Below are 72,089 nucleotides of genomic sequence, written 5' to 3'. Positions count from 1 at the left end.
TGAGAGGTACTGCTATCTTGGAGAAATCCTGGATGAATCTCCTGTAGTACCCTGTCAAACCTAGGAAGCTCCAAATCTCAGATGGAGATCTCGGGACCTCCCACTGCATCACGACTTCTATCTTGGCCGGATCTACCAATATACCCTTCTGGTTGACGAGGTGTCTAAGGAACTGCACCTCGCGTAACCAGAACTCGCACTTGGAGAACTTTGTGAAAAGTCTCTCACTCCTCAAAATCTCTAGCATCTCCCTCAGGTGCTCCTCGTGCTGCTTCTGAGTCTTGGAATAAACCAAGATATCATCTATGAATACTATCACAGACCGATCCAGCATCGGCATGCATACGCGATTCATGAGGTCCATGAACGCGGCCAGAGCGTTGGTGAGCCCAAACGGCATCACCACGAACTCATAATGACCATATCGGGCCTTGAGATCAGTCTTCTGCACATCCTCATCCTTCACCCGCATCTGATGATACCCGGAGCACAAATCAATCTTGGAAAACCAAGTTGCTCCCTGAGCTAATCAAACAAATCCTCTATGCTTGGAAGTGGGTAACGATTCTTCATCGTTACCTTATTCATCTCCCGATAATCTATACACATACGGTGCGACCCATCCTTCTTCTTCAAAAACAAAATCTGTGCTCCCTAAGGCGAACTGCTCGGCCTGATAAAACCCTTGTCTAGCAGCTCTTGCAGCTGCGTAGACAACTCCTGAATGCGACCTGTCTCTCGGGAGGTATTCCAGGCAACTCCTCTGGAAACACATTCGGGTATTCTTGCACTACCAGAACATCATCAACTGTCGTCTTGCCCTTCTACCGGGCATCTATAACATAGCAATATAACCGACGCAACCTTGCTGGAAGTAGCGCCTCACTCTTGCTGCTGAACAAAGAACTGGTTCGCGCTGTGGCCTCTCGCCCTGAATCACTAACTCTCCCCCACTGGGAGTGTGAACCCTCGCTAACTGCAGCTTACAATCTATCACCACCCCATTGGGGCTCAGCCAATCCATGCTTACTATGACCTTATTGTTGGGTTTTGAGCATTCTAACACTCCTATGGTGTACATGCAAACCTATAAACCTTGGATCTATGTTTTCTCTATTATACATGCAAATAAGAACTTTCCAAGGCTTTAATCCTAACTAGCATATTATGAAGCTATTATACTACAAAGTACTAGTTAGATGACATACCTTTTGATGTAGCTTGATGTCTTCAAGCATTAAGAGCTTAGCCCCAATAGTGTGGAAGCCTCAAGTGGAATCGGCTAGCCCTTCATAGTGTACCCACACTAGTGCCAATTTCACCAACCAATGACATCTTTATATAGTATGGAGACTAGGGTTAAACCCATGAACTTTCATTTCATATGATCCATGGGTTAAACACTCCATGGACTATCCATGAAAGCTTAGCCCAACCTAAATGAACTTGGCCCATTCCATATATATAAGAGTCCATATTTAATTAGTTCATTTTGATCACTTAATTAATTCTAAATTAATTCTTGATCAATACTAATTAAATAATATGATTCCATATTAATATATTAGAACTTATAATATATTAATATTAATCTTAAATATACTATTCTCAAAAGATTATCCATATAAATTGTGTCGGTGAAGTGAAACCCAAATGGACCATGCCGGGTCGGGTCAAGTACATACCAAATATAGTTATGGACTTAGACATTAATCCAATAGTCTCCCACTTGGACAAGTCTAAAACTATTATTGAGTATGACTTCAAAACCTAACTGGCAATCGTAGCTCTTAAAGCTGTTGTCGAACTCTGATCTTGTCAACGAACTTGTCCATTAGATAAGGGATCATATATTCCTCCATTCTAGATATCATATGGACTGAGACATAGATTATAATCATTCTCTCTGTCCATTTGTTGTTTCCCGATTTCCGATTCATGAAGACTGACTGATTGAACAAATCTAATCAGTCCTGGCTTGGCGAAGCACTAACATGTGTCATTATTAAATCATCGAGGGGCCCAAAAATATCGCTTTTTCCCGAAGGTAAAAAGAATGGATAAACTTCGACTCATATGGCATGTTCTACTACTTGTTGAATCATACAAAAAGGCACGTTTTATAACACCGAGTTACCAAATGCATTTTCATGCAATCAATGTAGAACCAACTCATAGTAACAACTCATATCTCTAGGTTTGAAGAATATAAGATACTATCTTCTCATGATCACTCGTGATAAAATCCATGAAGTGATTCCAATGAGCGCGGGTTGAATCCAATACTCAGAACTTATGAGCACTCATGAGTGTTGTAGCCCTTTGTCCAACACCTTAGACCTCTACAAGCTAACCCATGACAGTCTTTATTCATGTCTACTTCCAACATATGACCGACTGTGGATGGTTTGAATAACTTAGTCATTTCGGAAGAATAACCTAGTTTATTCTGGAAGTCAAAACATGCAAAGTGAAACACAAGAATAAATGAATCAAATATTGCATCAAACCCTATGAATATAAATAAACACTTTTATTTATCACCATAATGATTACTCATTATTCATTGTTTCGGTTTTATCAACTTTATACTTGAATTAAAAACATTAGTTGTCCCATGCTCCAAGCATGTACACTATGTTTTTCTTAAACAATAGCTTTGCCATACACCAAGTATGCACTCTATGTTTGTCTATGATCCTTACTTTGTAATTTAGATCGATTGAACATAATTCCAATGATCATCTTTTCACAATCCCAAATCCTTACCGCAAATGCAAGAATTCCAAATTCATGCCATTTACCGGAATCTGTTAGATTCTAAACTTATATGCATTGCTCCTCTTGTAATGATTATGCACAAAGTCAGAAAGACTTGACAACAACCATTACAGAGCATTCCAAAGGAGATCAGCTCCTTAGAAACATCCTTCTTACATTAAGTTTCCTAATCTTACACAGATTAAATAATTTCTATCTTTGAAACATTTCCAGATTCCATTTTGACTATCACTTCTGAACAAGAGTTGCCTCCTTACATATTATGTCAATATGGTCCTTCCAGAATTATCACTATACTTCCAACTGTCCTTGAGCAACCAATCTTTGGTAAACCTTAGACTGTCCTCGACAATTGCTTAATCCTTTTAGTCATATCCAGTTCTAAACCTTTTCCCTTCTTAATGCCCCAGGCATTTGGAAAATTTTAGAAAGGATGAATATAGCACATGTAATCGATCCTATATCCGAAGCATATGGGACACGACTCATGATGTCTCACATAAAGACTAAACCAGTCTTTTGCTATAACATTTCCATTTCTATTTGCCAAATTCTCATAATTCAGATTATGAAAAGGGATGCCGTAATCATAATCGAATTTTAGAACGCAAATAATGGAATCATATACAGCATTTCCTTATGTTGAGCCATTCCAACATGAAATTCATAGATAACCTTAACTAAATGATTAAAACCTCAAGATCTAAGCTTATAGATTTGAGATGAAGTATAATTTCCTCTCCCTTAGTTATAGCAAAACAACTCTTTCCCAATTGAAACTTTTGTTTTCTATAATTAACATTGCTATCTTGCAATACTCATCATAATTATCATGCTCCCACTAACATGATGATTATTAGCATAACACTTATGCTCCCACTAGCTTTCACATATACTCAGAAAGCTCGACTTCTAGAAATCAATACTTTATTGACTTTCTTACCAAAGTTCAGATTTCTAATACTAGATTGCTTTGATAAAACTTTATCAAAATCATACACCTTTCCTTAGATAGCACACTTTTGTGTCTAAACAATTATGAAGAGGGATGCCGTAATCATAATGGTTAGACCTTTTTGCCACTTCTCACAAGTCCAAGTTAGTGTGTCGGTAAACCACACACGCTCCACTAATGACTTTGAGAATGCAAATATCACAATTGCTATCTAGCTAAAATCTACTTAGTGGAAGTGTTTCCTCACCATCATTTTCATGAATCGGAGAGAAACCTTATGACACTTAGATTTAATGGTGTATGTGTTCTTATCCATGTGAATTGTCAAAACCATAGTCACAAGACAAAGATAATGCCAAATCCAATCTCATATGGACTGAACTCAATCTTAATTTCTTGCCACCTGGCAGCTCAAGGGCCTGCCATTGCTTCCAAGTTGTTGTGCAACCAATTGAGAACTCTAAGAACTCATATGCAAAGCCAACTTTAACTGGAATGGGCACAAAATATGTCAACACGATAGGTTAAAAAACCTCAAGTTGTGTGCTAGTGAAAAGATTTAGGTTTTATTCTTGATTAGTTCTTGAGACTTTCAAGACTTTTTTAAGACTCCCACTGTCCTCTTGACATATAAGACTTTCTTGTCAGATATTCAAGAGATAGTGTGGGTTCTAATCAAGACAAACACTTCACACAATTGGCCTTAGTTGGTCTTTGTTTTATCCAAAGCATCACAACTTACCAATTTCAAATGTACAAGAGTAAGAAACTTTTACTCATACATTTGACAAGTGTTTTAAACCTTCTTTAAGACATGTCACTCAAATTACAATCTTGGAGTATGACTCTAAGACTTATATTGGAACGAAGTATGACTCATCTTCTTGATTTAACCATTTCAACAATTCAAGATCCCTCTTCTTAGTCATGACAATGCACTAAGATTCCCTTAGAGAAATAATTGTGCTATGGTTTCTTAATCATTAAGATGATCACAAAACTGATACTAAAGTACTCTCCCATCTTTTCAGATTTGAGAAACTTTTATCTTTCTGTCTAAGTTGATTCTTCTTATTCGCTCTGCCTTACATTGGAACCTTTTCCAATGTCTCAGAGTTACACTTAAGCTTATAAGTATAACCATATTTACTAAGCTTTAGTAAACTATGACGAATAGTCTTATCAATCTTTTGTGGTGGACTTGACGAGTGCACAAGAATGTGTACTCGATCCCTTATTCCTTCATGATGAGATTAAAACTTTAATCTATGAAGATCGATTAGATCTTAAACAGGTAATTAATTATAAAAACAGCTAGAACACGAAAATAAGAATAAGGCAAGAGTGAATCAATCGTGTCGAATGATTAAAACAAAATCCTCAGAAGAGCTCGATTAAGAACATCAACTGTAGAGGATTGGTAGGTTACAAGAACGATTAAAGAAATCTGGAAATACTATCGTTATGCTCTAGATGAATCGTTAAAATCATTAACCTAATATGCATGCAAGCATATACTTATATAATAAACATAATGGGCTCTCGGTTGGACATGCCCAAACCGGAATACAAACTAAATAAACAAACAGCCGAGCCCAAATGACGCAATCTTCAAACTAATCTTCAGCCCAACAATCTCCCCCTTTGCGTTAATTGGAGCGAGATCTTCACTCGTTACTTGGGCCAGCAGCGGAGGCAGGTACCTTCTTCTTCACGGTTTTAAACAGACATTTGGTGAGAGCGAGTATTGTCTGTCTAAACCTGATGTACCATTGGATCATGTCTTTGAAGTACTTTACATCATCCGCTGAATTCTCTTTACACCTTTTGATGATCGATAACACATGCTCCAGACAAGCATTGGTGTAAAGATGTTTGTCAGCTAAAGCAAAGAGACATTTTTGTCCTTCTGCTCTAGTGAACATAACCGAGTTGCGCCTCGGGTCGATCTTGCCCATTTGCATTTGGTTGAGATCACTGGCCGATCCCACAGGAGCTATCTTTGGTTTCTTATTGAAGACTGTGGCAACCTCCTGATCCATAAGGGCAACCTCCATGATGTAGCAGACTAACATCCTTTTGATATGGTCTATAATGGGACCATATTCGGCTTCATTAGTCAAAAGGATATTATGCAAGACAATCCAATCATGAGGATTTAAGTTCGGTAGATCTGCCAGGGAGATATGATGTGCAGTTCTTGTAGATCCTCGAATCACCTTGAACCGAACGTTTATGAACCTTCCTTTGGTGTAAGGCTTTAAGACCCGAACGTTCACTATCTTCAGGGCGCTCCAAGTTAGATACTGAGGACGAGCAGCCTTCAGATAGAAGTCGATGAGCTCCCTATCAAGTTCAGCATTTGGATGAGGGACTTCAAAGATATTTGAGAAGGCGTGGAAGATAAACGCCTTTCGAGTCAGCGGCATGTCGAACTGCGAGTCAACAGTATTATTGCAGTCGAACGAGATAACCGGCTCGAGCCATAAGATGCTGGGAGTATCTATGGCCTCTTTAATCAAGCGCTCCCGAGTCCAGGCAGGGAAGAGAGTCTTCCTGCTCTCAAGGAGATCGTGGGCTTCCTTCTGCTTGCGTTCGGCTTCTTCAGCCTCTCGCGCCACACGATTAACATCATCATCCACATTGCGACTGTTCTTTCGTTTCAACAGGACAACAATGGTTTCATCATCTTCATCTTCATCTTCTTCCTCAGCTATGTTTTTCCCTTTGTCCTTCACACCCGAACCTGAAGCTTGACCAGTCGGAGGTGGTTCGGTTGTGTGAGTAGCTTTGGAGGAAGGAGGTGGTTTCGATCCGGTCTTCTTCTCTTCTCCCCCTTGTTCCGGAATGGACACGAAACTCGGTAAGCCTTCTATTTTGCTGAGAAGGTCCATGGCAGGAGAAAGCTTTTCAGCAAGGGTTCGCCTCACTGAATGGTTGAGAATGGGATCGTGTGCTTCGAGGATGTTTGATAAGGCAGCGTGTACATCCGAATCACATGATTTGATGACCTCCCGTTCGGATCGAAGAGCTTCAAGTTGTTGTTGTGAGGTTGAAAGCCGCGTGCTCTTGACCTTGAGGGCGGTTGTTTTGCTCACCAGAACGTCCATCAATGAATTTTCAGCTGTGAGATCCTCCTGAAGCTTAGCGAGGCGCTCATCGATGGAGGCACGAAGGGCCGAGTTGTCGTCGCTTAGGGATTGGCGAAGTGTAGCGAATGAAGTCAACTCCGTAGAAACAAACTTTGCCAATTGCTGAAAAATCGGTTCCAAAGTTGTCTTTGTGGCGTCGACGCTTTCCTGTAAGGACTTCAACAGGATAGAGGCGTCGGAGAATAGTTTATCGACTTTTTCGGTCGCCGCTTCACAGGCTTTGGTTGAGGCGTCTATGGCGGCTGTGGCTAAGGCTACCGAATCATGTTGAGCCCTGGAGAAGGCATCAACAATCTTCTGAAGTGCAGCTTCAGAGAGAGAGGACTGTTGATTGGAAGATGAGGCGAGAAGTAGGTCAACCTTCTCGTTGAGCTCCTTAAGATGCTTCTTTGTGACTGGAGCATCATCCTCTTCATCACTTTGAACCTGAAACGGACTATAGTAGACCGAATCGAAGTTCATGTTATCACCGCCAAGAAACGGGTTATCTCCATCAGAGACATTATCTGGAGATTGTGGAGGTGGTGAAGCTGGGGGTGTGGTTGTTTTGGTCGGTTCAGGTTGAGTGGGTGTGGGGTTAGTTTCGGGTGGTGGTTGAGTGGAGGTAGGTTCGGTTGTATGCTAGGTTTCGGTTTGAGGTGTTTGGGTTACGGGTGGAGTTTCGGTTACTGGTGGTGTTTCGGTTGCAGTTGTGAAAATGGGTGGTGGTATTGGGAAAGAGGTTGGAGGAATAGTGGTAGTGGGAATTATGGTCGGAATGGAAGTAGGAATGGTGGGAGGAGGTGAAGGAACTGGTGAAGTATGAGGTTCCACCTCTGGGGTAGGTGATCGAGGTGGTGTGTTACCTCGTTGAGGGGTTTCGCCTCCTTGAGATCCGTCCGAACCCGAACTCTCGTTCTCTGATTCACTCGAAGAAGAGGGAATAACAAGCTTTCGCTTCGGTTGAGTCTTCCTCCTCTTCGGTTGTGGGGACTGTGCAGCTTTAGGCTGTTTCCTCTTCTTGGGAGAAGGACCCGTAGGAGCTTTGGTCGCTTGCTTCCCTTTGTCTGCCTTTTTGCCCCTGGGAACCGGTTTGTCAGCATCATGGATGGACTTTAGCATTTCCGGTGTAAGTTCCCTAGGACCAGTTGCCCTGAATTCCTTGATCGTCTGGATTAGTCTGCTGTCAGAGGGAACAGCGCCATACATTGTCTCCGGAATAGAGCCAATGAATGAGAATTTAGATGCATCCGAGACGATGATCTTCTTGGTATGAAACGTACCGATTGAAGACATCGATGCACCTGCAGCAGTGGGAATGTCGAACTTGTCCATCGCCCACTTTGTGATTAAAATCCAGAACCGGGCCAACGACACCTCAGAGTGTCGTGATGATGAAGAAAGGCTCTGGATGAGCTGTTGCCAGAGGACCAACCCAAAGTCCAAATTGACCCCGTTGTAGACTGCATACATGATCGACAAGAAAAGTCGACTAGCACCGTCAGATCCTGAGCTCCGTTCCGACAAGCCCTTGAAGAGGACTGTGAATATGCCGTTCCACTGTGGCGGCAAGCAAGATTTCTTGAATTTTGCGACGGAAGTGAGAACCTCCGTGTACCCCATATTGTAAAACATGTTATACAGATACCCAACCGGAATCGTCTCCGGATTTATTCTCGATGGGTCAACAGCCAAACCTAGCATTGTGCAGAAACGTTGTCGAGAAACAGAGGTCTTGTGTTCAGCAATCTCGAAGAACACCCGCTCGACTGCTTTGTCGTAATAGGCAGTCGCATAAACCTGCGATAGGGCCACCATGGGCACAGACTCGATCCTGGAGAGAGCGGTGGCGATTTGGGAGTACTTCAGGCACTCGATGATCGGCGACATGTAGGAGTCGTACGCCAGAGGGTTGAGATCGATCACCAGGCATTATTGCGGACGAATAGGAAGGATTTGTGAGGTAGCATGGACTGAGGATGATTCCGCCATTGTTGAAGGTAGTAGAAGAAGAATATGAACAGTGGAGCTTTTGGGAGTTTTTGCTCTCTAGAAAATCCGGAAGCAGTAAAAAGGTAAATGAGAGTGTAGACTGCCTTTTATAGTGAGGGATTGGAGAGAGAAAAATCGTTTCAAATCTTCTATACGATGATCACGTAGGAGAGAGAGTGTCAGATTCCTAGGATCACGCCACCCAACAAGCGCCGTTTCAGAAGAAAACCGTTTCAAATCCTCACGCGCCTTTAAGTGCCAGAGAGATGTCGCTTGAAATTCGCACACGCGTCCTTGATGTCAGTAAAAGTATGGGCGTTTCAAATTCACACGCGCCCCATTTCTACCGTCGTTTAAAATTCAATCCTTTTAACTCCCGCCGAGTCAGCAACCTTTCGTCTTATCCTTTTAAACGGCATCTTTTGAATTGAATACCCACGTGGATTATTTTTAACCATAGCTTCATAATTATCCACCAAAGTAATAATATAGCCTGTAATAATTAGTAACGGAGTTTTGGAAAATCAAAGATTTTCGTGCAAAGAGTGTAAAAGGAAAAGAAATAAAGCAACTCTTTTAAGGATTTTCTGTGATGTCAATAATGACATGAAATTGATGATCCCGGGCACGAATCTCTTCCTTCAAGGTCAAGAGAGACCTTAAAGTGTTAGTGTGGATTCCCGTTGAATTACGATCAAACACTTATTAATAAATGTTGAAAGGCTTCTTTTAATTAGGCTAAATAAGGGTGGCTTTCGCTTTGATTCAACTATTCTAATCTTGAAATAAGAAAGAAAGTGAACAAAGTACTTGTGAGACCGGTGTAGCCTATTGAACAAGTAGGTAGGAATTTATTTTAATTGGCTTGGAAAAATATAAAATCTCAGATAAAAAATTTAAAAATTGGATCCCAAGGGAAGAAATGTTATGGTGTTTAACAATTTCATAGGAATCACACAAAAGAAAATTTGAGATTTCATGAGGGTACATTCGTCAATTCTTTGGTGAAAACTTGAGCAAATTAATTGTTCACCGTCAATTCAGATGTGGTGTTGAATTTTGGGTTTCACTCAGCTCGTAGTGGCACGAAACTAAGATCATAAACACAGATGTTGTGTAACCATAAACCTCAGTGGTAATTTCTGAGAGTCTCAAGGGTTACATTGATGAAACGAATGTAATGGAGAAATGAAATGGAGATGGTGTAAGAAGATAAAATACCTCTGCTGCGAAAAGAAGGACCAAGCAGGAAACTCTTAACTCATGTGAGAAGAGAGTGAGGTAGCTCACGATTAGAATAAATGTGTTAGCCTTATTGGGAAGACAAAGTTTGTGTATACCAGGTCATGAAGGCTATTATTCAAAATTTTATGAGGCTTGGGACACATACAACAGCATGCTTCTAGGGACACTTAAGTAATTTATCAATTATATCCCCATAAACGAACGAACACACAACAAGAAATTTTTTTTTTTGGAGTTTTTGATATTTATTAAAGAAAAAAATAAATTAAAAAAAATAAGTAAAAAAAATAAGTAAGAAAAAAAAATAAGACTTAAAAAAAAAACTTGGAAAAAATATATGAAAAACCGAACCCGAACGTTCGGTTGGTTTCGGTTGGGAAAAAGTTGAAAAACCGAACCCGAGCGTTCGGTTGGTTTCGGTTCCAGAAAATTTTGAAAAACCGAACCCGAGCGTTCGGTTGGTTTCGGTTCAACAAAATTTTGCAAAACCGAACCCGAGCGTTCGGTTGGTTTCGGTTCAACAAAATTTTGAAAAAACGAACCCGAACCTTCGGTAGGTTTCGGTTTTGGAAAATTTTAAGAAACCAAGGAATTTAGACATGCAATTGGAAAATACTTTTAACACTAAAAAATTTTGTACAAGAAATATACAACTAAGAAAAACTACCTTTGAACTGATGAGCGAGACAGATGGTTTAACCGAACCCGAACGTTCGGTTGGTTTCGCTTCTTACGTTTGAGGTTGAGAGGTAGTGTGAGGTACTGACTCTGATTCCATCATACCTAGCCCTTGCAGTATTCTATTGAATGATGCTTCAGGAAGAGCTTTGGTAAAGACGTCAGCCAGTTGATCAGTGGTTCTTACGAAGTGAACTTCGACGTTTCCATCTTCCACGTGATCTTTGATGAAGTGATACCTCAGTGCTATGTGTTTGGTTTTACAGTGTTGCACTGGGTTATTACAGATCCTAATTGCACTTTCAGAGTCACAATATAGTGGGATCTTCTTCATATTGAGTCCATAGTCTCGAAGTTGACTCTGGATCCAAATCACTTGTGATGTGCAGGATGCAGCGGCAATGTATTCCGCTTCGGCAGTAGACAACGACACACACGTTTGTTTCTTGGATTGCCAGCTGACCAACTTTCCGTCAAGGAATTGACAGCCACCAGTTGTGCTTTTTCTGTCGAGTCCACATCCTCCAAGGTCAGCATCAGAATAGGCTTGAACGAAGAAGCCTGAGTTGGAAGGATACCATAGACCTAAGGAGGTGGTGTGCTTGAGATAGCGTAAAATGTTCTTTAGTGCAAGCATGTGAGGTTCGCGTGGGTTTGCCTGAAATCGAGCACAATAACACACAGAAAACATGATGTCAGGCCTGCTAGCAGTAAGATACATTAGTGAGCCTATCATTTGACGATAGAGCGTGATGTCGACAGCCGGTTTGTCAAGGGATGGAGTTAGCTTGGTGCCAAATGCCATTGGGACTTTGACTTTTGAGTCTCTCATCATACCAAACTTTGCTAGGAGAGTCTTCGTGTAAGCTTCCTGATTGATAAAGATGCCTTCGGGTCCCTGTCTAATATTTAAACCAAGGAAAAAGTTAATAGGACCCATTGAGCTCATTTCAAATTTAGTCTCCATCAACTTTCTGAATTCAGCTTTTAGGCTGGGATTCGTAGAGCCAAAGATAATGTCATCGACATAAATTTGAACTATCATAAGGTGGTTACCTTCCTTTTTGCGAAAGAAGGTTGGGTCAACCGAACCTTGTTTGAATTTAGACATCTTTAAAAATTTTGTTAACGTTTCATACCAGGCTCTCGGAGCTTGTTTAAGGCCATACACAGCTTTATCTAGAATGTAGCAATGATTTGGATATTTTTCGTTCACGAACCCAGGAGGTTGCTCCAGATACACGGTTTCTTCAAGTTCTCCATTAAGAAATGCACACTTGACGTCCATTTGGAAAACTTCAAAGTTTTTGTGAGCAACATAAGCCAGAAATATTCTAGTATATTCTAGCCTAGCTACTGGAGCAAAAGTCTCTTCATAATCAATCCATTCCTCCTGACAATATCCCTTTACTACCAGACGAGCCTTTTTCCTTATTACATTCCCTTCCTTGTCCATTTTGTTCCTAAAGACCCATTTGAGACCAACAACCGAAGCATCTGGAGGAGTTGGAATGAGGCGCCAGACTTTATTTCTTTCAAATTCGTTCAGTTCGTCTTGCATTGCTTGAACCCAATCAGAGTGATCGAGGGCAGTGTTAACTGTCTTCGGTTCAACTTTTGATACGAATGAGTTAAACATACAAAACTCAACTTTTGAAAATAAGGATGTCTGTTTTGCCTTCAGTTGTGATCGGGTCAGAACCTTTTCAGATACATCACCAACCACTTGAGAGATAGGATGATCTCTGGTCCATTTGGTAAGAGGAGGGTAATTTGGATCAAAGGTTGGGTCTAGTTCAGCATTGATCATTTCTTCTGGCTCAGATTGGCTATCGTAGTCAAGCGTCATATCATCATGCTCCCCCTCGATTGATGAGCTTTGAGAAACTTGAGGTTCAGGGGTTTCTTGTGATGCTGGACTTGCAGGCGTTGATGTACCTTCGGTTGGAGAAGCACTTTCGGTTGGAGAAGCACTTTCGGTTGGAGTTGTAGATCTTGGCTCCCCCTCGACTGAAGCATTGTTGGATGGAGGGTCATCAGTAGTCGATCCTCCTTCATTCATTCTCCTGGCAGCTTCTTCGACAATTTGCTTCATGTGGTCGACCTTGTTGTCTGCTGCACCTGCTTCTGAGAGAGAAGCTTTCTCTGGTTCGTCAAAGAGCTCCAGAAATTTATCGTATAAATTAGCGATCGAGACTGTGACTTGCCTAGTATGAGGAAAGATTTCCCCAGCGGTATCTTCTTGTAGCTTTTTGACAAAGCCATCGTCAAAGGTCACGTAATATGTCTCTTCAATTTTTCTCGAACGCTTGTTTAGGACTCTGTATGCCTTGGATGTGAGAGAGTATCCCAGAAAGATTCCCTCGTCAGCTTTGACGTCGAACTTGTTGCGGTGTTCTTTAGAGTTAAAGATGAAACACCGTGAGCCGAATACGTGGAAAAATTTCACATTAGGCTTTCTGTTATTGAGAATCTCGTATGGTGTGAGCGTGAATCGTTTGTTGAGATAAGACCTGTTCTGTGTAAAACAAGCAGCAGAAATAGCATCAGCCCAAAAATAAAGAGGTAAGGAAGCGAAACTTAGCATAGTTCGGGCGGCTTCACACAAAGATCGGTTTCGTCTTTCGACAATTCCGTTCTGTTGTGGTGTGTAGGGAGCTGAGAAGTTGTGACTTATTCCCTTTTCTGCAAGAAATTCTTCAAACTCCCTGTTCTTGAATTCCAGACCATTGTCGCTTCTGATGTTTCGAACGACCTTCTTGAGCTGTACTTCAATCTGCTTGATGAACACTTTCAGCTTATGAGTCGCTTCAGATTTGAGCTTTAGAAAGAACACCCATGTAAATCGTGAAAAGTCATCAACAATAACAAGAATATACTTGCTACCACCGATGCTTTCGATAGATGAAGGACCACACAAATCGATATGAAGTAATTCGAGTGGTTCAACAACTTTTGTGTTAATTACAGATGGGTGACTTTGACGACTCTGCTTCCCCATTTCGCATGCAGCACACAAATGATCTCTATCGAACTTGAGAAATGGAAGACCCCTAACATGACCTCCAGTGACAAGTCGGTTGATATCTTTAAAGTTGAGATGAGAGAGTCTTCGGTGCCACAACCAGCTTTCGTCAGATTGAGCTTTTGATAACAGGCATATAGTTGGGTTTCCTTTGATGGGTTTCAGATTTAGAGGAAACATTTCACCCTTTCGCTCCGACTTGAGAATTACCTTCTTTGTCTTTTTCTCAATTATTTCAGAACCTTCATCATCGAATGAGACTTTGAGACCTGTACCTCCAACAAGATGAGATACACTGATGAGGTTGTGTTGGAGTCCTTCCACATAAGCCACCTTCCTTATAGTAAAGTCACCATTTGTTATCATCCCGTATCCCTTTATGGTGCCGAAAGAATTATTTCCAAACTTGACATCGCCACCATTTGTAAGAGACCTGTATTCCCTGAGGTCCTCTTTCCTTCCTGTCATGTGACGTGAGTAGCCACTATCGATGTACCATTTTTCGTCGAACTGCTCGTCACTCATAACCTGCAAAAATTAAGCAGATTTAGGAACCCAAAGCTTCTTGGGTCCACGAGAGCTTTTCATGGGAACAGGAAGAGTAAGAGAGATATCAACAAGATATGTTCGTTTTATAAGTGTTGTTTCATCTTTCTTTTTAATGGTAAAAACTTTTATTTTATTAGGATTGAGTGCGTTCATTTTAGACTCTGGTGTGGATTCATTAACCTTCTGTTTGCCCTTTTGTTCAGACGACGAATGAGATTTTTGAGAATGAACAAAATGAGCTTTAGAGCAAAATGGAGATGAATTGGTGGAAGTAGAAGAATTAGATGAACTAGAAGGAGTGGGTTTAGATTGAGAGGACTTCTTGGCTGGAGACTCTAGGTGACCCTTTTGCTTTTGATCATTGGAGGGACTGACCTTAGAGTTTTGATCTTTTTTTACTTCAGAACCGAACCTTTGCTTTCGGTTGGAATCGTTCTCTGAGCCGAACCTTTGCTTTCGGTTGAAGTCATTCTCAGAATCGAACCTTTGCTTTCGGTTGGTATTTTCTTGTGAACCGAACCTTGGCTTTCGGTTATTGTGACTCTCAGGTTTTCCGACAGGGTTGTTTTCATATTTCAGATTCTTGTCTTGATGTGAGAAGTATGCATTCTGGGATTGCCAGAATTGTCTCCTTTCAGAGAGATTTTTCCTGTATCTTTGGTTCCTTTCTCGTTTCTTATTCCTCATCTGCTTTGGTTGATGATGAATATTAGCTTTCATTTTCGGTTTCTCCTTGGCTGGTTCATTTTGAACTGTAGGAGTTTCACTTTGAACTGAGGAAGTAGAGGGAACGTCTTCTGTTGCCGAACTTTCATTCTCCTGAGGAATGTCTTTTGTACCGCTGGTGCTTGGCTCATCGAAATTATCTGGCTTATTTAAGGGTTCAGGTATGTATCTACCTTTACTCATCCAAGAGGTTCTTTCTGATAAGCCCACCGTTTCGTTTGCATTATCTATTGGTGCTGACCAGAAATACTCATCGCAGCCATCAGCATTGTCTTCGTTTACAATAGCTGTGAGTTCAGCTGTCTGATGTTCGGTTACCCCAGTGACCTTGTATACTTGATTCGGAGTGGTCCTGACCTTTTGATACACAACTGCTTTCTCTGCTAAGATCGGGGACTTTTGTTGGGACAATCGAGCGAACTCCACTGAATTTTCAGAAATTAGATTCTTGTGGTTTTCAGGTTCGCTTTTTACAAATTCTGAGCAGTCAACCGTGTCCTCTACAGAAATTTCACTCATGTTGTCGTTCTCGTTAAGCTCAGATGCATTTTCAACATCAATTTTGTTTTCTGAGCTTACGTTGGCGTTCAAAGAGTCAAATTTTTGTATGGTTTCGGTTCTCAGTTTAAGTCTATCATTTTCATCCAAAAGGTTTTTAAGCATATCCTTGTGGTCCTTGGATTTAATGAAAGATTCAATTTTGTCCAGTCCATACATGTAGGTCGGATTGACATCATCAGATGATATCACACTCTCACAGTTATAAGCTTCGGCATCAATTTCATCCTCCTTAAACTCCAGGAAGGGCAAAATCATGCGATGGATCTTTTGGCCTATTTCACAATCTAAGTGAAGCTGAGTAATATTAGAGTAAAGACGTTTTGCAATTAAACAAAAAACATTCCGCTGTTTTAACAACTTTAAATTATCTCTTTGTAAATAAATGTTTTCGTCTTTAATTTTAACTAATTCAGACTCCTTCAACTCGATCCACATGCGCCGCTCCTCACTCTTCGACGCCGCCCTGCTTAATTGATCAGTTAGGTTAGAATTGGTGACTCGAGTTTGAGTTAAGCTACTATCTAGATGAGAAATTCTTGTATTAACATTTTTTAGTTCTTTCTCATATGAGGATTGTGGTACTTTAAATGAAACAAAAACCGATTGTACCTTCTTTATCAGTTCATCAAGCTCATTGAACTGCTGGCTGAGTGGTTTGGCCGTAAAGCACATGTCCTCCTGCACCTTCGGTTCATTGCTTCCACTATCGGTGTTGTATCCCCTCATCTGAGATACATCAGACACCATGAAGCATCTTCCTCCACTGCTCTCCTCCTTTGCCACATAAGCTTTTCCATGAGTAGGCTTCCTCACTTTATCGTCTTCTGAGTCGGTAGACCAAACTTCCACTCTACCGAACTCGTCATCAGCAACCGAACCCTGCACAATAAGAGCATTCATAGACGGGTTAGCGGTAGACTTCTTCTTTCTCATCTCATCGATCCTTTTCTGCAGCACAGCTTCCTCATCCTTTTCATCATCCTTTTAAGCCATCTTCTTAAGGACACAATCTTTAGCATAGTGGTTTTTCCCACCACAGTAGTAACAGCTTACTCCAGAATCACCATCAGCCTTCGGTTCCTTCTTGGGCTCTTCAACCTTCGGTTCATTGTTAACTTTTTCTGAACTATAACTCCCCTGCCAGTTTCGGTTTTTATTGCTGGGGAATCTCTTCTTTATGAACCTCTTGGGGTTAGACACCATCATAGCATAATTCTCAGACGTGAGGTCATACTCCTCCAAGTTAAGGTCTTCATCCTCCACCGCAGCTTTACTTTTTGACAGGAGGGCCAACGAACCAAGGCTTGAAACAACGTTTTTCTCCTGCAGTACAATCTTCTCCTGGGACTTGAGAATACCCACCAGTTTCGCCAGAGAATATGATTTAAACTGCTCATGGGCTTTGACTGTAGACACCACTGCTCTCCATTCAGACCTTAGACCATTTAAGAATGTAACCTTCTGCTCGATAAGCTTCCTTTCGATGTCATGCTTGATCATCCTGCTGAGAAGATGATTGAAGCGATCGAACGTCTGGGTCACTGTTTCTTCGGCTCCTTGCCTGAATTCTCCAAACTCCGATAAGAGTAAGGTTTGGATAGAATGTTCAAGATCCTCGTCTGTAGAGTACAGTTCGCGAAGTCTATCCCAAACTTCCTTTGCCGACGTGCATGAGCTGACCAACCTGAAGGTGTCGGATTGAAGGGCAAATCTAATCAATCTTAATGCCTTGATATTGCACTGGAATTTATCCTTTTCATCTTGTGCAATATCTTTAACATCCTTCAGCAGATCATTGTACTCCTTTTGAGTTTTGATAATCCTGGACGTTGCAGAATGAGAAAAAGGTCCATTAATGATAGCTTCCCATATGAGGTATCCATTATCCTCAGATCCTATCACGTATTCTTCGAAGTGATGCGCCCAGACTTCATAGTCATGGGTATATAGGATTGGAATCTTCGTGGTTGAACCGATGCTGTTAAAAATATTAATAGGATTTGATTGCGACTCGTCCATTATGATCGAAAAAACCTGTTAAAAGATCAGACTTGTAATTACTCAGATTAGGGCAAAACAATAAATATCAAGATACGTCAATAATGAGATGACGGCTCAATAAATATCAGTAATTGCGGAAAAACCCTAATTGAAACCTTTTCACAGAAAAGATGTGTATCGATTACACAGCCTCCTGCTCCGATACCAATTGATGAGATTAAAACTTTAATCTATGAAGATCGATTAGATCTTAAACAGGTAATTAATTATAAAAACAGCTAGAACACGAAAATAAGAATAAGGCAAGAGTGAATCAATCGTGTCGAATGATTAAAACAAAATCCTCAGAAGAGCTCGATTAAGAACATCAACTGTAGAGGATTGGTAGGTTACAAGAACGATTAAAGAAATCTGGAAATACTATCGTTATGCTCTAGATGAATCGTTAAAATCATTAACCTAATATGCATGCAAGCATATACTTATATAATAAACATAATGGGCTCTTGGTTGGATAGGCCCAAACCGGAATACAAACTAAATAAACAAACAGCCGAGCCCAAATGACGCAATCTTCAAACTAATCTTCAGCCCAACAGTTCACTTGACTCACACATCCATGTGAATAAGTAATTAGTCATAATTTTCCAATACTAGAAAGTTCTCATTCATCATGCTATACAACTTGCATGATTCCAAGTTCTGGTCCAATTGAAACTTGGGTGATGAGAATCTTTCCTTATTTGGTAAATTTAGACATTACCACAAATTAAAGAATCAATTTCATATTTCCACTCTTGCTATTAATGGAATCATATAAGCAACAATTTTTCCTCAAATGCCATTGTAAGGATATCAAAAATTTTCTTTTATTTTAAAACTTTGCGGAAGAACTTGTCCTTACAATCCATATGAAAACTTGTTGTTATCTATTCCTAAGCAATATCTCATAACTCCTAAGAAGTAGCTCAAGAATCCGATCTTCAAACTATGCGATAGAAATCTATCTACGCAATCAGATTCAGCATATTCTTTCTTTAAGTTTCTTCACTTTTCTTTGATTCTTAAAACATCACCATGTGACCCAGTCACATCATGTATCAAGAATCTCAGAATAGAAACTTATCAGAGTTAGATAGTGGACTTTACCTTAAGTAGAGTCAAACTTATTTACTTTAACATCCTTAGGTAAATTTGGCAGCTTCGCAACTAATGCCCCTTTCTTTGGCAATATAAACATATGAACCCTTTGGTAATGGTACATGGGACTATCACAGACTTAGCTTTTCTCTTTACCATTTGGTCAACCGAGTTGACTATGGCCGATCCCTTTCCATTGGGAAGAGAATGCTTTTCTGGATTTCCTGTGTCACTATTGTCAATGTCCATCAAGTTTTTAGGAAGTTGATCTTAGCAAATAGATAAGATCATTAAGGGTATTGTCATAGTCTGTTTCATAGGTGTCCCAAAGGAACTCACTATGTGACTTAGAAAGTGATTGAACCACCAACTTTCTCAAGACTTTGACGCCCAACTCTCCCGACTTGTCAATATGTGACTACATCTCCAAGATATGACCACACATAGACCTTTACTTGCCAATAGGGCTTGAGTGACCTTAAACTTTTCAAGAACTTGTGGGTTAGGGAGAATATTTGGAGGAGGTGAAAGAAGTATGATTTCCATGTCACATCATCTTCATTTAGGAAAGCTTGTTTCAAGAGATTTGGGAAGATCATAAATGTCTAAACCAGACATCTTTTGGGAAATATTCAAGATAGTTGATCTAAAGTCCTTAATATAACACCCAATATGAAATATTAAGGCTAGGACCCAACAAACTATTTTATAACTTAGAAGAGGGATGCCGTAATCCAAGCTATAGAATATTTGAAGGTGGGTGAATGACGATTCACCAATTTCCACCATGAAAAACAAAATAATTAATTAGGTTTTAATTGGATTTGAAATTCCTAGATCTTTGAGATTCATTGAACTGTTCAATGGCATGTTTCAATCTCGAGTGTGCCCTTCACATTTTCCTAAGTAACTAAGATTGGGTATTATTAAGAGTTTAGTTACTTAGTATTTATCATTAATACTTTTAATGAAGGGAGAATTATAGTCCTGTCAAAATCGTTCGGCTAATGACCCTCCACCAGTCAAGCAAGCGGTGGGTGGGAGTGGACACCCATTAAGTTGCCATTTTATAGGCAACAACCTAATACCCACCTTATAGACCGGCTTCGTGAATGAGGCATACTAGTGGTAAGACTGACTTTACTCTTATATATATATATATATATATATATATATATATATATATATATATAATTAACTTATAATATTATAAAGTATAAGGGTTGAATTTTAACTTTTAAAATTCTAAGGGCTAACTTGGAATTAAAGTATTCATAAGTGAAACTTTTTCAAATTCCAAAACTTGAGGGCAAGTTTTGAAACTATTCAAAACTAATTAATTCCATAACTTATGTGTTTAAAGTAGTTTTAATCCAAAAACTCTTCAAGTTCCATAACTTGAGGACAAGTTATGGAAGACTTTAAACTAATAAAAGAATTAACTTTTCTTTATTTTATAACTTATGGAATAAATTAAGGTTACACTTTTTTATTATTATTTAATGAAGAGACTCTTGGTTCTCCATAACTTGCGGACAAGTTATGGAGTCATAAAACCATTTAATTAGAACTAGACTCTTCATTTTGTAACCTTTGCTAACTTTTATGAGTTTTATGAAACTTAAATGTGACTTTTCATATAACTTGAGGACAAGTTACAAAAACACATTTTAGAATCAACTTTTAGATTAATTTGGATTGAAAACAATTATTTCACTCAACTTTTCTATTAATCTAAGCAACTCATAAGAACAAGATAATTCACATCAAACTTTTTCATGTAATTAGTCTAAACCTTAAACTAATACAAAACATGAATCTATTGACAATTATCTTTGAAATTGGATTAGCATGAACATTACCACATCAAAAACAAGTTTATAAGTCAAAAAAAACATCTTAGGGTAATGTTCCTAGTCCAATTCCAGTCAAAAAGGTCGAATATATGCTGTCTGGGGGTCCAACTCGTCGAGTGCACGAACCAACTCGGCGAGTTGGATGCATTTTTCCTTGGACTTGGCGAGTCCATTCATGGACTCGGCGAGTCTGCTGGGCAGACAGCAACAAAACTCGATTTTCAGCTTCTATTGCAAGTATAACAAGAAAACAAGCCTAGGTTCTGATACCACTGTTGGGTTTTGAGCATTCTAACACTCCTATGGTGTACATGCAACCCTATAAACCTTGGATCTATGTTTTCTCTATTATACATGGAAATAAGAACTTTCCAAGGCTTTAATCCTAACTAGCATATTATGAAGCTATTTTACTACAAAGTACTAGTTAGATGACATACCTTTTGATGTAACTTGATCTCTTCAAGCTTTAAGAGCTTAGCCCCAATAGTGTGGAAGCCTCAAGTGGAATCACAAATCGCCAAAAACACCTTGGAAGACTTTAGAGAATATTGATACTTGGTTCTCTCTAGTGAAATCGGCTAGCCCTTCATAGTGTACCCACACTAGTGCCAATTTCACCAAACAATGACATCTTTATATAGTATGGATTCTAGGGTTAAACCCATGACCTTTCATTTCATATGATCCATGGGTTAAACACTCCATGGACTATCCATGAAAGCTTAGCCCAACCTAAATGAACTTGGCCCATTCCATATATATAAGAGTCCGTATTTAATTAGTTCATTTTGATCACTTAATTAATTCTAAATTAATTCTTGATCAATACTAATTAAATAATATGATTCCATATTAATATATTAGAACTTATAATATATTAATATTAATCATAAATAAACTATTCTCAAAAGATTATCCATATAAATTGTGCCCGTGAAGTGCAACCCAAATGGACCATGCCGGGTCGGGTCAAGTACATACCAAATATAGTTATGGACTTAGACATTAATCCAACACTTATTCCCTCGCAGAGGAATATGGACCAAGTCCACCGAAAACTGCTCATCGAATAACTGTAGAGAACATCCTATGTGTACTCTCGCGACCCTAACTGTCCTGTCATCTGCTATCTCGACCTCAAGTGGATAATCCAGCTCCCATGGAGCTCTGCTAAACCTCTTGCTAAGCACAAGTGAGACGAATGATCGGGTAGCCCCCGAATCAAACAATACTGTGGCTGAAATGCCATTCACTAAGAACGACCCTATACAAAACATCTAACCATAAGAAACAATCAATAATAAATGCAGAGATAAGGGAAAACTACATACCCGTCACCACATCTGGAGTCGCTCGCGCCTCCTCTGTTGTCAGCTGAAAGGCCCTACTCTTCGCCACTGGCGTCTCAACCCAGCCCTGACGGCCGTCTGTAATCCTCAAAGTAGCAGGGGCAGGTGCTGCCACCTTCCCTGCTGCAGCTAAACTCGGACACTAGGACTTCTTATGTCCCCTCTGATTGCAATGGAAGCAAATCATATTTGATGTCGCAGTGGCGGTAGTATTAGCTGTACAATCTCTGCTCATATGCCTAGTCCGACCGCACTTGTAGCAGCTGGCACTCCCTGCCTTACACGCCCCATCGTGCAATCTCCCACACATGCCACACCAACCGTGGCTCTGCTGACCTCTGGATCTGCGATCTGAAACCTTAGGCTTTTTTTTCCCGAACTCCCTGTATCCGAAGCCACCTCCGGCTTCCTCTTCCTCTCCATCTCAAGATCAATCTCCCTCTCTCGAGCCCTAGCAATCATGTCATCCAGCGTTTTACAGTTGGACCGACTCACAAACTGGTGGATATCACTCAACAACATCTCGTGATAATGGGGCTTCTTCATTTCGTCATCAGCTGCGTACTGAGGAACGAGAAGTGTCATCTCCCTGAACTTGGCGGTAATATCCGCAACCATCTCGGTAGTCTGGGTGAGGTCCTAAAACTCCCTAGCCAACTGTTGCACCTCAATAACCAGTGCAAATTCAGCCCTGAACCTGACAGTAAAATCAACCCACGTCATAGCATCCAACGTTGCGTCATCTCCAATGACATGTCCGACCTCCTCCCACCAATCTCGTGTAGGGTTTTGAGCATTCTAACACTCCTAAGTGTACATGCAACCCGAAATACCTTGGATCTATGTTTTTCTCTATTATGCATGCAAATATGAACTTTCCAAGGTATTCATCCTAACTAGCATAATAACATTGATTCATATGAATATATAAAGTTAGAATTACATACCTCTTTGATTTAGAATGTCTTCATGAAGCTTGAGTGCCTAGTGCCCTAAGTGTGACACCTCAAATGGTTCACACAACACCAAATACACTTGGAAAAACTTGAGACAATATACACACTTCAAGAAAATCGGCTAGCCCTTTCTCACATACTCTAGTGGCCGATTTTGTCAACAATAAGATGCTTATATAGTTAGTGACAATTAGGGTAAACCCAAATTGTCATGGCCTTCCATTTCCTTGGATCCATGGGTTCAAATATACCATGGAGCATCTTATGGGTTTTAGCCCAACTTGAAAATCCATGGAGCATTAGCTCACTATACAAGTATGGATGATTTACTCAATCAACCTATATATTTAATTAGTCTTCTTTTGATCAATTAATTAATTCAAGATTAATTTTTGATCAATACTAATTAAATAATCTTATTAATATATTAGAACTTATAATATATTAACAAACCTTAAGTGTTATTTCACTCATTATAGTCTATCCAAATGCATGATGCCATGCAACCCAAATGGACCATGCCGAGTCGGGTCAAGTCTTACCAATTATAGTTATGGACTTAGACATTAATCCAACAGTCTGTCACTTGGATAAGTCTAAATCTATTATTGTGTATGACTTCAAGAACCGACTGGCAATCGTAGCTCTCAAAAGCTTCCGTCGAACTCTGACCTTGTCGTTGAACTCTGACCTTTGTCAATGACTTGTCCATTAGATAAGTGATCATATATTCCTCCATTCTAGATATCATATGGATTGAGACATGGATTATAATCATTCTCTCTGTCCATCTGTTGTTTCGTGATTTCCGATTTATGACAACTTACTAATTGAACAAATCAAATCAGTCCTGGCTTGGCCAAGCACTCACATGTGTCATCAGTAAATCATCGAGGGGCCCACAAATATCGGTTTTATCCCGAAGGTAAAAAGAATGGATAAACTTCGACTCATATGGCTTGTTCTACTACTTGTTGAATCATACACAAAGGCATGTTTTATAACATCGAGTTACCAATGCGTTTTCATGCAATCAATGTATAACCAACTCATAGTAACCACTCATATCTCTAGGTTTGAAGAATATAAGATACTATCGTCTCATGATCACTCACGATAAAATCCATGAAGTGATTCAAATGAGCGTGGTTTGAATCTAATACTCAGAAATTATGAGCACTCATGAATGTTGTAGCACCTCTTGGCTATGCCCCATACCATGGACATCTACAAACCAACTTCATGACAGTCTTGATTCATATCTACTTCCAACATATGACCGACTGCGGATGGTTTGAATAACTTAGTCAATAGGAAGAACAACCTAGTTATTCTGGAAGTCAAAACATGCAAAGTGAAACACAAGAATAATCGAATCCAATATGGTCTCAGAACTTATGAATATAAATAGAACACCTTTTATTTATCACCATATGATTACATACTATTCATTGTATACTGTTTCAGCTATCAACTTTATACTTGAATAAAAACAATAGTTGTCCCATGCTCCAAGCATGCACACTATGTTTTTCCTAAACACTAGTCATGCCATACACCAAGTATGGATACTATGTTTCTATGATCTTTACTTTGTGAAATAAATCAACTGAACATAACTCCAATGATTCTGATTTCACAATCCCAAATCGTTACCGCAAATGCAAGAATTCCAAATTCCTGCCATTTACCGAAATCTGTTAGATTTTAAACTTACATGCACTGATCCTCTTGTAATGATTATGCTAAAAGTCACAAAGAGTTGTCAACAAACATTACAGAGTATTCCAATGGAGATCAACTCCATGGAAACATCCTTCTTGCATTAAGTTTTCTAGTCTTACACATATTGAATAATTTCCAACTTCGAAAGATTTCCATATTCCATTTTGACTATCACTTTTGAATAAGAGTTGCCTCCTTACAGAATATGTCAATATGGTCCTTCCAAAATTAACACTATACTTCCAACTGTCCCTGAGCAACCAATCTTTGATAAACCTTAGATTGTCCTCGACAATTGCTTAATCATTTTAGTCATATCCATTTTTAGAGTTATCCCTCTTAATGCCCTGAGCATTTGGAAAAATTTAGAAATGATGAATATTATAGCACACACAATTGATCCTATATCCGAAGCATATGGGACACGATTCATGACGTCTCACAAAAAGACAAGATACTGGACCAGTCTTTTGCTACAATATTTCTATTACTATTTGCCAAGTTCTCATAATTTAGATTATGAAAAGGGATGCCGTAATCATAACCGAATTTTAGAACGCAAATAATACACCTATATATAGAATTTCCTTATGTTGAGCCATTTCAACACAAAATTCAAATATATATCCTTGACTAAAGTCGATTAAAAACTCAAACTAAGCTTTTAGAATTGAAATATAGTATAATCTCCTCTCCCTTAATTATAGCAAAACAACTTTTCAACCCCTGAACTTTTGTTTTTCTATAATTAACATTGCTGACTTGCAATACTAATCATAATTATCATGCTCCCACTAACATGATGATTATTAGCATAACACTTATGCTCGCACTAGCTTTGACATGTACTCAGAAAACAGCTGGACTTCTAGAAATCAATACTTTATTGACTTCCTTTCCAAAGTTTAGATTTCTAATACTAGATTGCTTTGATAAGAATTTATCATAATCATATGTCTAAACAATTTCAGAACTATGAAAAGGGATGCCTTAATCATAGTCTTAATTGTTTAGACCTTTGCCATTTCTCATAAGTCGATGTTAGTGTGTCGGTTAACCACACACGCTCCACTAACAACTTTGAGAATGCAAATATCATAATTGCTATCTACTTAAAATCTACTTAGTGAAAGTGTTTCATCACCATCATTTTCATGAATCGGAGAGAAACCTTATGAGACTTAGATATTTTATGGTGTAAGTGTTTCTATCCATGTGAATTTGTCATAACCTTAATCACAAGAATATGTCAACACAATAGGTTACAAACCTGAAGTTGTGTGCTAGTGATTAACAATAGGTTTACTCTTGATTAGTTCTTGAAAATATTCAAGATCTTTAAGACTCCCACTGTCCTCTTGACATATAAGATTCTTTTTTGTCAAGAACCATTCCTTGAAAAAACAAATATTCAAGATTTAGTGTGGATTCTTATCAAGTTAAACACTTCTCACAATTGGTCTAATTTGGTCTTTGTCTTATCCAAAACATCACAACTTACCAATTTCAAATATACTAGAGTAAGAAAACATTTTACTCTACATTTGACAAGTGTTTTAAACCTTTTCTTAAGATTATGTCACTCAAGTTACAATCTTGGAGTATGACTCTAAGAATTGTTTTTGGAACGAAGTATGACTCATCTTCTTGATTTAACCACTTCAACAATTCATGACTCCTCTTCTTAGCCATAGGAATGCACTAAGATATCCTTAGAGGATGAATTGTGACATGTTCTCTTAATCATTAAGATGATCACAAACATGATACTAAAGTACTCTCCCATCTTTTCAGATTTGAGAAACTTTTATCTTTCTGCCTAACTTGATTCTTCTCATTCGTTCTGCCATACATCGAATCTTTTCCAATGTTTCAGAATTATACTTAAACTTGTAAGTATAACCATATTTACTAAGCTTTAGTAAATCATGACGAATAGACTTATCAATCTTTGTGGTTGACTTGACCAGTGCACAAGCATGTGTACTCGATCCCTTTAGTCCTTTCATTGTTCACATAAAGAATTAGTCTTAATTTATTCAAAGCTGAAAGTTCTCATTCATCATACTATACAACTTGCATGATTCCAAGTTTCGGTCCAATTGAAACCTTGGGTGATGAGAGTCTTTCCTTATTTGGTAAATTTAGAAACTTTCACAAATGAAAGAATTAAATCCACTTTCAAATATTACTATCAATGGAATCTTATAAGCAACAATTTTTTTTTCCACAAATGCCATTGTAAGGATACTTAAAATAAATAAAACAAAAATTTTCCTTTTATTTTAAAACTTTGCGGAAAAAACTTTTCCTTACAATCCATATGAAAACCTTGTTATTATCTATTGTTAATCAATCTGTCACAACTCTTAAGTAACAACTCAAAATTCTGATTACCGAACCATGTGATCGAGAACCATCTTCACGAGCATATAATTCCTTTAAGCTTCCTCTTTCATTTGACATTCAAAACATCACCAAGTGACTCAGTAAAATTATGTAATAAGAATCTCCACATAAGAGCTTAATAGAGTTAAACAATGGACTTTACTTGAAGTAGAGTCAAACTTATTAACTTTAACATCCTTAGGTAAATTTGGCAACTTCGTGACCAATGCCCCTTCCTTTGGCAATATAAACATATGGACCCTTTGGTAATGGTACATGGGACTATCTCAGACTTAGCCTTTCTCTTTACCATTTGGTCAACTGGGTTGACTATGGCCGATCCCTTCCCATTGGGAAGAGAATGCTTTTCTGGATTTCCAATGTCACCATTGTCACTGTCCATAAAGTTTTGGGAAGTTGATATTCTTAATCAAATTTGCTTCACTAGTACACCAAATCATTTCTGGTTTAGCAGCACCAAGCAAATAGATAAGATCATTAAGGGTCTTATCATAATCTGTTCCATAGGAGTCCCAAAGGAACTCACTATGTGACTTAGAAAGTGACTGAAAATCCAACTTCCTCAAGACTTTGACACCTAACTCTCCCGACTTTTCAATATGTGACTTCATCTTCTAGATATGAACACACCTAGACCTTTCCAAAAGGGCTTGAGTGACCTTAAACTTTTTCAAGAACTTGTGAATTAGGGAGAATAATTAGAGGAGGTGAAAGAAGTATGATTTCCAGGGGACATCATCTTCATTTAGGAAAACTTGTTTGAAGAATTTTGGGAAGATCATGGATGTCTAAACTTGACATCCTTTTGGGAGATATTCAAGATAGTTGATTTAAAGTCCTTAATATAACACCCAATATGAAATATTAATGCTAGGACCCAACACAATACTTTTATAACTTAGAAGAGGGATGCCGTAATCCAAGCTATAAAATATTTGAAGGTAGGTGAATGACGATTCACCAATTTCCACCATGAAAAACGAAATAATTTATCAAGTTTTTACTTAGATTTGAAACTCCTAGATCTTTTGAGATTCATTGAACTTTTCAAAGACATGTTTCAATCTCGAGTGTGCCCTTCAGGTTTTGTGACTGGGATGCCAAGGATCACAAAACAAGGTGTGAAGTAACCATGTAAATTACTTGGTACCCTTAAATGTTTACCCTTTAATCGATGTGCCGGTTAACCACACACGCTCCACCGATACTATGATAAGCAATAAGTTACCCTTTGCCTACCTTGTTAAATCCAAGTTAGTGTGCTAGTTAACCACACACGCTCCACCAACGACTTAAACAAAGTGCAAAGTGTAATTTCATGGATTAGCACCTTATTCACATTTTCCTAAGTAACTAAGATTGGGAATTCATAAGTGTTTAGTTACTTAGTATTTATCATTAATACTTTTAATGAAAGGGAGAATTATAGTCCTTGTCCTACCTGTTCGGCTAACGACCCTCCACCAGTCAAGGAAGCGGTGGGTGAGAGTGGACACCCATTAAACTGCCATTTTATAGGCAGTAACCTTATACCCCCCTTAGAGACTGGTTTCGTGAATGAGGCCTACTAATGGTAAGACTGACTTGCTCTTATACGTATATATAAATATTATTAACTTATAATATTATAAAGTATAAGGGTTGAATTTTAACTTTTAAAATTCTAAGGGCTTAACTTGGAATTAAAGTATTCATGAGAGAAACTTTACAAATTCCAAAACTTGAGGGCAAGTTTTGAAACTATTTCAAGACTATTCAATGCATAACTTATGAGCTTAATGGTTCATAAAAATGAAGACTCTTTATTTTATGTAACCTCTTATTCTTTAATAACAATTTTAAAGAAGTGTCTTTTGGTAATCCATAACTTGAGGACAAGTTATGAAGTCCATAAAAGACATTTATGAGAAGAAACCTTTCATTTTGTAACCTATGACACTTTTATGAGTTTTAAGATTCATAAATTCGACCTTTTATGTAACTTGAGGACAAGTTAAAAAAAAAAAATTATGAACCACTTTTAGATTAATTCGGATTGAAAACAACTAAAACACAATTTTTTTTATTAATCTAAACTAACTCATAAATCAAGGGAACAAAACTTCTTTCATGTTCCATAACTTAAGAACAATTTATGGAATACTTTAAAACATTAAGACCAAGTTTTGTAACTCCATAAAAAACTTTGAATCAATTTTCTTTTAAAACCTTTTCGTATCAATAACTTATGGAGGTTTCAAAAAACTCTTTAGATCAAACTTTTAAAATTAATAAAATAATCATATCATTTTATCTTTTACTAAGTTTGACCTAATTCAACTCATATAGCAAACAATTCAAATATTACAAATAATTAGTTTTTTCACAAAAACAAGTAATTATCTTAAAATTTGACAAACGTCATGTTTTTTTTCCTTTTTTTTCAATTTTGAAAATAAAACATTTGCATCAATATAACAGAAAACAACCCATGGCTCTGATACCAATGTTGGATTTTGAGCATTCTAACACTCCTAAGTGTAAATGCAACCCTAAATACCTTGGATCTATGTTTTCTCTATTGTACATGCAAATATGAACTTTCCAAGGTATTCATCCTAACTAGCATAATAACATTGATTCATATGAATATATCAAGTTAGAATTACATACCTCTTTGATGTAGAATGTCTTCATGAAGCTTGAGTGCCTAGTGCCCCAAGTGTGACACCTCAAATGGTTCACACAACACCAAATACACTTGGAATAACTTGAGAGAATATACACACTTCATGAAAATCGGCTAGCCCTTTCTCACATACTCTAGTGGCTGATTTTGTCAACAATAAGATGCTTATATAGTTAGTGACAATTAGGGTAAACCCTAATTGTCTTGGCTTACCATTTCCTTTGATCCATGGGTTCAAATATACCATGGAGCATCCATGGAGCATCTTATGGGTTTTAGCCCAACTTGACAATCCATGGAGCATTAGCCCACTATACAAGTATGGATGATTTACACAATCAACCCATATATTTAATTAGTCTTCTTTTGATCACTTAATGAATTCTAAATTAATTCTTGATCAATACTAATTAAATAATCTTATTAATATATTAGAACTTGTAATATATTAACTAACCTTAAGTGTTATTTCTCTCATTATAGTCTATCCAAATGCATGATGCCATGCAACCCAAATGGACCATGCCGAGTCGGGTCAAGTCTTACCAATTATAGTTATGGACTTAGACATTAATCCAACATCTCGTGCTCTATCCCTCAGGAGACAAGAACTAAGTCAGATCTTGTCTCCTTTCGAGACAATGTCTGGTACGAAAAGTGTTGGCGACATCTGCCAACCATCTGCTGCTAACAATGGGGTCCCTAACCCCCTGACAACCTGAAGCTTCATAAACTCTGAATTCCCGAAACATCAACGTACGGGTCCCTATCATGACTGCTATCTCAGTGCAGATTGTAATCGGCCTCTCATCACAATCTCTATAATGCCCTCCTTGATCATACTGAGGATCACATGAGTCTGATCAATGATATTGTACGTAACCTCAGATGGAAGGAACTCCCTTATCTGATCATCGAGGTGCCCAACTATAGAGTCCGAGCCTGATCCCTCGTCGACACAAGAACTACCATCTGATCTACCACATAATATCACTATATTTGGCAATATACCATTACTAACATCACAATACTCATCCAAACTCGAGGGATCTCACACACTACAAGTTCCCTGGTCTTATCTCAGCCTTCCTTGATTCGAGTACGGATCCTCTGCTTTCAAAAGTATGGGCCCATACTACATTCCACATCCATCCGTACTTTCCTCAAGAACTGCCTTGACTCCACCAAGTCACTCTACTGCTACTGATCTCTATTACTCTCATCCTAGGCTTTCCCTAGGGAAACCTCTGACTCAACCACAACCAGTCCTCAGCTGCTGAAGGCCTCTTCATAATTCCAATAAGCCACCACGTGGGTACCATCACATACAACGAGGCCCAGATAATCCTTCGAGTAAGGGACTCATCCCTACAATGGTTAGGACTCAAACAAGAGCTACACAATAGGGTCAAATCCAATCCTCTAAGATTATTCAACCCTGATTGCATGTGACTTAACGTACCCACCTAATTGTTGGATTAGTGTCTAAGTCCATAACTATTTTGGTATGTACTTGACCCAATGGTGCATGGTCCTTTTGGGTTGCCTTCACCAAAGCAACTTGATAGGATGAATTATGGATAGAAAGGATTAAATATGATTTATTAATATATTATGAGAATAATATGTTAAAGGAGAAATCATATTGTTTAATTAATATTAGTCAATAATTAGTTAGTAATTAGTTTTGTGACTAAAAGAGATTAATCAAACTTAAGGGAATGGAATTGTAATTATAAGATAATTGCAATTTGGGCCATGGATTGTCTTAAATCAAGAGGTGGACGAATTCTTATGGGAAGCCCATAAGGAAATCGTCCAAGGGCTTGATTAAAGGAGTCTATGGGTTGCTTAGGGCTTAAGCAACCAAATTAGGGTTTCCTTGTTAGATAACCCTAATAGCCTTACTATATATAAGACCCTTATGACTCAAAAACGTGGGGAACTTCTTTTCTAGGGTTAGAACACGTTTTAGGCAGCCTCTATCCTCTCTCCTCTTCATCCTCTTGCTTATGGTGTTTGTGAACCATTAGAGGAGTGACACTTGTGACTCTAAGCCTTCCAAAGTCAATTCAAAGGAGGAATTGGGATTGTTATTGCTACATAACAATCAAGGTAATATCTTAAACCTAATTATATATTAATATTGATTTCCATATGCTTGAATTAGGGTTTGTAGTCTTGGATTGAAAGCATGTACAATAGAGAAACCTAGATCCAAGCATTAGGGTTTGTATGAGCACATAGGATGTCTTATGACCAAAACCCATCAGTGGTATTAGAGCCTTGACTGGTTTCTATTGTATTGATGCTTGATATGTTTGAAAAATTCGTTCTTTGGTGTTCTGCTTGACGGACTCGGTGAGTCCCACTTTCGACTCGGCGAGTTGCCCCTACTCGGCGAGTCCATGGGGGGTACTCGGCGAGTTCGAGCGTCAGATGGAGCAAACTTTGGGATTTCTTGCTGTTTTTGCTTATGGATAGTTACCTTATCATATTAGATCAATATAAATCTGATTTTATGATATATTTGACTATATTCTTGATCTGATTGAAGATATTTATCAATTAATAAGATAATTGTTTCCTTATGTGATAATTGATTAATTATTTTGACTAAATTGATAAATTGTTTTGAAAGAAATCATTAAATAAATCAAATATGGATAATTATGTGATTAATTGTTAATTTAGATTATTTGTTATTTGATCCTTGTTGTTATGAAAAGTTTCATATTTTCCCCTTAGGTTTTATAGTTTAAATTTGAACCCAAAAGTTTTGTTGTTTTGAAATTCAAATAGTTAAAACCCTAATGTTTTGAAAAAGGTTTCAAAACTTTCCCTCAAGTTTTGGAATTTAAATTTTGATTAAATGGTTTAATTTTGATGTATATTTAAATTCTAAACCCTAATGTGTTGAAATGTTTCAAAACTTGCCCTCATGTTTTGGAATTTAAAAATTGATTAAAAGTTTAATTAGGAATGTTAAATTCTAAAACTCTAGTATAGTTTTGAAAAAGTTCAATCACACCCTTATGGTTTTATTAATTAATTAAGGTGTATAATTAAAAGAGATTTAATAAATCCATAAAAGTTTAGGTTTACAATTTAATTGAATTAAAAATATAATTGTTAAATTAGACCACCTAGTATTTTGAAAGTGTTAAAATACACCCTATACTATATATATAAAATTAAAAGTCTAACATTATATATGTATGAGTAAAAGTCAGTCTTACCATTAGTAGGTCTCATTCACGAAGCTGGTCTATAAGGGGTGTTTAAGGAAATTGCCTATAAAATGGCGATTGAATGGGTATCCACTCTTACCCACCGCACTCTTGACTAGTGGAGGGTCGTTAGCCGAACGGGTAGGATAGGACGAAACCTTCCATTATAAGTATAATGAATTACTAAAGTAACTAAATGTTTTACAAATTCCCAATCTTAGTTACTTAGGCAAAAGTGAATTGATGCAATTCCATGAAATTACACTTTGTGCCCTTGCGAAGACGTTAGTGGAGCGTGTGTGGTTAACCGGCACACTAAATGGTTCAAAGCAAAGGTAGCAAAGGGTGACTCAATGTTTGTCGTAGTTCGGTGGAGTGTGTGTGGTTTACCGGCACATCGAATAGGTGACTGTAACATGTGAGGGCACCATGTAAGTTTGCATGGTTATTCACACCCGCTTTGTGATCCTCGGCATCCCAGTCACAAACAAGAGGGGCATATCGAGATTTAAACATGCCATTGGAAATTCAATGTATCTCAAAGGAGCTAGGAGTATTCATAGATTTAAAACTTAAATTTCCTTTTTCGTTTATCATGGTGGAAATTAGTGAATCGTCATTCACTTACCTTCAAATATTCTTCAATTAGGGTTACGGCATCCCTCTCCCGAGTTGTAGAATATTGTGTTGGGTCCTAGCCTTAGTATCTCATTTGGGTGATTTACTAAGTAACTATCAACTAACTTGAATTCGTTTTTCTCCCATTTTGTAGATGTCAGAGTTCGACAACTATGGTTTTCCCAAATCCCGTGGAACAAGCCTTCCACATGAAGATGATATTCCACGATTCGATCGAGGAACAAGAGATCATGCTTCACTTCCTCCTCCTCCTCCTCAAATTATTCTCCCTAACCCACAAGTTCAAAGGTTTGAAAAGTTCAAGATCACTCAAGCCCTTTGGCAAGTAAACATAAAGAAGGAAAGTCGGTGTGTGCACACATCCTAGGGATGAAGTCACACATTGATAGGTTAAGAATGTTGGGATCAGTTGTCTGTGAGGAAATGGCTGTTGATTGGGTTCTTCAGTCACTTCCTAACTCATATAGTGAGTTCGTAAGAGAGTACTATATGATAAACTACAACGTGACCCTTATAGATCTCATCTATATGCTTATTGCTGCTGAATCAGCAATGGTTTGGCGCAATAGAAAAGCAAAGTTGATTGGTGAATCTGCCTTCAAGACCTCTATGGATATAGACAATGGCAACGAAAGACATGCTATGATCGAAAAGTTTGATCATAAGAGAAACGCAATGTCTGAAGTAGTTCCATGTCATGCTCCAAAAGAGTCAATTTGCTTTTATTGCCAAGAGAAGGGGCATTGGAGACGAAGCTGCCCCATTTACCTAAGAGATCTAAGAGATGGGAGAGTCGAAACGTATGGCTCTAATATAGGTAAAATCCATTAACTGACTCTTTTAAGCTTCTATTATAGATTCTTAATACATAATGTAATAAGATTACAATTGATGTTTTGTAGGATCAAAGAAAAGAAAGGAAGCTTAAAGGAAGAAGTGAGCAGAATCTAACCGTGAAGGAATGGATTTCGATCGCATTTCTCGAAGATTAGATTCTTGAGCTACTACTTAGAATTAGAATTAGATTGCTAAGAAAGATGTATTAACATAGTTTTTCAATGAATTGCATTGTAAGGACAAATTTTTCCGCAATAAAATAAATTTTGATTTTATATTATTTATTTATCCTTGCAATGGCGTATATGAAAAATTGATGTTTGAATATTGTTAGCAATAATGGATTTGGTTCTTATTATGTTATTTACGGAAAGTCGAGAATTTACCAAATAGGGAGAGTTTCTCATCGCCTAAGTTTCAATTGGACAGAAACTTGGAATTATGCAACTTGGTTGCACGATGAATGAGAAATTTTCTATTTGGAAATTAGACTAATTCATTAACAAAGTGTCAAGTGAAGGACTAGGAGATCGAGTACACAAAGTTGCGTATTGATCAAGTCCACTATAAGAATAACAAAGATATTCGTCATAATTTACTAAAGGTTTAGTAAATATGATTTTACTTATAAGATTAAGTGTAATTCTAGATTGATTGAAAAAGGTTTAAATCAATAGTAGAACGAATAAGAAGAATCAAGTAGGCAGAAAGATAAAAGTTTCTCCATTCTAAGAAGAAGGGAGAGTAGCTTTTATGCTTTATGATAGGTCTTAATGATTAAGAACCATATCTCAATTGATCCTCTGAGTGAGTCTTAGTACAATTGTATGTTTAAGAAGAGGAATAGAGGATTGAAGAAATGGTTAAATCAAGAAGTCAATCATACTTCGTTCCAATAACAAGTCTTAAAGTTAAGATTGAGACATTGAGTAAAAAGTATTAAGAAAGGTTTATAACATTCATCAAATGTGGAAAGTTGTGATGTCTTGGATAAGACAAAGACCAACTAGGACCAATTTATGAAATGTTCTGATAAAAGCTACACTAACTCTTGAATATTTGTTTGTCAAGAAATGGTTGTTGACAAGAGAATCTTATATGTCAAGGAGTCAGTGGGAGTCTTATTGGTCTTGAAAGGTTTCAAGAACAAATCAAATAGACCTTATCAATCATCACTAGCACATGAGTTGAGGTTTACAACCTATCGTGTTAACATTATTTTGTTTCTGTGCCGTTCCAATTGAGTTAATTATGCATGTGAGTCCTATGAGTTCTCATTTGAATGCATAAAAGGCAAGGACCTTGATCAATGGAAAGTACATTGATAAGAAAAGGTGAGCTGCTTAACTACTTGGAAGACATGGTGGGCAGCTGTGCTACCATAAAGGCAAGAAATCGAGATCAAGAAAGTTCGATCCATATGAGTTTGAATTTGTCTTAAACTTTGGTTTTGACAAATTCACATGGATAGGAACAAATACACCGTTTAAATCTAAGTGTCATAAGATTTCCTCCTTCATGAAAATGATTGTGAGGAAATGCTTTCACTAAGAAAGATTTTAAGAAGATAGTGATTGTAAAATTGCATTCTCGAATTCGATTATGGTTACGGTATCCCTTTCCATAATTTGAATTGTGAGGTTTGGCAATTAGTCTTAAGTGTTTAGACACACATATGAACTATCGAAGGCAAAGGTGTATAAGTTCAAGAAACCTTGATAAAAGATTATCAAAGCACTAAGTATTAGAAACATGAACTTAAGAAATTCAATAAGCATTGTTTTTTTTTTCTGAAAGTTAAGATGTTTATGAATACATGTCGAAGCTAGTGGGAGCATAAGTGTTATGTTTTATAATAATCATCATGATAGTGGGAGAATAAAAGTTATGATTATATGATTATTAAGGCACCTATTGCAAGTTGGCAATATTAATTATAGAAAACAAGAGTTATACCTTGCAAAGTCGTAAGGGTTGTAATGTTGTTTTGCTATAATTAAGGGAGAGAATATTATGCTTCATTTCAAATCTAAAGGATTAGGTTGAGAAATGTTAATAAATTTAGTTAAAGGTAAATAGTGTGTTATTAAATTTTCGATTATGATTACGGCATTCCTCTTCACAATTCGAATTTTGAGAACATAACAAATAAAACATTATGCGTCGTGTCCCATATGCTTCGAGTATAGGATCGATTGCAAATGCTTTAATGTTTGACCATTCTAAAATTTTCCAAATGTCTAGCGCATTTAGAGGGAAAAAGGACTAGAATCGGTTTAGACTAAAATAATTAAACCACTATCAAAGGACAATCCAAGTTCGACGAGGATTGGTTGCTGGTGAGTAGTTGGAAGTATAGTATTGGAAGATATGGAAATGTTTTCATATTGGATGGACCATATCGACATTATTAGGAATAGATAAGATTCTATTAAGAATAAGTTGTCATATGGAAAATATGGAAATGTATCCACATTGGGAATTGAATATTGATAATCTATGACTAGATTAGAAACTTTTATGCAAAAGGATGTTCAAAGGAATGTACTTTGAGTGAGAGACATCATATCTAAGGAATTGTCTTGTAACAATTTCCGATAAAAGACTTTGTAATATCATTGGCAATAGTCTTTGTGACTTTTGTGCAGTGACATTACGAAAGTATAAGTTGCATAGAATGTTAGAATCTAGCATATTCTATAAGTAGCAAGAATTTGATATTCTTTCACTTATGAAAAGGATTTGGAGTTGTGAAATGAGGATGATTGGAAATGTGTTCAATGTGATCTATTTCACAAAGTAAGAACCATAGGTAAACATTGTGTGCATGCTAGGAGCATGGGACAAATGTTGTAATTCAAGTAAGAAGTTGATTACCCGAAACGACAAATAATGAGTAATCAATATGGTGATAAATAAAAGGTGTTTTATTTATACTCAAAGGTTTGAGGCCATATGGGACTAGTATTATTCTTGTGTTTCACATTTGCATGTTTTGACTTCTAGAATAATTGAGTTTATTAAGAATAATCGAATTATTCGAACGAGCCACAGTCATTCATATGTTGGAAGTAGATATGACTGAAGATTGTCGTGAATTGGTGTGTGGATTGTCTAAAGAGCATTAAACATAAGCAAATGTTTGCTGCAACGTTCATGAGTGCTTATGAATATAAATTTGAGCATTGGATTAAACCCACGCTCACTTGGATCACTCCATGAATTGTATCACGAGTGATTGGTGAGACGATAACATCTTATATTCTTGAAATTGAGATGTGTGAGTTGTATCTTGCGAATCGGTTGCACATTGATAATATGTAAACGCACTAGTAACTTGGTGTTATAAAACATATTGTTGTGTGTGATTTGGTGAGTGAGTGCAAGCGAGCATTGTATCAAAGTTTATCCGTTCCTTTTATCCAAAGAAGGATAAATGCGATATCTTTGGGCCCCTCGATGATTTTGTGATGACAAACGTAAATGCTCGGCCGAGCTAGGGCTAATTTGATTTGTTCAATTAGTCAGTCGTCATAAATTGGAAATCGAGATATAGTACAAAGAGAATGATTTGAAATCATATCTCATATGATATCTAGAATGGAGGAATATATGATCCCTTATCTAAGGACACGCGTATTTGATATGATCAGAGTTGACAGCGGCTTTGGAAAGCTACGATTACAGATCGAGATCCGAAGTCATACGCAGAATAGTTGTTAGACTTATCCAAGTGGGAGATTGTTGGATTAGTGTCTAAGTCCATAACTATTTTGGTATGTACTTGACCCGATGGTGCATGGTCCTTTTGGGTTGCCTTCACCAAAGCAACTTGATAGGATGAATTATGGAGAGAAAGGATTAAATATGATTTATTAATATATTATGAGAATAATATATTAAAGGAGAAATCATATTGTTTAATTAATATTAGTCAATAATTAATTAGTAATTAGTTTTGTGACTAAAAGAGATTAATTAAACTTAAGGGACTGGAATTGTAATTGTAAGATAATTGCAATTTGGGCCATGGATTGTCTTAAATCAAGAGGTGGACGAATTCTTATGGGAAGCCCATAAGGAAATCGTCCAAGGGCTTGATTAAAGGAGTCTATGGGTTGCTTAGGGCTTATGCAACCAAATTAGGGTTTCCTTGTTAGATAACCCTAATAGCCTTACTATATATAAGACCCTTATGACTCAAAAACGTGGGGAACTTCTTTTCTAGGGTTAGAACACGTTTTAGGCAGCCTCTATCCTCTCTCCTCTTCATCCTCTTGCTTATGGTGTTTGTGAACCATTAGAGGAGTGACACTTGTGACTCTAAGCCTTCCAAAGTCAATTCAAAGGAGGAATTGGGATTGTTATTGCTACATAACAATCAAGGTAATATCTTAAACCTAATTATATATTAATATTGATTTCCATATGCTTGAATTAGGGTTTGTAGTCTTGGATTGAAAGCATGTACAATAGAGAAACCTAGATCCAAGCATTAGGGTTTGTATGAGCACATAGGATGTCTTATCACCAAAACCCATCACTAATAACTAACTCCAATTCATCAAAGTCCCACAAAGCACAAAGCAAGCAGCATTCAAACAAATGAAACATACTCAGGCAAATCTATTCTCATAACAAGAAACTATACTAGCATACAATGCTAAGCTCATACTATCAAGCCTAACCTAAATAGGCTATCCTACTACTGTCTACTCAATACTAGCATGCAATTCTCATCAGGCTGAAACACATAAAGCAGGCACATAAGGCATCCTCCTAGATCCTTAGTTCTATACTAGCATGCTGTTCTTCTGAAACTGAAACTGATAATCATAAGATAAACTTGTATGGGTAATTTGGGAGTACTTACTTGAGCTCGGCTGATCACATGCACCGCACCCTTTTCTCTTTATCAAAACTCTTTTTCTTTCTAAGTTCTTTTTCAAAAATCCTTTTCGAAAATATTTTTCTTTTGAAATTTTTTTACCATTTCCTTAATTTGAGTTCAGACACACTCGAAAGTGTATCCGAATCCCTCAAACCAAGGCTTTAATACCAACTTGTAACATCCCAAAATAAGACCCAAAAATTTTGTTTTTATAATACTAAAATCATAACACTTAATGCTATAACATAAAGCCATACGTCATAAATCTCAAAACCATGATAAAAATGTCGTATCAAGACTATATCAAATGATATAAAAATGTCTGAACAAAAACACCAAGGAAAATAAGGTGTAGTTGTGGTGTGTGCGATGCCATCATCCCAAGCTCTTCCTTTTGCTTGTGGAAGTACCTGAAACCAAAACTGAAACTGTAAGCACGAAGCTTAGTGAGCTCCCCCAAACTACCACATACCATACAAACATATAAACAACTATTGGGCCTTGCCCACTGCATCAGACCGAAGTCCGAAAACTGCATCAGACCGAAGTCCGGAACTAACCAGGGCTGTGCCCTCTGCATCGGACGGATGTCCAGAAACTGCATCGAACCGAAGTCCAGAAACTGCATCAGACCGAAGTTCGGAAACTGCATCGAACCGAAGTCCGGAACTAACTAGGACCTTGTCCCCTGCATCGGACCTAAGTCCGGAAACTGACTGAACATAGTTGTCACACCCCGAAAACTGAAGGCGGAAACATTTCCGGGGTTGACTCCACGTTGAGTATCAAATCCAATGCACATAGTAAGTAATGTAAACAACCATTACATTACATATATAAAAGTTTACATTTGTTTCAAAAGTAAAGTTGTACAAGTGTGATACATAGTATATATGAACAAAAAGTAAGACGAGTCTTCTACGCACTCCGTATTCGCCAAAAGGAATCATCGAGTACCTGTCTAATGCGGACCTCAGAATACAAGCGGTTTGAAAATCAGCATAACGCTAGTGAGTTCATAAGCGGTTTTGTTTTTGTGAAAAATGTACAAGTTCCTTTTCGTTTCTGAAAAGGTTACACACCAAGAAAATCCCATATTTTCTTTAAAGTTGGTTATTGAATCCCCAAAATGTAATGTAATGATGTACACTGAAAACATGTTTACCCTTGTGAAATGTAAAGTTTAGTTATCTGGTTTGTTACACTTTTTTGGTTATGTAGAAATGTTCCCCAGGAAAATCCCATATTTTTTTGAATGTTGGTTACCAAATGTGAAAGATGTATACTGAAAACCCGGTTATCCTTGTCAAATGTATTAGTTTTAACACATATATAAAACTAACATATACAAAGTAATTTAATTACTTTATTCATTATTACTATTAAGTAAATCTCTGTTATCCTAATTGCGAGTTCCATAACCATACAATAGACTAGATATGGCAATAAGTAGTCCACATCACCTTACGACTTTCGTTACCCTTGAACCATTTCGGTTCGGTTGTAGCTAGCAGCCATGTGTGGGGTAGTCAGCCCCGTATAGATCTATACACTCAAGTCACGCTCCCTATCTAAGAGATTCTGGTTACAGATGCGGTCCTCCACTCGCGCATCTCTGTGGAGTGTTCACCGAGGACGTGTCTCCAATTATATAGGATTAACAAATTTACTAGTAATAATACAATAATCCTCCACTCGCGTATCTCTGTGGAGTGTTACCGAGGACAAAACAGTGTACTAAACTTTATGCTAAAGGTTCAAATGCCATGCTTTTAACTGATATAATGTGAAAAGCCATTTGTGAAAATATAAATTACAACATTTTATAACATGTTTCACAAATAATATGTTTACGTGTTCAGCATGTTCAAATGGTTATCTGTTATGACTATCAGTGTTAAAAGCATATGAATTATGAAACACACACATGTAAAACAAGTTTTGAGTACAAGTATTCCTTGTACTTTGCTTGTATTCCCCCCTGAAAACAGTGAAAAACAGTGAAAAAGGGTAGGGGTATGACCTTACCAGACGAGAAAATGTGACGTTTTGGATGCTAAGTGTTGGTTCGGGGCTTGATAACGTACGAGGTTCCTATGTATTATGAAATAATATCCAAATGTATCTAATCAGATTTTAAACCACTAATTAGATATTATAATACAATCCAATGAGCGAAAACACTTCAAATCAAGTGTTTGGAGTGACCCGGGTGACATCTACGGACGTGTGGGACTTAGGAAATGAGTTTACTCTTCAAGAGTAAACTCCTTATGAATTTTACGGCCCTATACACTACACACACATGAGTTCATGGCCGTGAACTCACGGTTGAGGGTTTTATGGTGCTAAATGGCATGATAACACTTGAGAAAATTAGCTAGGATTAAATCTAGGGCTTTGTAATGGATTAAACTCACTTTAGGACCATTTATTGGAGTTTACGGCAGTAAACATGGAGTTTACAGCCGTAAATTCCCCCATTCTCAATACTTAATTTATTTGGTGATGCTAGGACAATCACATGTGATTCAAACAATTTTTCCAAGCCTTGGGATAAAATTTGGGCACCATTTGACCTATGTAAAGGAGTTTATGGCCCTGGAACTTGTTCTTGGGGAGTTATGGCCGTAAACTCTCAAATGGAAGGTATTTATCATGTTTAAGGTCCCAAAACTAATTTTGGTTGGTTCTAGGATTTATTCCAAGGCTAATGGTGTGTTTAAATGGCTTTTAAACACTTGTTTTTGAGTTTACTCTCCATGAATGATGAGTTTATGGCCCAAGCATGTTCTTGGGCAGTAAACTCATGTTTACTCCTCAAAAACCATGTTAAGGGTGTTCTAATTCTGAATTGGTAAGTCATTAATTCATATCTAAGTCCCAAAATTGGTTTGGAGGGGTTTTAAGGCATAAAAAACCCATTTTACTTGAGTTTACGGCCCAAGCATGTTCCAAGGCCGTAAAATCATGAAGATGGTCCTTTTCCAAAGTTTACACACGAATTTGAAGGCCTAAGAGGTTGAACAACAAGTTAAGGAAGTTACCTCAAAGATTTGGAGCCTTAAATCAATGTTTTTGGACCTTGATTTTGGATTGAGGAGAGAGGTTAGAGAGAGAGTAGTCAGAGAGAGAAAAATCTTCAAATGGAAGCTTAAACCTCATTAAATAGTGTCTAAGATTTGGACACGGTGGAATTCTACCCGATACTGACATTAGACGGAGCTTTTGGTCGCACCCGATCAAGTTGCCGTAACCCGATATGGTTGATTCTAAAAAGTTCCCTATTACTAGAATGAGGTGTTATTATGAGTTCTAAATGTGTTTGAACACCCATTAAGTCATATTAGATAAGTTCAAATTAATGATTTAATTAAATAGCAAAATCGGAAATGGAATTGGAAACAACGAATGGATTAACGAAAAGGGTTACGAAAAAGGATTACAAATAATGGCATGAATTTCGGGTTGTTACAATAGCGTAGCATAAAAATAGCAAATAGCATAAACACTGAAACTACATACTGCATTGGACTGATGTCCGGAACACATATAACACAAGAACCCTGTCTGAATCATGAGGACCTCAGGCAGACTAACTACTGCATCAGACCGAAGTCCGGAAACTACTACTAACTAAACGGGTCGGACTTGTGGCATTAGACCCGTTCCTACTGGAAGGAAACTCACCTCGTAATCTGGCTGCTGAACGAACTGCTCGGGAAACTGTCTGCTTCTGCTCCGGTATCTCCCCGGCTACAATTTCCCATAAATACACTCAATCAAATACTGATATCTATACTGAGGGTAACATGACTATTTACCTTTGGTCAAAGTCAACCTCCTGGTCAAAGTCAACATACAATTGACCCGACTCGTCAAGTTGGGCCGCCAATTCGTCGAGTCCCTACTCTCATTTCTCATTCTTGCCCGCTACTACTCGTCAAGTTTGGAATAGAGTCGACGAGTTCCTCTTCGATATTAACACTCAGTAAATCTTCATCTGACTCGCCGAGTTGTATGATCAACTCGTCGAGTTCTCCTTCATCATATGAACACTCTGGCTGTGACTCGCCGAGTTGTATGAATAACTCGCCGAGTCTGTTTTTGAGGTATGAAGATTGCCTTGGACTCGCCGAGTCAGGGCATTGACTCGCGAAGTCCCTACATGAATGAGTCTGACCTCCAAGTCCCTGAGTCCACCTCTCACTCACTGGTTCCACTCGGCATAACTTAAAAAGGGGAAAATCGGGGACTTGCAACGCGACTCGCCGAGTCGGTTGCATGAAAATCCTATACAGATGATTCTGCTCAAAACCATTGCATACAACTTATAGATCTGGGTTCATAAGGCTTGATTAACACGTAAAGTTTCCAACTTTACGTGTACATAGGAATCCATAAAGGTTTAAAGGCTCAAAATGCACTAAAAGGGTAGACCTAGGGTTCTCATGCAAAATGGTTCCATAAAGACAATAGATCTGAGCTTCTAGAGCTCAAACCTTGGTAGATCTGAAGGCTATTCGTCTCTACATGCCCTCTATCCCATTATTAAGCTAAGGATGGCAAAACAAACTTCCTATGAGATCTACATGAAGAAGGAAAAGGGTTTGAGGTTAATACCTCAATGAAGAATGTGATACCACCAAGAACTCAGATCTACTTGCTTCTCCCATGATTCGTCCTCTTCTCTTCTTTTCTTCTAATATACAAATGAACCACAACCTCACAAAGTGAGAATTCACACCAAAATGATAAGGGAGGCTAGGGTTTTCGTGTGGGGCTTTTTTGTGGGTGAGGGAGGCTAATGAATGCCCAAAAAGTTGTTTAAATAGGGTAAAACCTGTGGATTTAGGGTTTCTTCCAGACTGGCGGACTCGCCAAGTCTAAGCACATGGACTCGTCGAGTCGCCTACTTACACGTGCTCAAAATCCCGTCTCTACTCGACGAGTCAGGCTACTGACTCATCGAGTCCCTCTGGAAAACTCGAAAAACAAACATTTAAATAACATACCGGAATTGGGGCGTTACAACTCTCCCCCACTTATCTCAGACTTCATCCTCGATGTCTGCTGCTACTGAATCTGGAAACAACTCTGGGTAGTGCTCCCTCATCTTTTCCTCTGCCTCGCACGTCCACGCAGACCCCTTCCGGTGCTGCCACCGCACCTTCACCAACTGAACCAACTTGTTCCTCAAGGTCTTTGTCTTCTGATCCAAGATTGCTACGGGTCTCTCAATATATTTCACGATGCTATCAACCTGAATGTACTCTATGGGCACTACTGCTGACTCCTCCACTAAACACTTCCACAACTGAGAAACATGGAGAGTGTTGTGGATCTGGCTGAGCTCTGCCGGAAGATCCAACCGATAAGCAACCCGACCCACCTGGGCCAAAACCCTAAAAGGACCGATGAACCTGGGACCGAACTTTCCCTTCTTTCGGAGCTTGATGACACCCTTCCAGGGTGATACCTTCAGGAGGACCATGTCGCCCACCTGAAACTCCAAGTCTGAACGCCTCCTGTCGGCGTAACTCTTCTGCCGACTCTGCGTAGTCTGCAGTCTACTACGAACCTGCTGGATCAACTCTGTTGTCTTGAACACCACTTCGGTGCTCCCAATGACAAGGTGACCGACCTCGCCCCAAAAAATTGGGGTCATGCACTTCCTCACATCGAGCATCTCGAAGGGAGGGCGGTCAATACTCGCATGGTAACTATTGTTATATGAAAATTCCGCTAATGAAAGCTACGTATCCCAACTGCCACCAAAATCTAGGACACATGCCCGAAGCATGTCCTCGAAAGTCTGAATCGTCCTCTCGCTCTGCTCGTCCGTCTGAGGGTGGAAAGCGATGCTGAAATGGAGACGAGTACCCATCTCACTGTGAAACGACACTGCTAGAAAACAACCATTTAATAGGCACAAACAATGACACGCAGTGATTCACGATACGTAAAAGCGTGCACTCTAAAAATAATTTCATCTCTTCTAAAATTTGAAGAGTAGAGGACACGCATTTATGCTTGCCGTGAAATTAGTGTCAGAACAAAAAAAAAAAAAAAAAAAAAAAAAAAAAAAAAAAAAAAAAAAAAAAAAAAAAAAAAAACACCGAGGGCACCGGTCGTAAAAAGTGCGTCGTCTAAATATGAAATTTTATAATTTTAATGAAAGGCGTGTTTAAAGGGAAACAAAATCCCTAAAAATTATAAAACCCGCCTGATGCATCTACTCCTTTTCCATCTACTCCTTCGTATGTTGTACCCAAGAAACCCTAATAGTGTGGCTGCCAATCTTTATCCCTTTCTCCATTTTGTCGCCTTCAAGCTCTGAATTAGGGTTTACTTTGGCGATAATTTCAACTTCTCTTACACCAAACATCCCAACTCTTCAACCCTAAATCCACCGCTGCTACTCCGCCTCCTTTCTCTGGGGTCCGCCGCTCTTCGAAGATCGACTTGGCTTCACTCTCCACAAGTCAATCATTCTTAAAAAAATTCAATTCTCACATATGTCTCTCCTCCCATTCTACACAAAGTTACACCGGCAATGTCACAAATCGCCACGGACAGTACTTAGAAGGTATACACATGCTTTTTCATCATAGATATTTTTTATGTACCATCAGAACTAATGGTTGATGTAATGGTTATAGGCATCCTTGCAGGCCCCGAAACAAGCATGACCAAATAAATTTGGATACAAATAGCAACCTTGGAATGTATCTTCTTTGTTGCTTCCTTTAATATTTTGCCATTTGAGGTATGCTTTTTCTTTCACCCTTACACCTCGTTCCCGAGTCTCATTTAACGAGGGAAGGGGAGGTATCCGGAAGGAATCGGGAGGAAAGGAGGATCGATCTTGTTCCCCAGTTTTTTTTGGGTGGATTTGGAAAGAAAAGAAGAGAAGATAAGGGAAGATCTTCCCTACTAATCTTCTTCCCAAATTGGAGAGATTTGGGGAGAAGGCGTCCATATCTCCAACCGATTTATTTGAAGTTTACCAAACCAATTTTCTTATCACTATTTCAAGAGAAATTAAATATCCTCCTACATTTTCTTCCTATTATTCTCCTACCCACATTAAATGGTGACATGTGGATTAAAATATTATCATTTTCATTAAATGTGTCATTAAATATGACACATGTCAACTTTGATTTGGTAGGAGGATAAGTAGGAAGAAAATGTAGGTGGATATTTAATTTCTCGTATTTCAACGCACGCTACAAACCTAAAAAACACAATCTGCATTGTTAACTCTCAAGCGTTCATCAGGTCTGCATCAATTTGTCCTTTCAATCTGCAATCTCACAGATTAGCTATAGTTTTCTTAATTGCATCTATGTTCGTCTATGTGAAAATCTTCTGATCTTGATGTTCTTAATGAAGAGGCTCATGTGGTTCTTTTAACAACAATCCAACTCTGTACAGATCTTTGTAACCTTAATGAAGAGGCTCTTGAATTTTTCAGGAAGGTAAATATACTTGATCTTGTCAAAGATCCTCTATTATTTGTTGGGATTGTCTTCTTCTTGTTCTCTTTCTTTATCTTTCTAATGTGTATTTGTGCTAAGAATTGTTTGGCATATGATTTTGTAAGGGCAAATTAGTAATTTTAGTGATGAGATAAATTTTCTTTTTTCTTCCTTTGGTATAGAAATGCATAGAGGTGTTGGTGAAAGTTTTGAAGGATGTTGTGAATAGCCCATATGCTCCTGAATATGATGTTTCAGGTTAAGACCCTTTTCTTCATATAAGACTGCTTCGTCTTTTGCGTGTTTTAGGCCTTAGAGATGCTGATGCTAGTGATTCCATGAATGACAGTCTTGCCTAGGTTAGCTTTTATTTTTTTAAAGCTTATTGTGATATATAATCCAAAATTATAATAATTTATGAATTCCTTGTCTAGGTGGTAACAAAAACTGAGTCAAACAAGAATGTAGGGAATGCAATACTGATAAGGAACAAGTGGACGAGTCCAATATGGTGGAGCAGCCCAATTGTTCCAAACCTTTTCTAGTGTATCAAAGGAGAATCAGGCCACGTGGAAGGGAATAATTCTGTTAGTCATTGGAGTCTGTTAGAATAAATCTATATATGTCAGTAGGATGGGGAGGTGAGGTCATCAGGAGATTTTAGATCATTTTTGTGTAATTAGCTTAATTGCTTGGGTAGGAAGACTCATTTTGAGCTTCTCTGCTGGAATGAATTGAATTTTCCTTTGATTCATTTTTTCTTATTCTCTGTTCTTATCAAATACTTTATGAATGTGTAGAAACCATTATGAGCATTGAAGATAGTAGTGGTTTACGTGTTCTTGCAATCAATATGTTGGGAAGGTTCTTGTCTAATCGTGAAAGGTATAGCTAACATAGATCTTTGTTTCATGTTCAATGTAATTCATATTTCTTTACTTTTTAGCATTAAACATCCGATTGCTTCCTAAAGATGATTTTTGAGTGTTCAAAAACTTTTGGAGAACAACTAGCTTATGAGAGCCTATTAAATTTAGAGCATGAAGGGTACTTGATTTCACCAAATTTTTTTTTAAAATTTTTTAGTGGTTTTTATGTTTCTATGATTTCTTGGGATATATCACTGATTCCTTTTTTTCCTGTTTATCGATGCAGGCTATCCAGTTTGTTACCTCCCAGTAGAAGAAGCTATTTCTTTAATGCCAAAAGCACATCTTTCTCACATGTAAATAGGAACAAGAAATGACTTTTTCCTTAAATGAAGTTTCTCCTTTTGGTAGCCACCGATTAATCTGATCCATGTTGATTTTTGTTAATTTATTTTATAAGTTTATTGCCACCGATTCATCTGATCCATGTTGAGTTTTTTTTTCTTAAAAGTAGTTTCTCCTTTTGGGCATCACAGTAGATGAGGACAACTACTGATCAAGGGCTTATATGGTAAACATGTAAAGTAATCTATATGATTTCCGCTTTACTTGTAGGATGATTCTAAGTAGTTCTTCTCAATTGGTGCATGCAACTGAAAGTAAAATGTGATGAATAATTGTTTTTATTTTTATTTTTGTTTTTGTGTATATAAATATCATGATTTTCCTCTTTACTTGCAAGATGGTAATGATGAGTCCAAAAATGAAATTAGTCAATCTGTCCACCACACTACTCCATCTCCAACTCCCACACTCTATCAGACCTCTCAGTATATAAACATAGCCCATAGTACTCATATCTAATTATCAACAACTCCATCACAAAGAATCTTACATATTGGCTCTCTCTATTCGTTGAACTCGAGAACAAACTTTGGGCACAACCATTTTTCTGCCAATTTTCCCCAATTTTCTGTTTTTCTATTAATTTTTGACACAATCAAAGGAAACAAATTATAGATTCCATTATGCAACGTGTTGAAGGTAATGGTTTTCGTGTTCCATAGTTTCTTATCATGATTATTACCAATCTATAGCTTTATAGAGAGAGGGGCATGGTTGGAATTATAGATTCCATTATGCACAAGTTACTAATAGGTTTTGCTTCTGGTTTTTTACAATTATAGGTATATTTGAAATTTGATTTGATGCAAGAGACGCCTTATTTGATGGTGATACTGTTAGACTATTATTTTTCGGTTGTTAATATTAAGGAAAACAAAATGCAATTAGTCGGTCTCACATCACTTTTGTTAGCATCCAAATATGAAGATTTTTGGCATCCACAGGTAGTATATATGTAAAAATCAAGAAAAAGAGTGGTAATAGTTATTACTTATTAGAGTCAAAAATCAAAATATCTTCGCACCCCTCGTTATTAAGTGTGTTAAGATGTTTTCTTTCATTTTTAATGTGAATTAACATTTGTTTCTATACTTTTTGAAGTCATATACTTTTTGCTTTTAATAAGAAATGAACTTCTATATCATATAGGTTAGCATATGCCATTTGCATCTGTATCTGCTTCACTTGCAGCTTATGTCAATATTATAAAGCCAATCATGTTATGTTTATGATTTCTAATTCTAAGCAGCTAATTACATAGGACAGTTCTATTATACATAAACTGCAGTGAATGTTATTGTATGTGATATTAAGCTACATGATATTTACAATAGCTGACATTCTCTTTGTACTTTTTTCTTATTAAAGGAAATCGATTTAGTTCTGGGTGGTGATGAAGGAAAAGAGTGCACCTATCGCAAAGGCTACATGAAGAGCCAAGCCTTTCATTTTAAAGGCACATCATAACAGGGTATGTCATGTTCTTTTTATTTTTTTAACCATGTTTGAGTTCAGCAAAGTGTTTGTTCATCAACTTATTCATAAAATTGATGCTTATTTATTTCAGTCTGCTTTACTTGCCCTAGCTGCTCATGCTACTGATCCTGATGAAGCTAAGAGACTGAAATTCCTTGCATCTCCTGCTGGAAAGGTTTGGGATTTTTTATCTTAAAGTGAAAAGTGATGTTATATATTTATTTATTTATTTATATGTTGGATAAATATTGTTCAGGATGAATATGCTCAGTGGATAGTGTCAAGCCAAAGAAGCCTTCTTGAAGTCATGGAGGCTAAACCTCCACTTGGTGTTTTCTTTGCATCTGTTGCCCCTCGCTTACAACCCAGAAAGTGAAGATTGTAGTTGGGCACCTATTTTTGTTAGAACATCAAATTTAAGACTTCCATTTGATCCTAAAATCCCAATTATTATGATTGGTCTAGGAACTAGATTGGCTCCTTTTAGGGGTTTCCTTCAAGAAAGATTAAAAAAAATGTATATGTTCAAACTTTTTTAAAAGATTAAAAAAATGTCTTAAGTTTTATATACTGTCACATACTGATATAGCTCCCGAAATGTTAATCTTCCAACTTGCAGCTCTTGATCCTTTAAAGCTTTTTGATGAGCTGCTTGGTATTTGGATTCTAGAATCTGTTTGGACATTGGAATTGATAAAAATTAACATGCATATATTATCAGCAAGATCATTGTCATTCATGGCTTTGACAGCTCCAAAGACATGCAACTCCCAATTTCTCAGGTATCATGAACACTATATTCATTATCTTTAACAGATTGGTCTTTTTTTCTGATATCTTGTCATAATGACAGGAACTTATTGAAGAGTTGTAAATTTACTTTCTGTCATTTGGTAGAGTAGGATATGGAGAGAGTGATCCACAACCAAAGCGTTCAGTTCAATATCATCTACACTTGTATGAATTCAATATCATCACTTTGTTAAAAAGACCAAAATATCCCTATATTGCCTTCTGAAACATGTGTATTGTTTTCTGTAGTCGTTCTGGATGGATGGTCAAACTAGTAACGGATTAACTCCAAAGTAGTGCCCATAAAGAGAAGGATATCTGCTCGAAGAGACCGAAAGACAATGGGAGGAGGTAGATCCTTTTCAGATGGTGGTCATGGAAAAGGGATGTACTCTCATCTCTGTGAGTTGCTTCTTCATATTATTTTTATTAAATTTAAAATTAGTTATCATAATTCACATACTAATTTTAATTTTTAATTTATTTTTTTGAATTTTTATCGTGAGCAGATCTTAGAGTTTTGAACGAGTACCCTGAGATTCAATCATTTTCAGCATTCAACTCTATCTATAATCACACAGCCTTATTTGGAATCCATCAATAAACTTTCAGTTATTTTATTTAAGTGATTATATAATCTTTTTTATAAAAAATCCATGTAGAGTTCTGATTTTGTATGCAAAGTTGCAGAGGATACCCCTCACATTTTCCCAAATTACCCCTTCCTCTACAATGTTTTTTTCTTTCTATGTATTTTGTGCATCAGGTAAAGTTGATGGAAGAAAGGAATATGAAGCCACTTGATTTAAATCTTGCAGCATTTTCAGCAAGATGCAGTAAAGACTTGGAGTTGAATTTGGCTAAGTCATTCTTGAGTGAGATGGGCCAATGTACAACTGCTTATCCATATAATCAGCTGCTTGGAGCATTAGTCTTAAAGAATTATGAAAGGCAAGATGCAACTTTACTTAGTTAGAATTTGATGTACACAGTAGATTAGATGCAAATTTAGATATTGTAAGAAATAGAATTGTATGACATTAAATTTTATGCAATGGATTGTATTTTTGTATATGATATTTTATTTCTATTACGAGACATTAAATGCAAATGTAATTTAAAAATTAATAAATGCATAAATATACTTTTTTAGAACATTTAAAATTATGATACGCAGAAATGTGTGTCAACTTCATTTATGACATGACCTTTCTTGACAAGGGCTTCCTTGATACGCATTGCGTGTCATAAACACGAGCGTCGTAAGGTTACGACACACAAATGCGTGTCATCTTCCTTTATGACAGGGCCTTCCTTGATACGCATTGCGTGTCATAACCGCGCGTCGTAAATGCGCGTCATAAATGTGCGTCGTAAATGCGCGTCGTCTCTCTTTATGAAAGGGCTTTTCTTGACGCGCATTTACGCGTCGTCTGAGCGTTTTACGACGCGCAATGAGCGTCGTAAAAGGCTGTTTTTCTAGCAATGCCGCATCCAGAATCTGGAAGTAAAACGGACGTCTCGATCTGACATTACTGAAACAGGCACCCCATGCCGTGCCACAACCTCTCGCACATAGATATCGGATAACTTCTCGACTGGTATGCTCTCCTGGATTGATATAAAATGAGCACTCTTCGTCAACCGGTCCACTATAACCCAAATCGAATCCACTCCACGTGGTGTCTTGGGAAGCTTAGTGATAAAATCCATGGTGATATCTTCCCATTTCCACACTGGAATGTTTAACGGCTGCATCTTGCTGTGAGGCCTCTGGTGCTCCGCCTTAACCTTCCTGCAGGTTAGGCATCTCTCCACATACCAGGCGACATCCCGCTTCATGCAGGGCCACCAATAATCGGGTCGAAGATCTGTATACATCTTCGTCGCCCCCGGGTGGATGGAAAATCGAGAATTATGGGCCTCGTCCATCAACACCTGTCGTACTCTGCCCGAGTACGGTACCCAAACTCTACCATGAAGAGTCAACAATCCTCGGCTGCCATAGTTAAAGGAAGCTACTTGGCCCACAATCCTCTCACACTTCTACCTCTCCTCCTTGAGGCCCTCGACCTGTGCCTCTCTGATCTGCTCCAACGATGGAGTAATCACTGTCATCCTCACACATATATCTTTGATTGGGGCCACAACCACCTTGCGGCTCAGGGCGTCGGCCACTACGTTGGCCTTCCCTGGGTGATAAAGGATCTCACAATCATAATCCTTCAACACATCTAACCATCGCCTCTACCTCAAGTTAAGATTCGACTGATCCATGAGGTACCTCAAACTCTTGTGATCCGTATAATGGTACACCGGACCCCATAGAGGTAATGTCTCCAAATCCTAAGGGCAAACACCACTGTCCCTAGCTCTAAATCATGCGTAGGGTAGTTAGCCTCGTGAGGCTTCAACTATGTAGAGGCGTAAGCTATCACATGGCCTTGCTGCATCAACACTGCTCCCATACCTGTGATCGAAGCATCACAATAGACTACAAAATCCTCTACTCCCTGCGGCAGGGTAAGAATCGGTGCCTCGCACAATCTCTGCCTGAGGGTCTCAAATGCTGCCTGCTGCTCAGACCCCCAACGAAACACCACTGACTTCTTAGTCAGTCAGGTGAGCGGTACTGCTATCTTAGAAAAATCCTAGATGAATCTCCTTTAGTACCCTGTCAAACCTAGGAAGCTTCGAATCTCAGATGGATATCTCGGGACCTCCCACTGCGTCACGGCCTCTATCTTGGCCGAATCTACCAATATACCCTTCTGGTTGACGAGGTGTCCAAAGAACTGCACCTCGCGCAACCAGAACTCGCACTTTGAGAGCTTCGTGAAAAGTCTCTCACTCCTCAAAATCTTTAACACCTCCCTCAGGTGCTCCTCATGTTGCTCCTGAGTCCTGGAATAACCAAGATATAATCTATGAATACTATCACAGACCGATACAACATTGGCCTACATACGCGATTCATGAGGTCCATGATCGCAGCTGGAGCGTTGGTGAGCCCAAACGGCATCACCACAAATGCATAATGACCATAGCGAGTCCTCAAAGCAGTCTTCTGCACATCCTCATCCGTGACCCGCATCTGATGTTACCCGGAGCGCAAATCAATCTTGGAAAACCAAGATGCTCCCTGAAGCTAATCAAACAAATCATCTATCCTTAGATGTGGGTAGCGATTCTTCACCGTTACCTTATTCAACTCCTGGTAATCTATACACATACGGTGCGACCCATCCTTCTTCTTCACAAACAAAATTGGTGCTCCCCAGGGCGAACTGCTCGGCCTGATAAAACCCTTGTCTAGCAGCTCTTGTAGCTGCGTAGACAAATCCTGCATCTCTGGGGGAGCCAACCGATATGGTGCCTTGGCTATCAGAGCCGCACCAGGAATCAGGTTAATCCTGAACTCGACCTGTCTCTCTAGAGGTATTCCAGGGAACTCCTCTAGAAACACATCCGGGTAGTCTCGCATTACCGGAACATCATCAACTGTCGTCTTGCCCTTCTCCTAGGCATCTATAACATAGGCAATATAACCGGCGCAACCCTGCTGGAAATAGCGCCTCGCTCTCGCTGTTGAACCAAGAACTGGTCCGTGATGTGGCCTCTCGCCCTGAATCACTAACTCTCCCCCACTGGGAGTGCGAACCCTCACTAACTGCAGCTCACAATCTATCACCGCCCCATTGGGGCTCAGCCAATCCATGCCTACTATGACCTTATTCCCTCGCAGGGGAATAGGGACCAAGTCCACCGAAAACTTCTCATCGAATAATTGTAGAGAACATCATGTTTATACTCTTGCGACCCTAACGGTCATGTCATTTGCTATCTCGACCTCAAGTGGACAATCTAGCTCCCCTGGAGCTCTGCTAAACCTCTTGCTAAGCGCAAGTGAGACGAATGATCCAGTAGCCCCCGAATCAAACAATATTGTGGCTGAAATGCCGTTCACTAAAAACGACCCTATGCAAAACATATAACCATAAGAAACAATCAATAATAAATGTAGAGATAAGGGAAAAATACATACCTGTCACCACATCAGGATTCGCTCACGCTGCCTCTACTATCAGCTGAAAAGCCCTACTCTTCGCCACTGGAGTCTCAACCCGGCCCTGACGGCCGTCTGTAATCATCAAAGTAGAAGGGGCAGGTGCTGCCACCTTCCTTGCTACAACTAAACTTATACACTGGGACTCCTTATGTCCCCTCTGATAGCAATGGAAGCAAATATGATATGATGCCGCAGTGGCGGTAGTAGTAGCTGTACAATCTCTGCTCATATGCCCAGTCCGACTGCACTTGTAGCAGTTGGCACTCCCTGCCTTGCACGCCCCATCGTGCAATCTCCCACACTTGCCACACCGACCGTGGCTCTGCTGACCTCTGGATTTGTGATCTGAAACCTTGGGCTTTTTGCCCGAACTCCCTATACCCGAAACCGCCTCCGACTTCCTCTTCCTCTCCATCTCAAGATCAATCTCCCTCTCATGAGCCCTAGAAATCATGTCATCCAGCGTTTTACAGCTGGACCGTCTCACAAACTGGCGGATATCACTCCACAACATCTCGTGATAACGGGCCTTCTTCATTTCCTCTTCAACTGCGTACTGAGAAACGAGAAGTGCCCTCTCCCTGAACTTGGCGGTAATCTCTGCCACTGTCTCGGTTGTTTGGGTGAGGTCCTAAAACTCCCTAGCCAACTGCTGCACCTCAATAACCGGTGCAAACTCATCCCTGAACCTGGCAGTAAAATCAGCTCAGGTCATAGCATCCAACACTGCGTCATCTCCAATGACATGTCCGACCTCCTCCCAACAATCTCGTGCTCTATCCCTCAGGATACAGGAACTAAGTAAGATTTTGTCTCCTTTCGAGACAATGTCTGGTACGAAAAGTGTTGGCGACATCTGCCAACCATATGCTGCTAACAATGGGGTCCCTAACCCCCCTGACAAACTGAAGCTTCATAAACTCTGAATTCCCGAAACATCAACGTACGGGTCCCTATCACGACTGCTATCTCAGTGCAGAATGTAATCGGCCCCTCATCACAATCTCTATAATGCCCTCCTTGATCATACTAAGGATCACAAGAGTCTGATCAATGATACTACACGTAACCTCAGATGGAAGGAAATCCCTCATTTGATCATATAGCTGCCCGGCTATAGAGTCCGAGCCTGATCCCTCGTCGACACAAGAACTACCATCTAATCTACCACATAGCATCACTATACTTGGAAATATACCATTACTAACATCACAATACTCATCCAAACTCGAGGGATCTCACACACTACAAGTTCCCTGGTCTTATCTCATCCTTCCTTGATTCGAGTACAGATCCTCTTCTTTCAGTATTACGGGCCCATACTACCTTCCACATCTATTCGTACTTTCCTCAAGAACTGCCTTGACTCCACCAAGTCACTCTACTGCCACTAATCTCTGCTACTCTCATCCTAGGTTTGCCCTAGGGAAACCTTTGACTCAACTCCAACCAGTCCTTAGCTGCTGAAGGCCTCTTCGTAATGCCAATAAGCCACCACGTGGATACCATCACATGCAACGAGGCCTAGATAATCCTTCGAGTAAGGGACTCATCCCTACAACGGTTAGGACTCAAACAAGAGCTACGCAACAGGGTAAAATCTAATCCTCTAAGATTATTCAACCCTAATTGCATGTGACTTAACGTACCTACCTAATAACTAACTCCAATTACTCAAAGTCCCATAAAGCACAAAGCAACCAACATTCTGACAAATGAAACATACTCAGGCAAATCTATTCTCATAACAAGAAACTGTACTAGCATACAATGCTAAACTCATATTATCAGGCATAACCTAAACAGGCTATCCTACTACTATCTACTCAATACTAGCATGCAATTCTCATCAGGCTGAAACACATAAAGCAGGCACATAAGGCATCCTCCTAGATCCTTAGTACTATACTAGCATGTTGTTCTACTGAAACTGAAACTGAACTGGAAATGAAACTGAAACTGATAATCATAACATAAACTTGTATGGGTAATTTGGGAGTACTTACTTGAGCTCGGCTGATCGCATGCTCCACACCCTTTTCTCTTTATCAAAACTCTTTTTCTTTCTAAGTTCTTTTTCAAAAATCCTTTTCGAAAATATTTTTCTTTTGAAAATCTTTTACCGTTTCCTTAGTTTGAGTTCAGACACACCCGAAAGTGTATCCGAATGCCTCAAACAAAGGCTTTGATACCAACTTGTAACATCCCAAAATACGACCCAAAAATTTTGTTTTTATAATACTAAAAATCATAACACTGAATGCTATAACATAAAACCATATGTCATAAATCTCAAAACCATGATAAAAATGTGGTATCAAGACTATATCAAATCATATAAAAATGTCTGAACAAAAACTCCCAGGAAAATAAGCTGAAGCTGTGGTGTGTGCGATGCCATCATCCCGAGCTCTTCCCTTTGCTTCCGGAAATACCTGAAACCAAAACTGAAACTGTAAGCACGAAGCTTAGTGAGCTCCCTCAAACTACCGCATACCATACACACATATAAAAAACTATTGGGCCTTGCCCACTGCATCAGACCAAAGTCTGGAAACTGCATCGGACCGAAGTCTGGAACTAACCAAGGCCATGCCCTTTGCATGAGACCGAAGTCTGGAAACTGCATTGGACCGAAGTCCGGAACTAACTGGGACCTTGTCCCCTGCATCAGACCAAAGTCCAGAAACTGCATCGGACTTAAGTCTGGAACTAACTAGGCTCTTGTCCCCTGCATCGGACCGAAGTCCGGAAACTGCATCTAATAGAAGTCCGGAACTAACTAGGACCTTGTCCCCTGCATCGGACCAAAGTCTGGAAACTGCATCGGACCGAAGTCTGGAAACTGACTGAACATAGCATAGCATAAACGTAGCAAATTGCATAAACACTGAAACTGCATACTGTATTGGATTGAAGTCCGGAACACATATAACACAAGAACCCTGCCTGAATCAAGAAGACCTCAGACATACTAACTACTGCATCAGACCAAAGTCCGGAAACTAGTACTAACTAAACGGGCCTGCATTGTGGCCTTAGACCCATTCCTACTAGAAGGAAACTCACCTCGTAATTTGGCTGCTGAACGAACTGCTCAGGAAACTGTCTGCTGCTGCTCCGGTATCTCACCGGCTACAATTTCCCATAAATACACTCAATCAAATACTGATAACTATGCTGACGGTAACATGACTATTTACCCTTGGTTAAAGTCAACCTCCTGGTCAAAGTCAACATACAGTTGACCCGACTCGTCGAGTTGGGCCGCCAACTCGTCGAGTCCCTACTCTCATTTCTCATTCTTGCCCGCTACTACTCATCGAGTTTGGCATAGACTCGACGAGTTCCTCTTCAATACTAACACTCAGTAAATCTTCATCTGACTCGCCGAGTTGTATGAACAACTCATCAAGTTCTCCTTCATCATATGAACACTCTGCTTATGACTCGCCGAGTTGTATGAACAACTCGCCGAGTCTGTTCTTGAGGTATGAAGGTTGCCTTGGACTCGCCGAGTCAGGGCATTGACTCACCGAGTCCCTTCATGAATGAGTTTGACCTCCAACTCACTGAGTCCACCTCTTACTCACTGGTTCCACTCAGCATAACTCAAAAAGGGGAAAATCGGGGACTCGCGATTCGACTCACCGAGTCCGAAGAACGACTCGACGAGTCGGTTGCATGCAAATCCTATTAAGATGATTCTGCTCAAAACCATTGCATACAACTTATAGATCTGGGTTCCCAAGGCTTGATTAACACGTAAAGTTTCCAACTTTACGTGTACATGGGCATCCATAAAGGTTTAAAGGCTCAAAATGCACTAAAAGGGTAGATCTAGGGTTCTCATGCAAAATGGTTCCATAAAGACAATAGATCTGAGCTTCTAGAGCTCAAACCTTGGTAGATCTGAAGGTTATTCGTCTCTACATGCAATCTATCCCATTATTAAGCTAAGGATGGCAAAACAAACTTCCTATGAGATCTACATGAAGAAGGACAAGGGTTTGAGGTTAATACCTCAATGAAGACTGTGATACCACCAAGAACTCAGATCTACTTGCTTCTCCCTTGATTCATCCTCTTCTATTTTCTTCTTCTAATCCACAAATGAACCATAACCTCACAAAGTGAGAATTCACACCAAAATGATAAGGGAGGCTAGGGTTTACGTGTGGGGCTTTTCTGTGGGTGAGGGAGGCTAATGAATGCCCAAAAAGTTGTTTAAATAGGGTACAAACCTGTGGATTTAGGGGTTCTTCCAGATTGGCGGACTCGCCGAGTCCGATCATATGTACTCGTCGAGTCGCCTACTTACACGTGCTCGAAATCCCGTCTTTACTTGATTAGTCGGGCTAGTGACTCGTTGAGTCCCTCTTGAAAAACCGAAAAATAAACATTTAAATAACATACCAGAATTGGGGCGTTACGGGAGAAGCTCTATGACTCAAGATTATGGGAATACACGCATGGACTCGGCGAGTCTGGGAGATGACTCGACAAGCCGGGCTAAGATCAGACTTTGAGTCACGTAGTAACTCAACGAGTCACATGGGTGACTCGACGAGTCTTATGAAGATGAGCTTGAACTCGGCGAGTTGGAAGAACAACTCGGCGAGTCTGTTGAAGATTGCTTTGGACTCGGCAAGTCTCTTCTTGGACTCGGCGAGTCTGGTTGCAGAACCCTAACCTCTTCTGGTTATGCCTTAAATCAGTGAGTCGAGAGGTGACACATTGAGTTGAGTAGGATGGGACTCGGAGATTGTTGGACTCAACGAATCTTGGTTTGACTCGGCGAGTTGAGTCGTGTTCTAAGAGTTTCAGAGCATAGAGACTCAACGAGTCAGCGGGTTGATTCGGCGGGTAGACTAAGTCAGGAAGTTTGACTTTGTCTTTGACCAAGAGTTGACCATTTTGACTTCCAAGGGTATTTTAGGTAATATTGGTATTTATGGAATTGGTTCTTTGGTAGTGTTCTCTGGTGGAGATCGTGTTGGTGGTCGGAGTAGCTTGGCGTTATCTTTTCAGTCGGCAGTTGTAGGTGAGTTATCCTCACTATATCGACAGGTTCTAAGGCACCAAGGTTGGCCTTTTATCGGATCGAAATCTGGGTAGTTGTTTGTTATGTTATTGCTTTGCTATATGTTTGCATCCTGGTAGTTAGGATGGTATATGTTAGAGACCTGGTTAAGGTCGGTATCCTGGTATATATGATTATGCTATGTTAGTGACCGGTTAGGTCGGTATCCTGGTTAGGATGTGCTATGTTACGTGATCTGCTAGATCGGTTGATTGGTTGTGAATTGCTATATGATTATATATTTATGTGGACATGGTTGTCGACTAGGGTTGGGTTGAGGCGGTTCATGTTTTGTGCTGTATTCCAACATACCCAGGGCGGATCGGATATCCTGAAGGCCTAGCGAGCGGTCCGGATAGGCTGTAGGCCCCAAGTGGGCTGACCAGACGTGCCGAGGCTCGGAGAGTGGACCAGGCCGAGTGAAGGCCCGTTGTGGGTGGACCAGTCATACTGTAGACTCAGAGAGTGGACCAGGTGGATTAAAGGCCCGATGCGGGCGGACCATCGCCTCTACCTCAAGTTAAGATTCGACTGATCCATGAGGTACCTCAAACTCTTATGATCCGTATAATGGTACACCGGACCCCATAGAGGTAATGTCTCCAAATCCTAAGGGCAAACACCACTGCCCCTAGCTCTAAATCATGCGTAGGGTAGTTAGCCTCGTGAGGCTTCAACTATGTAGAGGCGTAAGCTATCACATGGCCTTGCTGCATCAACACTGCTCCCATACCTGTGATCGAAGCATCACAATAGAATAGAAAATCCTCTACTCCCTGCGGCAGGGTAAGAATCGGTGCCTCGCACAATCTCTGCCTGAGGGTCTCAAATGCTGCCTGCTGCTCAGACCCCCAACGAAACACCACTGACTTCTTAGTCAGTCAGGTGAGCGGTACTGCTATCTTAGAAAAGTCCTAGATGAATCTCCTTTAGTACCCTGTCAAACCTAGGAAGCTTCGAATCTCAGATGGATATCTCGGGACCTCCCACTACGTCACGGCCTCTATCTTGGCCGAATCTACCAATATACCCTTCTGGTTGACGAGGTGTCCAAAGAACTGCACCTCGCGCAACCAGAACTCGCACTTGGAGAACTTTGTGAAAAGTCTCTCACTCCTCAAAATCTTTAACACCTCCCTCAGGTGCTCCTCATGCTGCACCTGAATCCTGGAATAACCAAGATATAATCTATGAATACTATCACAGACCGATCCAACATTGGCCTACATACGCGATTCATGAGGTCCATGATCGCGGCTGGAGCGTTGGTGAGCCCAAACGGCATCACCACAAATGCATAATGACCATAGCGAGTCCTCAAAGCAGTCTTCTGCACATCCTCATCTGTGACCCGCATCTGATGTTACCCGGAGCGCAAATCAATCTTGGAAAACCAAGATGCTCCCTGAAGCTAATCAAACAAATCATCTATCCTTAGATGTGGGTAGCGATTCTTCACCGTTACCTTATTCAACTCCTGGTAATCTATACACATACGGTGCGACCCATCCTTCTTCTTCACAAACAAAATTGGTGCTCCCCAGGGCGAACTGCTCGGCCTGATAAAACCCTTGTCTAGCAGCTCTTGTAGCTGCGTAGACAAATCCTGCATCTCTGGGGGAGCCAACCGATATGGTGCCTTGGCTATCAGAGCCGCACCAGGAATCAGGTTAATCCTGAACTCGACCTGTCTCTCTAGAGGTATTCCAGGGAACTCCTCTAGAAACACATCCGGGTAGTCTCGCATTACCGGAACATCATCAACTGTCGTCTTGCCCTTCTCCCAGGCATCTATAACATAGGCAATATAACCGGCGCAACCCTGCTGGAAATAGCGCCTCGCTCTCGCTGTTGAACCAAGAACTGGTCCGTGATGTGGCCTCTCGCCCTGAATCACTAACTCTCCCCCACTGGGAGTGCGAACCCTCACTAACTGCAGCTCACAATCTATCACCGCCCCATTGGGGCTCAGCCAATCCATGCCTACTATGACCTTATTCCCTCGCAGGGGAATAGGGACCAAGTCCACCGAAAACTTCTCATCGAATAATTGTAGAGAACATCATGTTTATACTCTTGCGACCCTAACAATCATGTCATTTGCTATCTCGACCTCAAGTGGACAATCTAGCTCCCCTGGAGCTCTGCTAAACCACTTGCTAAGCGTAAGTGAGACGAATGATCGAGTAGCCCCCGAATCAAACAATATTGTGGCTGAAATGCCGTTCACTAAAAACGACCCTATGCAAAACATATAACCATAAGAAACAATCAATAATAAATGTAGAGATAAGGGAAAAATACATACCTGTCACCACATCAGGATTCGCTCACGCTGCCTCTACTATCAGCTGAAAAGCCCTACTCTTCGCCACTGGCGTCTCAACCCGGCCCTGACGGCCGTCTGTAATCATCAAAGTAGAAGGGGCAGGTGCTGCCACCTTCCTTGCTACAACTAAACTTATACACTGGGACTCCTTATGTCCCCTCTTATAGCAATGGAAGCAAATATGATATGATGCTGCAGTGGCGGTAGTAGTAGTTGTACAATCTCTGCTCATATGCCCAGTCCGACCGCACTTGTAGCAGTTGGCACTCCCTGCCTTGCACGCCCCATCGTGCAATCTCCCACACTTGCCACACCGACCGTGGCTCTGCTGACCTCTGGATTTGTGATCTGAAACCTTGGGCTTTTTGCCCGAACTCCCTATACCCGAAGCCGCCTCCGACTTCCTCTTCCTCTCCATCTCAAGATCAATCTCCCTCTCATGAGCCCTAGAAATCATGTCATCCAGCGTTTTACAGCTGGACCGTCTCACAAACTGGCGGATATCACTCCACAACATCTCGTGATAACGGGCCTTCTTCATTTCCTCTTCAGCTGCGTACTGAGAAACGAGAAGTGCCCTCTCCCTGAACTTGGCGGTAATCTCTGCCACTGTCTCGGTTGTTTGGGTGAGGTCCTAAAACTCCCTAGCCAACTGCTGCACCTCAATAACCGGTGCAAACTCATCCCTGAACCTGGCAGTAAAATCAGCTCAGGTCATAGCATCCAACACTGCATCATCTCCAATGACATGTCCGACCTCCTCCCAACAATCTCGTGCTCTATCCCTCAGGATACAGGAACTAAGTAAGATTTTGTCTCCTTTCGAGACAATGTCTGGTACGAAAAGTGTTGGCGACATCTGCCAACCATCTGCTGCTAACAATGGGGTCCCTAACCCCCCTGACAAACTGAAGCTTCATAAACTCTGAATTCCCGAAACATCAACGTACGGGTCCCTATCACGACTGCTATCTCAGTGCAGAATGTAATCGGCCCCTCATCACAATCTCTATAATGCCCTCCTTAATCATACTAAGGATCACAAGAGTCTGATCAATGATACTACACGTAACCTCAGATGGAAGGAACTCCCTCATTTGATCATATAGCTGCCCGGCTACAGAGTCCGAGCCTGATCCCTCGTCGACACAAGAACTACCATCTAATCTACCACATAGCATCACTATACTTGGCAATATACCATTACTAACATCACAATACTCATCCAAACTCGAGGGATCTCACACACTACAAGTTCCCTGGTCTTATCTCAGCCTTCCTTGATTCGAGTACATATCCTCTTCTTTTAGTATTACGGGCCCATACTACCTTCCACATCTATTCGTACTTTCCTCAAGAACTGCCTTGACTCCACCAAGTCACTCTACTGCCACTAATCTCTGCTACTCTCATCCTAGGTTTTCCCTAGGGAAACCTTTGACTCAACTCCAACCAGTCCTTAGCTGCTAAAGGCCTCTTCGTAATGCCAATAAGCCACCATGTGGATACCATCACATGCAACGAGGCCTAGATAATCCTTCGAGTAAGGGACTCATCCCTACAACGGTTAGGACTCAAACAAGAGCTACGCAACAGGGTAAAATCTAATCCTCTAAGATTATTCAACCCTAATTGCATGTGACTTAACGTACCTAGCTAATAACTAACTCCAATTACTCAAAGTCCCATAAAGCACAAAGCAACCAACATTCTGACAAATGAAACATACTCAGGCAAATCTATTCTCATAACAAGAAACTATACTAGCATACAATGCTAAACTCATATTATCAGGCATAACCTAAACAGGCTATCCTACTACTATCTACTCAATACTAGCATGCAATTCTCATCAGGCTGAAACACATATAGCAGGCACATAAGGCATCCTCCTAGATCCTTAGTACTATACTAGCATGTTGTTCTACTGAAACTGAAACTGAACTGGAAATGAAACTGAAACTGATAATCATAACATAAACTTGTATGGGTAATTTGGGAGTACTTACTTGAGCTCGGCTGATCGCATGCTCCACACCCTTTTCTCTTTATCAAAACTCTTTTTCTTTCTAAGTTCTTTTTCAAAAATCCTTTTCGAAAATATTTTTCTTTTGAAAATCTTTTACCGTTTCCTTAGTTTGAGTTCAGACACACCCGAAAGTGTATCCGAATCCCTCAAACAAAGGCTTTGATACCAACTTGTAACATCCCAAAATACGACCCAAAAATTTTGTTTTTATAATACTAAAAATCATAACACTGAATGCTATAACATAAAACCATACGTCATAAATCTCAAAACCATGATAAAAATGTGGTATCAAGACTATATCAAATCATATAAAAATGTCTGAACAAAAACTCCCAGGAAAATAAGCTGAAGTTGTGGTGTGTGCGATGCCATCATCCCGAGCTCTTCCCTTTGCTTCCGGAAATACCTGAAACCAAAACTGAAACTGTAAGCACGAAGCTTAGTGAGCTCCCTCAAACTACCACATACCATACACACATATAAAAAACTATTGGGCCTTGCCCACTGCATCAGACCAAAGTCTGGAAACTGCATCGGACCGAAGTCTGGAACTAACCAAGGCCATGCCCTTTGCATGAGACCGAAGTCTGGAAACTGCATCGGACCGAAGTCCGGAACTAACTGGGACCTTGTCCCCTGCATCAGACCAAAGTCCGGAAACTGCATCGGACTTAAGTCTGGAACTAACTAGGCTCTTGTCCCCTGCATCGGACCGAAGTCCGGAAACTGCATCTAATAGAAGTCCGGAACTAACTAGGACCTTGTCCCCTGCATCGGACCAAAGTCTGGAAACTGCATCGGACCGAAGTCTGGAAACTGACTGAACATAGCATAGCATAAACATAGCAAATTGCATAAACACTGAAACTGCATAATGTATTGGATTGAAGTCCGGAACACATATAACACAAGAACCCTGCCTGAATCAAGAAGACCTCAGACATACTAACTACTGCATCAGACCAAAGTCCGGAAACTAGTACTAACTAAACGGGCCTGCATTGTGGCCTTAGACCCATTCCTACTGGAAGGAAACTCACCTCGTAATTTGGCTGCTGAACGAACTGCTCAGGAAACTGTCTGCTGCTGCTCCGGTATCTCACCGGCTACAATTTCCCATAAATACACTCAATCAAATACTGATAACTATGCTGACGGTAACATGACTATTTACCCTTGGTTAAAGTCAACCTCCTGGTCAAAGTCAACATACAGTTGACCCGACTCGTCGAGTTGGGCCGCCAACTCGTCGAGTCCCTACTCTCATTTCTCATTCTTGCCCGCTACTACTCATCGAGTTTGGCATAGACTCGACGAGTTCCTCTTCAATACTAACACTCAGTAAATCTTCATCTGACTCGCCGAGTTGTATGAACAACTCATCAAGTTCTCCTTCATCATATGAACACTCTGCTTATGACTCGCCGAGTTGTATGAACAACTCGCCGAGTCTGTTCTTGAGGTATGAAGGTTGCCTTGGACTCGCCGAGTCAGGGCATTGACTCACCGAGTCCCTTCATGAATGAGTTTGACCTCCAACTCACTGAGTCCACCTCTTACTCACTGGTTCCACTCGGCATAACTCAAAAAGGGGAAAATCGGGGACTCGCGATTCGACTCACCGAGTCCGAAGAACGACTCGACAAGTCGGTTGCATGCAAATCCTATTAAGATGATTCTGCTCAAAACCATTGCATACAACTTATAGATCTGGGTTCCCAAGGCTTGATTAACACGTAAAGTTTCCAACTTTACGTGTACATGGGCATCCATAAAGGTTTAAAGGCTCAAAATGCACTAAAAGGGTAGATCTAGGGTTCTCATGCAAAATGGTTCCATAAAGACAATAGATCTGAGCTTCTAGAGCTTAAACCTTGGTAGATCTGAAGGTTATTCGTCTCTACATGCAATCTATCCCATTATTAAGCTAAGGATGGCAAAACAAACTTCCTATGAGATCTACATGAAGAAGGACAAGGGTTTGAGGTTAATACCTCAATGAAGACTGTGATACCACCAAGAACTCAGATCTACTTGCTTCTCCCTTGATTCATCCTCTTCTATTTTCTTCTTCTAATCCACAAATGAACCATAACCTCACAAAGTGAGAATTCACACCAAAATGATAAGGGAGGCTAGGGTTTTCGTGTGGGGCTTTTATGTGGGTGAGGGAGGCTAATGAATGCCCAAAAAGTTATTTAAATAGGGTACAAACCTGTGGATTTAGGGGTTCTTCCATATTGGCGGACTCGCCGAGTCCGATCATATGTACTCGTCGAGTCGCCTACTTACACGTGCTCGAAATCCCGTCTTTACTTGATTAGTCGGGCTAGTGACTCGTTGAGTCCCTCTTGAAAAACCGAAAAATAAACATTTAAATAACATACCAGAATTGGGGCGTTACAGGAGAAGCTATGTGACTCAAGATTATGGGAATACACGCATGGACTCGGCGAGTCTGGGAGATGACTCGACGAGCCGGGCTAAGATCAGACTTTGAGTCACGTAGTAACTCGACGAGTCACATGGGTGACTCGGCGAGTCTTATGAAGATGAGCTTGAACTCGGCGAGTTGGAAGAACAACTCGGCGAGTTAGAAGAACAACTCGGCGAGTCTGTTGAAGATTGCTTTGGACTCGGCAAGTCTCTTCTTGGACTCGGCGAGTCTGGTTGCAGAACCCTAACCTCTTCTGGTTATGCCTTAAATCAGTGAGTCGAGAGGTGACACATTGAGTTGAGTAGGATGGGACTCGGAGATTGTTGGACTCGACGAATCTTGGTTTGACTCGGCGAGTTGAGTCGTGTTCTAAGAGTTTCAGATCATAGAGACTCAACGAGTCAGCGGGTTGACTCGGCGGGTAGACTAAGTCAGGAAATTTGACTTTGTCTTTGACCAAGAGTTGACCATTTTGACTTCCAAGGGTATTTTAGGTAATATTGGTATTTATGGAATTGGTTCTTTGGTAGTGTTCTCTGGTGGAGATCGTGTCGGTGGTCGGAGTAGCTCGGCGTTATCTTTTCAGTCGGCAGTTGTAGGTGAGTTATCCTCACTATATCGACAGGTTCTAAGGCACCAACGCCGGCCCTTTATCGGATCGAAATCTGGGTAGTTGTTTGTTATGTTATTGCTTTGCTATATGTTTGCATCCTGGTAGTTAGGATGGTATATGTTAGAGACCTGGTTAAGGTCGGTATCCTGGTGTATATGATTATGCTATGTTAGTGACCGGTTAGGTCGGTATCCTGGTTAGGATGTGCTATGTTACGTGATCTGCTAGATCGGTTGATTGGTTGTGAATTGCTATATGATTATATATTTATGTGGACATGGTTGTCGACTAGGGTTGGGTTGAGGCGGTTCATGTTTTGTGCTGTATTCCAACATACCCAGGGCGGATCGGATATCCTGAAGGCCTAGCGAGCGGTCCGGATAGGCTGTAGGCCCCAAGTGGGCTGACCAGACGTGCCGAGGCTCGGAGAGTGGACCAGGCCGAGTGAAGGCCCGTTGCGGGTGGACCAGTCATACTGTAGACTCAGAGAGTGGACCAGGTGGATTGAAGGCCCGATGTGGGCGGACCAATCACACTGTAGACTCGATGTATGTGGCTAGGCTCGGAGGGTGGACCAGATGGACTGAAGGCCCGGTACAGCGGACCAGTCACACAGTAGACCCGATGTGCTTGGATGTTCTGTATATGTGATATGTTATGAGTATGGTTTATGTGGTTGGTATATTGGGGGTAACTCACTAAGCTTTCGGACTTACAGTTTCATTGTATTGTTTCGGGTACTTCAGGAGACCGTGGCAAGGCAAATTCATGATTGTACCGCTCCTCATGTTTATGTTCTTATGATATGGTTCTGGGAGTACTCTGATAATAAATGAATTGAAAACCTTTTTGTAATGATTTAATGAATATGGGTTGTTTTGAACAGTTTAAATTGGTTGTAAAATTTTGGACGTTACAAGTTGGTATCAGAGCCTTGGTTTGTGTGAATTGGAGGAACATTCGTGTGAATCCAATCTCAAGTCAAGGAGAGTTTTGAAAGAGTAATTAAAATGGTTTTCAAAAATAAGCAAAGGAGGAAACAGAGGGTACGATTAGCCGGAGCCAGTAAGTAACCCCAAAATACCATACAAGTTATGTATTTATGAGATATGATAGAACAGCATGCTAGTACTAGGCTAGGGATCTTCAGGAATTCCATGATAGAGTTGCCTGATTTGTGATGCCTGCTAGCCTAGGGTTTCTTTCTGTATGAGATTTCCAGTGTTCCTGTAGGAGTGAGGGTTGAGTACTTGTTATGTAAATTTGTGCTTAGGGCATTGTGGTGATACTTGAGACAAATATGGATAGGTGTGGAAGGTAGTATGGGCCCGTACTACTGAAAGTACAGGACCCATACGCGTGTCAAGGAAGTCACAACTCCTAGGTTGTTGGTTATAAATTCGTTCTTGATGGTTATGCGAGGTATCTGAGAACCTTATTGGTGTGTTCATTCAGTATGGCGATTACAAGATTTTTCGATGCAGGATCCGGTTCGGGATCGGGATCAGGAGAGGGTGGTCAGGATGGATCAGCACCACTCGAGGTTATTGGTCAGATGAGTACGAATGAGTTGGATGCTAGGATTCATGGAATGGTGGTTGCTGATCAGAGGGTGAGGTGTGCTCTAAACCTGTTGAGGCTCGGGGCGAAGGATTGGTGGAGGTTGATTATGGGATCTTATTCTGATGCGCAATGGGTTGCTGTTACCTGGGATCAGTTCCGGGAGATGTTCAGCACTCATTATGTTCCACAAGTTGAGAGAGAGAGAGGTTGGCTCAGGAGTTCCTAGAGCTGAAGCATGATGCAGAGTCGGTGAAAGAGATCACCAGGATGTTCACTGAGAGGGCGATGTTTTTCCTGGAGTTTGCTTCAGAGCAGGCTCAGATGTCTTGATATCTGAGTATGCTCAAGAGAGACATTAGGCAGTTTGTGTCCACGCAGAGGTGTGATACCTTGTTAGAGTTGTAGGAGGCCGCCAGGCAGCAAGAGTTGGAGATTGAGTTGCAGTTGCGAGAGCAGAGGCAGGCCCCAGTGTAGTCGAAGCCGGCGCTGAAACGGTCCAAGACCGTTGATTCTAGGTTGGCAGATCAGATCAGTCGCACTTGTGAGAAGTGTGGGAAGGGTCATACCAGAGTTTGTAGGTCCGGTGGTGCGTGTCGCAAGTGCGGGAGAGAGGGGCATTATGCGAGGTATTGCCGTCAGTCAGCCTCGGTTCAGGATATGAGGATTTGTTACCACTGTCATCAGGTTGGTCACATGAGGGCCAATTGTCCACAGCTTGCTGCAGGATCGATGCAGGCTCCAACACCGGCCACTTTGAGGATTACGGGTGGAGGTCAGGGTAGAGCGGAGCCCCCGAGGTCTTAGGGGCACACTTTTCAGCTCACTGCAGAGGAGGCCTGGGCAGAGCCGGATGCAGTTGCGGGTATATTTTCTCTTTGTTGTTGTTTGCTTATCTTGTTATTTATGTGGTGTTGTATTTTATTCGCCGTTCTGCATGTTTCCTGGATTGGCTAGGAGTGTTAGTAACTAGGAGTTGTAGGCGATTAGCATCCAAGGGATTAATGGTCAGAATTTGGTTGTATGGTCTTATTGTCGGGTATAGCAATTGCGATTTGAGAAGTGTTCAGCGGAGAATCGAACTCCCTTAGAGTTCGTGATGTGCGATGCCGAGAAGTGATATTGTGGAGGTTGCTCGTTTTAGAGGAAATCAGTTCATGAATAAGAGGAGTATGTTGAGTAAGGATGATTGTTTTATGTCGGTTGAGTCACTGGTGGTTGGAAGTCAGTGTTCTAAGTGGGGAGAATTGGAAAACTCTCAAGAGGATCGACAAGCATTAGAGGTCGATTAGCTGTTGAGATTCAGCAGTGTTTCAGTCAGCCAAGAGTGTGGGCTGGTATGAGTAAGTGACGGACAAGTGGGGGAAGGGAGCAGACCATGGGTTCAGGGAAGGTAGTGGTCGATGTGAGGCCTGGGTCTAGGCTATGGAAAGGATTTCGGGAACAGAATGGGAGTTCGGAACCTCAAGAGGGCTAGAACAGTATGTACGGGAGAGATTCCCGGGAAGGATGGTTCATGGTGACGTAAGACAGTTTGAGCGGTCCGGACAGACTGAATGCCGGAAGGCGTACCAGTCAGACTGAAGGCTCGGGGAACGGTCCAGACAGGATGAAGGCCAAGGAGGGCGGTCCAGACATGCTGAAGGTTCTGAGAGTGGTCCAGATTGGCTGAAGGCCTGGTAAGGCGGTCCAGTCATGCTGAAGACTCTGTATGTGTTAGTGGATCGGTATGAAGAGAATGAGGGAATTTGTCACCAAGAAATGGTAATTGATATGGTCTGGCCCCAAGTATTGATCATGTTACTGGAAGGCAGTGCATGGACCCGAGAGTCTTTGCGAGCAGAATCAGAGTATATGAAAGTTTGAGAATAGCAGTTGCTCTACATGGATAGTGTAGGGTGGAGTTTAGCTCAGTGTCACTTATAGGTGCGGTAAGGGTTAGGAGTAAATTTCCTGGAAAGGAAAGGTATGTAGTTCCAGAAGGAGCGTGGGTCCTCCGAAAGGGGAGGAAGTGGAGTAAATGGATGACCGACGTACTTCAGTTATTGGTAGTAAGTACTGGGATTGTACCAGGTATATGGAAGCACCTACGGGTTGGCTGCCCGTGGAGGTGGTGGCAATGTTGAGTGATGCGCAGGCATGTTTTCAGTCTCCTCGGAAGAGGAGGAGGATAGTGGTTCCAGATTGGAGATTGAGACAGAGGAAGGTGAGAAAGCAGGTTAACAGACTCGGGAGTAGTATGGACCGGTGCTTAGGACTGGGTGAGGATATTCCAGTCAAAGGTCGAAGATCTAGAGATCGTGATGAGGAGATGGAAGTGTGCTCCTGAGAAGAAAGGATAGTATCATCAGGTGATATTAGTTGCTATATGCTGGCATTGAGTACGAAAGGCCGATGGTCGGCCAGGTGTATTGGCAAGGATGCCACACACGATGGAGTTATTTCAAGAAGGGTTCGATGGTAAGGTTCGAAAGGACCAAAGTTGTTCGGGAAATCGGAATCTGTAGTGCAAGAGGTTTATTTCGGGATCGTATACTGTAGAAGGCTTCGAGGGCGAAGCCTAAATTAAGTGGAGGAGAATTGTAACATCCCAAGTCAGAATCAAGAGTTCAAGGGATAAAGTGTAAGTTTGGAAAAGAAGGACTCGGCGAGTAGTATCTTCAACTCGTCGAGTCGAAGCATGTGCCGGTGTCACACCCCGAAAACCAAAGGTGGAAACATTTCCGGGGTTGACTCCATGTTGAGTATCAAATCCAATGTACATAGTAAGTAAAGTAAATCAACCATTACATTACATATATGAAAGTTTTACATAGTATATATAAACAACACGAAATGAGTCTTCTGGGAACTCCGTCTTCGCACAAAAGGATCTTCGGGTACCTGTCTAATATGGACCTGAGAATACAAGCGGTTCGAAAATCAGCATAAAGCTGGTGAGTTCATAAGCGGTTAGTTTTTCTGAAAATGTACGAGTTCCTTTGGTTTCCTGAAAAAGTGGTTATACAAGAAAATCCCATATTTTCTTATGTAAAGTTAGTTTCCAAATCCGAAAGTAAAGTAAACGATGTACGATGAAAACATGATTGTTCTTGTGAATTGTAGTTCAGTTGTTTAACATGTTACACTTTTCTATTTATGTACTACTGTTACTCAGGAAGAACCCCATGTTCTCCAAACTATGTGTGTGTGTGAATTATTACCAATTCTGATTATGTTCGGTGTCCTTCCCAGGAAAACCCCATGTTTCCCTGACTGTGTGTGTGTGTGTGTGTATCTTTATCGGTTCTGGTTATGTTCAATGTTCTCCCCAGGAAAACCCCATGTTTTCCTGAATGTGTGAGTATGTGTGCCTGTCATTCTTGAACGTACATTAGCTTTACTACGTACATAAAGCTAGCAAATGAGTCTAAAACGTTACGAATCTAGATTGCGAGTCCTTAACCATACTCAGACTAGATATGACTCGAGCCGTGGTCAATATCCTTTTTACGACTTTCGTCACCCTTGAACCTTTCGGTTCGGCTGTAGCTAGCAGCCAGGTGTGGGATTGTCAGTCCCGTATAGATCTATACACTCAAGCCACGCTCTCC

General features: G+C 40.0%; 2 long non-coding RNA genes across 6 annotated transcripts; both read left to right on the top strand.

Annotated features, from left to right (window-relative positions):
* The first annotated feature begins 45,577 nt into the window (after positions 1-45,577).
* Positions 45,578-48,263, top strand: LOC145063271 (uncharacterized). 4 transcript variants are annotated; one of them, XR_013687901.1, is made up of 8 exons: positions 45,578-45,936; positions 46,010-46,116; positions 46,522-46,831; positions 47,014-47,190; positions 47,266-47,472; positions 47,632-47,716; positions 47,987-48,107; positions 48,212-48,263. It is a non-coding gene; the product is annotated as an uncharacterized LOC145063271 (long non-coding RNA). The 4 variants fall into 4 exon arrangements; XR_013687902.1 differs by having other exon boundaries at positions 46,010-46,631; positions 46,746-46,831; XR_013687900.1 differs by having other exon boundaries at positions 46,010-46,831; positions 48,215-48,263.
* Positions 48,264-48,276: 13 nt separating this feature from the next.
* LOC145063270 (uncharacterized) lies at positions 48,277-51,439 on the top strand. Of its 2 annotated transcripts, none has more exons than XR_013687898.1 (7): positions 48,277-49,576; positions 49,673-49,756; positions 49,838-50,098; positions 50,201-50,363; positions 50,435-50,538; positions 50,623-50,775; positions 51,140-51,439. It is a non-coding gene; the product is annotated as an uncharacterized LOC145063270 (long non-coding RNA). The 2 variants fall into 2 exon arrangements; XR_013687897.1 differs by having other exon boundaries at positions 50,883-51,439.
* Positions 51,440-72,089: the final 20,650 nt, after the last annotated feature.

Source organism: Lactuca serriola, chromosome 7 (genome assembly GCF_051521515.1).
Source record: "Lactuca serriola cultivar US96UC23 chromosome 7, Lser_US96UC23_V15, whole genome shotgun sequence".
Lineage (NCBI taxonomy): Eukaryota > Viridiplantae > Streptophyta > Magnoliopsida > Asterales > Asteraceae > Lactuca > Lactuca serriola.
The sequence above is the reverse complement of the archived record's forward strand: the minus strand, read 5'-3'. Positions and strand labels throughout refer to the sequence as shown.